At 35.6% G+C, this 65,560-nt stretch overlaps 6 protein-coding genes across 10 annotated transcripts; 2 read left to right on the top strand and 4 right to left on the bottom strand.

Moving 5' to 3' along the window:
- Positions 1–8,923: 8,923 nt before the first annotated feature.
- LOC113694692 (calcium-transporting ATPase 1, plasma membrane-type) lies at positions 8,924–13,677 on the bottom strand. 2 transcript variants are annotated; one of them, XM_027213544.2, is made up of 4 exons: positions 13,429–13,677; positions 11,769–11,976; positions 9,410–9,464; positions 8,924–9,303 (listed from the first exon to the last, which is right to left on the bottom strand). In XM_027213544.2, exons 2-4 carry the CDS (start codon positions 11,937–11,939, stop codon positions 9,248–9,250), a joined length of 282 nt encoding a protein of 93 aa, XP_027069345.1. In that variant the 5' UTR covers positions 11,940–11,976; positions 13,429–13,677; the 3' UTR covers positions 8,924–9,247. The 2 variants fall into 2 exon arrangements, with proteins under 2 accessions (XP_027069345.1, XP_027069346.1); XM_027213545.2 differs by lacking the exon at positions 13,429–13,677 and adding an exon at positions 12,191–13,408.
- Positions 13,678–14,726: 1,049 nt separating this feature from the next.
- LOC113697096 (DEAD-box ATP-dependent RNA helicase 40-like) lies at positions 14,727–21,918 on the bottom strand. The gene is made up of 8 exons (XM_027216556.2): positions 21,673–21,918; positions 19,948–21,156; positions 19,518–19,754; positions 18,674–18,742; positions 17,835–18,104; positions 17,396–17,746; positions 16,471–16,748; positions 14,727–16,298 (listed from the first exon to the last, which is right to left on the bottom strand). Exons 2-8 carry the CDS (start codon positions 21,142–21,144, stop codon positions 15,203–15,205), a joined length of 3,498 nt encoding a protein of 1,165 aa, XP_027072357.1. The 5' UTR covers positions 21,145–21,156; positions 21,673–21,918; the 3' UTR covers positions 14,727–15,202.
- Positions 21,919–27,228: 5,310 nt separating this feature from the next.
- Positions 27,229–31,335, bottom strand: LOC113695268 (mitochondrial acidic protein MAM33-like). The gene is made up of 3 exons (XM_027214294.2): positions 31,064–31,335; positions 29,547–29,884; positions 27,229–27,626 (listed from the first exon to the last, which is right to left on the bottom strand). Exons 1-3 carry the CDS (start codon positions 31,217–31,219, stop codon positions 27,461–27,463), a joined length of 660 nt encoding a protein of 219 aa, XP_027070095.1. The 5' UTR covers positions 31,220–31,335; the 3' UTR covers positions 27,229–27,460.
- Positions 31,336–32,799: 1,464 nt separating this feature from the next.
- LOC113697183 (nuclear pore complex protein NUP93A-like) lies at positions 32,800–43,285 on the top strand. Its single transcript, XM_027216675.2, has 15 exons — positions 32,800–33,015; positions 33,171–33,262; positions 33,410–33,476; positions 34,278–34,337; positions 35,817–35,906; positions 36,132–36,401; positions 36,585–36,680; positions 36,921–37,055; positions 37,988–38,041; positions 38,147–38,230; positions 38,963–39,049; positions 39,129–40,031; positions 41,540–41,721; positions 41,906–42,197; positions 42,996–43,285. Exons 1-15 carry the CDS (start codon positions 32,914–32,916, stop codon positions 43,071–43,073), a joined length of 2,592 nt encoding a protein of 863 aa, XP_027072476.1. The 5' UTR covers positions 32,800–32,913; the 3' UTR covers positions 43,074–43,285.
- A 4,686-nt stretch (positions 43,286–47,971) lies between these two features.
- LOC113696468 (F-box protein At3g56470-like) lies at positions 47,972–49,096 on the bottom strand. Its single transcript, XM_027215878.1, has one exon. The coding sequence runs from the start codon at positions 49,094–49,096 to the stop codon at positions 47,972–47,974; it is 1,125 nt and encodes a 374-aa protein (XP_027071679.1).
- Positions 49,097–56,547: 7,451 nt separating this feature from the next.
- Positions 56,548–60,446, top strand: LOC113695533 (uncharacterized). 4 transcript variants are annotated; one of them, XM_072055462.1, is made up of 5 exons: positions 56,548–57,561; positions 57,887–58,018; positions 59,200–59,583; positions 59,810–59,867; positions 59,949–60,084. In XM_072055462.1, the coding sequence occupies exons 1-4, from the start codon at positions 57,323–57,325 to the stop codon at positions 59,850–59,852; spliced, it is 798 nt and encodes a 265-aa protein (XP_071911563.1). In that variant the 5' UTR covers positions 56,548–57,322; the 3' UTR covers positions 59,853–59,867; positions 59,949–60,084. The 4 variants fall into 4 exon arrangements, 3 of the variants coding, with proteins under 3 accessions (XP_071911563.1, XP_071911564.1, XP_071911562.1); XM_072055463.1 differs by lacking the exon at positions 59,810–59,867 and having other exon boundaries at positions 56,549–57,404; positions 59,949–60,446; XM_072055461.1 differs by lacking the exon at positions 59,810–59,867 and having other exon boundaries at positions 56,549–57,561; positions 59,949–60,446.
- The last annotated feature ends 5,114 nt before the right edge of the window (positions 60,447–65,560 follow it).

Here is a 65,560-nt window from a genome sequence, read left to right as displayed (position 1 = left end):
TATTAAAAAAAAAAAGAGATTAACGATAGTATATAATTTCTTTAAAAAATAAAAAATATTTTGAGACGTGCCAAAATGAAAAAAGAAGAAGAAGTGCACTGTGACAATTAAACTTGGACACCGAGAGGAATTTAAACCACCAAATCTGATTTTCATTTTGCTCAAATCTTTCGCGGAATGACAATATGTTAAGCCGTAGGTTCCTGCCAGTTACACCAAAAAAATTTGAAACTCACGTATTTCAATTATAAATATCTGCCAAATGACATGTTCATTTGTTCAAAATGTATGAGTTTACGAGTCACTTTCTCTGTTCCATGGTTCATATCATTCTTTTACTTTATCCAAGTTCGAAAATAAGGATCAGATTTTATGCACAGAACATAAATATCAATATCAAACATTGTTTATTGTGTCATTCAGAACAAAAGCATTTAACAGATACCCTTTCATGGTTCATCAAAACTTGGTTATTTTTTTGGAAGTTCAAATTATTATGCTAACATTTGATCAGTATAACCATATATAGGTCCCAATGCACGAGATCTTTTAGCAAATAGGTCTAATAATGCACTTCAATCTCCAAAGGCATGTTATGTGAGGGGAGGAGGCAAGCTTGGGGACAAAAGCAAGGGGAAGGACTAGATTTGCCCGTGTCTCACGCAGGTAGAAATGAATGCAATGGTTGTGATCATGGTTCGAAGACTCGGTCGAGACCAAGACAAATCGGGCGAGTCGTCACCGTCTCGGCTCTCGCCGATACGATACCGTGACGATACGATATCGAGATACTCAACTCGTCGAGACGTCACCGTGAAGGGTTGAAACGGCCGAGTCACACCGAATCACTCCGAGTCAACTCGAATTTTTATTACTTTTACTAATTTTTAATTATTTTTGTTTATAATATTTTTTACAATTTTTAGAATATTAAATGTTGCAAAAATTCGAGTTTCGCTGAGACCGCGATCAATGTGGAATGGTCCAGGCCGCGACCGCGACTTTGAACCATGGTTATGATCCATTCGCTTGAAAGTAACAGGCTTTTGTTATTTCTGATCACTTCTACATGATAGAAAGGGACTTTCTTGCCAATAATCTATGGGGGGAGGGGGACTTTCTTGCCAAGATTTTAAATGTCTGTGAGTGCATGGATAATTTGTTGAAGGCCACTTTTCCTAATGGAGTTTTGATTGAGTTTTGCAATCAAGGAGAGTGGTAGACACTAAATAACACCAGAGATTATTGCGAGATCTTTTCACGACAAGCTAAGGGTGTGAAGGTGAATTTAGGTTGTAGTTTCATTATTTATTTGAAGGGGTTGGTACTAAATCAACTAATGCTTGTCGGAGGGTAAAAAAAGAGGATGAATACTGCAACTGAATTAAATCTAGCGTGAGATGTCATATAATAACCACGATGAGGCTGGTCCCTACTCTTACAGTGGACTCAGATATGAATAATCATAAAGAAACGAAAGTCTTTCTTTCACTGCTAACCCTAAGAAGTTTCCTGCTTTTTGTTTCTCATATTGATTAATATGAGAAAATGTGTCAAAAAAAAAAATTAAACAAAACAAAAGTTGGCCTAAAAGGAGGAGAAATGTAGGATTTGGTCTCTAATTAGATATTATCAAGCTAAACTTGGTTCGGCAACCAAGAGGATGGGATGTAACCTTCAAAATTTGACCTTAAAAGGTTTAAACAGATAAAACTGAGGTTCTCACGCAATTAATCTTTTGAAAATTGGTTCTATTTGGGTAATAAATTTTTTGGGTGTTTGTCTAAAATTTTATTATAATTTACCGTAGAAACGTAAAAATTATTTCAACAATATATCAACGATGGACTACGTACCAAAAACGAAAGAAAATAGAGAGAAATAAAAAGAGCCTAAAGTCAGACAAAAACAGTGGATTTCTTTTCAAGATGTGGCGGCAGAAAATGTATAATTGAGGTTCTCTTCCGAGGGTGAATTTTTTAGATGTTTGTCTAAAACTTTATTCTAATTTACTGTAGAAACCATAGAAATTGTTTCAACAATATATCAATGATGGACTGCGTACCAAAAACGAAAGAAAATAGAGAGAAATAAAAAGAGCCTAAAGTCAGACAAAAACAGTGGATTTCTTTTCAAGAGGTGGCGGGGAAAATATGTATAAACTGCCAAAATATAGAATGCTGATACAGTGAAATTTGCAGCAAAAATCTGCAAAATCTTCGTACGTAATAAAAAAGTGGCCAGTAAATAGTAGAAACAGTGAAATTCGGCTGCGAAATTGACTTTTACCCAGTAAATCGGAGTAGGCACGGTGTAGGGCACTCAGTAAGATTCAAACGGTCTACAATCTTATGGGCAAATATTTGAAAACTTTTGTTTAAGTAGGTTCCCATCTCTTATGTTTCATTTATTAAATTTGTTTTATAATTGGATTGAGAAGGTCAAAAAAGTTTATCTCACTTTAATTTATACCAAAAGGTTTCCTCTTCATTTATGAGCATTAATTTAGTTTGAACATGATACGCTTTTGCTTTTTTCTTTTTTCTTTTTAAATATACAGTGGAAAAGAGAAAAGAAAATACCGACATAGAAATAGAATCTTGGATCAATTGATAGGATATGAACGTGGGAACTAACAAGTGACAGATGAAAAACGAAAAGTAAAAGAAGAATAAAGATAGCAGAAGCAAATATCTTTGTCACACCAACAATTGTTAATGGTGCTCTATTTCTCTATCTCGTTTGGAGTTTTTGTACAAAAATGTGTAAAACGACGCAACGCGTTAACTAAAAGTGGAGTGTCATGTTAATATCGTTAGCTATTATATGAAGCATTATGCATTTTCTCATTGTAACATTTTTTAGAAAACAAAAGGTCATTCAAATTTTCGAAGGCAAGATTCCTATATATGGTTAGCCATAGGTCCAAGTAATTCTTGAAGGCTAGTTATTGTTGTTATTAAAAATACATATTTGGAGAAATCTGCTATTGAGTTACCTGGTATTTCCATAATCTTTATGCCTAGTAAATTTGAAAAGATAAAGAAAACATATATGCAACAAGAAGAAAGAGTAATTGGTAGTATATTAAAGTATACTTTCATAATATTGGCTGGTTAATTTTTTGTCCCCGAACTTTAATAAAACTCGATCGAAAAAAATGAAACCTGATATAGCAGGTGAAATTTTTAATAATTCAATGTAACAAGTTGTTGAGCTTGTTAAGATGATTAAACTTGCATTTGGTATTGGCTAATCTTTTCTTGCTCATAGGCTTTTTTTTTACTGTGATCTATCCCATCGGCATGCAAACGTGCACCACAATTTCCTCATTTTCACTAAAACGCGTGCCACGATTGTTTGTTGGAGTCAGTGGAAAACTTGAGATAGAGAAGGAGAATTGTCGACTAAGCGTACACGTCCAAGAAACTTTTGCTTCTTATCAAATGAAATGATAAAAAAGAAGGAGCTCATCTTGATGAGCATCGATGGAATCTTCAATCTTGTGATATGATTTTTCATATGGCAATTTATATGTAGTTTCTGTGAAATTTTGCACTGAATACCTTTACCCTTTATGGCCTTTTTTCTGATAATGTTTTGGACACTTCAAAGAATTGACATAAGATGTTCAAATAGCTTCTGACTATTGGCTCAAAAAGCAAGAGGAACAACAATTGAGGGAGTTTTTGCATGTGCATTAGGAACTGTTTAGTTCCAAATTACGTTGTTCAGATGATTATATCAAAAAGGGATAGTGTTTTTGTAGTCATCAACTTATTCTGAAATCTCATTTCCACTAATTTTGTTTTTCGTACCAATTCAGCTATTGAACATGCATGTAAATTTATAACGTCTTATTGACTGTCAATTTGCCTCGACAAACTTTGATGGAAGTTGTTACGCTAGATTGACAGGGATGTAACACCACCCAAAAAGTGTTTTTCGAAAATTCCCAAAATATCTTTGTTTACCAATTTTTTTTTTTTTAAAGTCATATGTTGTCTACTGAATTTATACGTATCATTTCACCTATCGAACTTATAAATGTTCACTACAATTTTTCGAAAAAAGATGTAAAAAAGCCCTTGGATAGTCGTGTGCAGGAGATTTTATCTTAGCAAAAGTAGTAGAACGACTAAAACAATGTGCATCAAAAGTTTGAATGTTGAGTGGGAAAACTTTTAGTTATCACAGGTACAATTAATCTACATTTAAACGACTAAAGCACAATTAGACACTTGCTTTGCCACAGTTATATTTGGTAAAAATGGTTGAAATGGGAAAGAATGTATAAAGAAAATTTTGGGCAAAATAGGACTTCTATCTTATAAATTCTTGATGTACAAAGAAATTTTTAGCGACGAATTGCTAGGTGGTATGGACCGAGAAAAATCATAGCTTGAAACCCTTTTTTTTTTTTTTTTAAGATGATGCAACTATGAGGAAATTAATCTTCATTTTCATCTATCTTGGAAAACCCTAGTCCTTGACGCGATGATTCTGCACGGGCTAATTTTCATATAAAATTAGTGTAACACCTTTTAGATAAACATGTATGCGAAACGAAAGTAATTGAGAAAACCTAATTAAAGAATATTTAAAAATTAGAAAAGAAAAAACAGCTCTATCCAAACAGAGTTAAGTTGCCATAAATAGGTTATGGAGTTTCGTTTTCTATATTTCTTCCCTCTATTTTATATTCTTTGAACAAGAAAATGAAAAGAGAAAAAGGTAACCTCTAGGAACTTGTGTTTAGATAGTGACTGCTTACGTTTAATTACTTTTAAAATACAAAAGAAATTCGACTAATTACCTTCCAAGTTAGCTACTTTTTAACAGAAGATTATGTCGAAAATGAAACACGAAATCATTGGCAAAGTGAAGCATTAGTACTTGTGATTAGATGGAACCTTATAAAGTAAAACGTACGGCTGCCTGCTTAAAACAGCTGTGCTTTTGTTCTTTGACAAGTTGAATTTTGTGATTGAAGCTCTCAGCTGCTTTTGAACAAAGTAATCTAGAAGTGAGTGGTGGAAAACAGGTGAAATCGACCTAAGAATTATTGTCCCACAGGTGCCGGTGGAGGTGGAATTTGTGGAACAAAATAATTACCCCACCTCCATGGAAGCGTATTAATTGGGTTCAATGGACAAATAAAAATCAATCCACAGAGTAGAGAATAGAGATTTTTAGTGTTTTGGGCTTGGAAAAAAATGTGTGAAAGGACAGATCGTAGGAGCAATGTGTCCAACACTCCAAAGACTGGAAATTCTATGCCCTTCTCGTACGAATTGCTCATGAATGCTGGGGTCTTGTGTCATGGGGGGTGAGGCCTCAAGAAATATTTATTGTGAGTTGCATGGTTGAGGAAGAGTGTCTTGAAGGGAAGAAAACTTGACTGGCACGGTATTACCAATGTACCAATTATTTAATTTAAAACTTTTCTTTCTTTTTTTCTTTTATTTTTTGAGCTCCAAAAATATGTATGTATGCCTAACATTCTTCTTCCCTTGTATCGTATTAAATTAGGGATAGGCAAAAATACCTGTTGATCCGAAAATCCGTCACATTTGATTCGATTCGATCCGAAAAATATGGTACCCAATTCATATTATTTGCTCGGATCAAAAGAGAGTCAAGTACCCGCTTATATGTTGGACGGCCGAGTTAGGATTACAGGATTAAAAACTCACGGATACTTGACCCGCTCCACACACACACATATTATTTATTTTATTTTATTGTTACACACATACTAAAAAATAATATTTTTAGAGCTAACTAAGTAATTTTATTGAACAATTTGCACTACAAATATGAGAGACTATAATTTGTTTACAAAATTTATTTGTAGAAGTCATTATCTTCTATTTTTAGGAAAGAGTTCTATTGATGTGACATATATCTATTTAAAAAAAGGTATATTGATTTTGAATTCTTTATTTTTTTCTTTTTTAATATTCTCTTTGCATGTTTGTTTTTGGGCAGGAGACTTTCTTTGAGGCAAAAAAAATCGTTGTTGAGTTTTAGATGAATATATAAAATATAAAATTAAATTAGTATAAATTATTTTTTAAAAAAAGTTAAATGATGATTGGATTGGAGTGGGTACCCATTGACTCAATCCTCTTTCAATAGGTATCCGATAGTTGAGTACCTACTGATGATATGCGAGACGATTAAGCGTCAGAAAATTACTGACCCGCAAGACATGGGTCTGATCAACCAAATTGTGCCCACCACTATAATTATTTTCTAAACCATCTAGAGCCAGATGTGGCACCCCCCCCCCCCCCCTCTCTTCCCCCTCTTCATGTTGTATTCTGAGGAGCTAATAAATAGTCAAGTGGCTAGTGGAGAATCGAAGAAATTAGAAGTACAAACCTTTCATTTCAGTTTACATGAGAGACATATTAATAAAAATGACGGAGTTTACTTTGACGCCTTCTCGTATCTTTGTTCGTGACGTAAAAGATATGACTATTGAACAAAAAACGTTAAGTCTTTCAACTGCCATGCTGACCTTGAGGAGAAGAAATTACATAGAAATATGACCATTGAACTACTATTTCTATACTACTACTACTATTATTCAAAAAAAAAAAAAAAAAAAAACTTGGAGACCGGAATCTTGCAAACAGCAAGTCTTGCCTTTTTCATTTTTTTTCCTCCCATCTCTCTTCACATCCTTTCCCACTCTCAACAGCTAGACGCAAGATTGAAAAGTTCGTACTTGTTGTAATCATCGAATTAACAATATAGAGGAAGCCATCGAGTGACATCTCCAAACAATTTTTATTGCTAGGAATAAATCATTCATGACCAACTCGATTGAGGGAGGAGGAGGAGGGGGGGGGGGCGCATAAATGGTCTTATAGAACCCATGGAAAAAACAACTGCTCAATCTTATATTGTAGGGCTCATAAAGTTATAATCAACTTTAATTGGATTGAACTATCTTACTTACCTATATTAATTCCACAGGTTACACTCACAGTTGGGCTTTGACAATGAACAAAAAATCAGGACTCTTCCCATAAAACAAAACAATTAGGACTCCCTCTCCAGAGGGAGAGGGGTAGAGAGTTGGATGCTTTGCAATTTAGGAGGATAGAAAGTACGCACTCCAACGTCTTGTACTTAATCATGATTAGGCTAATGCTTAATAAATAAAAAAAACCAAACACCAAATTTCTTTGTTGGCAAATTAATTGAGCACAGAAGTTAAGTGGAAAGGTGGAAAAAGAGGGAAAGAGGACAAGGGGAAATTTGGTGAAATTTGTCATCCCGAATGAATCAAGTTACCACTACAAAGACAGTAAGCCGATGAAGCATCAAAGAGTACAATGAGTAACTGTCCAGTGGAGTTAAAACCAATTGCAACAGCAAGCAATCCAAACACATTACTATCTTTAGTCAAAAGATTTACCCGGAAACTATGACAACCGTTCCTAGTCCCGGCTTAAAGGACAATTAGAACCGATGTCATGATAAACTTTTCTAGACTCAGTAGTACAGGCCAGGAACTAGATCTTTTGGTGCCCATTTCATTGATTGTTAAAGCATTTTCCTTTCTTGTTTATGACTCTGTTCCTAGGAATAGAATTAAGAAGAATGGCAGGGGCCGCTCGTAATTCTTTTCACTATTTGTAGCTGAATCTTTTCTTTTCCTTGATTTCGAAGCCGTTGAGGGTGAGGTTTCGAATTCCCAGGAAATGTACTCTCTTGTTAAGTCATTTTTTGGATGACAGCATTGAAAATTTGATTTATTCAGGGTCTGTTTGTTTGGACTGAAACTATTTTCAGGAAATTCGGGTGTTTGGCAGCCAAAAAGATTGGCAAAATTTTTTCCCGTGGAAAATCTTTTACGCCAGCAAGAGTAAAATGACTTCCGCATTTGTTGTACAGAAGTTATTTTCCAATAAACTCCCAGAGCTCATCAATCTCACGGTCCTTTACTAAACGAAAATTTTCAGATCATGGCTGAAAATTATCTATTGTGCCTAACCTAGAACTGTAGCTGCCTCCCTCACCACCATCACCGCAAGCCACCTCCCCCTCTTCCTTATCCTTCTTAGTACTATTCCTTTCCTCTCATACCGGCATACAAATCCAGCCATGGAGATAGAGAATCCATGTCCAAAGTGAGTCTTGCCTTGAGAAGTTTGCTGCAAAGAAAAATGTAGCAAAAGCATGCTATTGGAGGAAGATGAAATTTGCAAGCATCAGTGACATCTGATGGTTCTATCAATGACAAGGATCACATTCTTGATGCAATTTCTACTGACATAGCGATTAGGTAATTAGTATGACCTGTAATATGGATTTCCTGGTCATGGAGTATGATCTAATCTTTTGGAATTTGAAGTATTGGGATTGGGGTGGTGGATTGATATAGGTGTGGATGGAGTTCTGGTAGCTGGCAGAAGGAAACTGACGAATCTTTGAGGGGAACATTCTTGTCGGTTTTGGCTTTGAGGAGTATTTTCCAAAAGTGCACCAAACACATGAAAATGAAGGGAAATAATTTTTTCCCATGAAGATGATTTTCACTGAAAATGTTTTCCATGGGAAAAAAAAATTTACACTGAAACAAACGGACCTGAATGAATGTGAATTTGCCACCTTTTCCAGGACTAAGACGTCGTTTAGAAGCTCCGTATGCTATCAAGAGCTAAAGAGTGTCGCGGGTACAAGGGGAAAGTTTTTCTCTTTCTCTTTTTCTTTTTCTTTTTTTTTTTTTTTTTTAAAGGTTTCTAACACGATATAGTATGGTAAGGATTCAAAGTTACAATTTTTTTTGTTAGACGTCGACGTTCTACACCTACACCGACACCTACACCTATACTGTAGGGAAAAGGGATAGGTCCAATAGGGGCTATTGAACAAGCGTATAGTATATGCTTTGATCACCCAACAATGAGAAAAAGTAACAAGTTATACCACACAGTAAGATACAAGCTATTGGTGCAATCCAGAGTCCGAGAGTGGAAGACCAGGCTTCTGTTTAATGATACAGATCAAGGTCCCATGTCATAGCAAAACATGATTTGCTATACATCCAATAAGAAAACACAGCTTCATCATTATCCAGAAAGTCAAACATAAAACACATATATAGAGCTGACAGGATCACCTGTCATCATGATTTCACGGATAAGTTCATGAAATTATAGGCAATGCAAGTCGAGATGACTCACTTCCACAGCCTGCAGCGGAAGCCTGATTCAGAAATTCTTTTTCTTTATCTTCTTGGAGCGTTTCTTCTGCCTCTATAGCCATTCATAAAGTCATCACCAGCTAGACAGAGATACAAAAGTACACATAAGGCAGAACAAAAGAATGGATCTACGGGTGTTCATTACATGGTAGCTTCATTTAAAATAAGTATTGACCAGAAACAAACCATCAGTAGACTCTAGTTCTTCCATGTAAAGCACCAAGCAGGCCTGTAATTTTTCCTGTGAACCACAAAATAGAAGACCATTGTTCATTTGACAAAGCAGATAGAAAACAACAATTACCAATCCACAAAGGAGTAAAAGAAAATCTGACAACAATCACATCAATACTGCCGCATGTGTTCAAATGACTTTGAAGTTGTAGACAATGACTCTGGCATAATCTGCAGAAACTGACCTTAACAAAGAAGCATTATAGTCTACGCATATAATGAATGCAACCCCAAGAGAAAATGAATAACTTCGTGAATAATGATTTTAGATGCACCATGTAAAAAATGCAACGTGGAAACTAAGGACTAAAAACATTTGTTCAATGAAAGCCCAAGAAATAGGGTGGACTGAGATAAATGAACTTGAAAATTTACATAAAAGCTTAATGCCAAGTCAGATTTGAAATCTGTCATAAAAAGGAAAATTAAATGGGTGCATTTCCATTTGTTAAAGGGTGCCAATTTCTGGAAAGTATCCTAGTATTCAACTTTTGCTCATGGAATTGGGGGAAATTGCAGAAATTGCCAAAGACAAAATAGGTGGCAAGAAATGGATCAAATAGTCAAAAAATTTTCTTTTGGCATGATTAGTCACACCTAAGGGGCCTCAATGCAGGTTTTGTTCTCCTCACCTTATGTAGTTGTTTTCTAGCTATGAAAATACAAAAGTCTCTACTATCATTAACAACCAATTCTATGTATGGACTAAAGTTAGGAAACTGATGGGTAAGTCTGAGAATCTTGTTCAAAGAATTCTCCAAAGTATCTTCCTTTCATTGACAATGGTTATTATCTTTATCTGATATAGATCCGTTCCTCCAAAGTTTACTGCTAAATTACCCCCAAAAAAATGTCAAAAAGCATGCCTTTATCTTGTCGATAGCTTGTGAGAGAAGACTGACAACAAAAGGTGCACTGTGCAATTGGGATAAAATGGTCAATGTGCAATGGTAGCTGGAGAGCAGACTAGTTCAGCAAAGCCAAGTGAAATAGAGGCAAAAAAAAGGTCGTTTTCTAGGGAGGATAGCTGCTAATTTTCAGTAGACACGGAGTTAAAATTTTGGAGATGTTCTTGTTCTACAGTGACCACCAGAAATAAAACAACATGCTCTTTACAGGTTTGAGCGTTGTACTCAATCATGCATCCTGTAAATGATTGTGCATCTCATTCTTGATATGACCAATTTATCCAAAAAATAATTATTAAAAAAAGTGCACAGGTTAAGTCCTTGCTCCTTAACACATGATATCTATTGACTTAAGCACATCTTCAAGTTCTTGGCTCATATGCTAATTGCTTAAATGAAAGTCACAGCTCACAACTTATAAATTTGAACAGAAGATATACCATAAATTTCTTAGGGATAATTTCAGAAAACTCCCCTGAGGTTTCTGACAATTTCACTGAACTCCACTAAGGTTTGGAAAATTACACTTACCTCCCTTGATTTGATAGTTTTAGTAAAAAAACCTTAAAATAATATTGACTTGGTCAAATTTTTAAGTGAATACCCAAAAATGCTCTTGTATAATGAGTTTTAATTTACTTCCCTATACAATTATAAGATTATTTAGTATAATTATAAGGAAAAGGTGCCAAATTTTTCATGTCCATAACTACTATTTGATAAACAATTATAATAATAATAATAATTTTATCACTATGATAGAATACTTTTGATGATATTTATTATGCATTTAGATTTATAACATAGAAAAGAAAATGTTGAAATAATTCATTTAGAGTTTATGCATTTTTTGAGTAGTGGGATTATCAAAATTTAGTAGTGGCTATGGGCCATTTCTTTTTGATTTATTGTTAATTTTAATACCAAAAAATAGAAAACAATAATCAGCAAAAACATTGGATTACATATAAAGTTAACTCATAAAAAAATCACTAGTTCAACATTTGATTACAATAGAAACTAGAGATAACAGTGATAATTCTACAATTTTATTGGCAAAAAATTGAAAAAAAATGAATAAGAAGGCAAAAGAATGATTTTAAAAGTCATTCTAAGTATAAGCATACCAAACAAGGGAATTTCATTAAAATATTTAAGAGTAGTATTGTCATTTTAAATGACGAAGGAGGAATGTGTAATTTTTAAAGTCTCAAGGGAGTTAAATGAAATTGTTAAAAACCTCAAGGGAGGTTTCTGAAATTATCCCAATTTCTTAAATAACTACAAATCTAGCAAGTAATATATTTCCCTTTTAAACGGTGGTTATCTACTTGCATTTTCTTGAACTATAAAGAGGATATAGATTTAGGATAACCTTAGAGAGAAAAAAAGATATCACTTACTCCAATTTTTGCCTTTTGTTCTAGGACTGCCGATCTCTTGTCAAGATTTGCCACATAACGGAAACGCCGCCTGGGGTTCTTGACAGGCATGACAAGCTTTCTCCACAAGCTCAGCTCCTCTTCTGATCCATGCTTTGCCGGTACATTGAATTCCTTCAGTAGCTTCTCCATGCTTAGGCTTTTATCCACTCGCAGATCCTGTAGCTACCTGTAAGGTTTCTACAGCATTAAGTCCCCACCAATAAATCCACAGCAGCAACTCTATTCAAGGAATACTGTGAATGAGCTTGCTCTGAAATTGACCCAAAAAAATCCACATTTGACTATTTAGTTTGCCAAGATGAGTCCAAGCCAGCCCATGACCCATTAATGACGTAATTGTTTCTTTCTCTTCTTTCTAAGAACATTACCCAATCATTTACCTTGGCTAAATGTCTGGACTTCTTCTCTTCTCTTCCCAAGAAACTTTGGTCCCCACCACCAATACTCTCTGACTCCACCCTCCCCTCCTCCCACACTTGGCACAACTCTACTTTCTCAGCTTCTGCTTGCAATCTTCCCCCCACAGTATATTATTTGTCTCAAAAAAGCAACTACTAGAAAATATATTGACTAAAATATTTTATCATGTCCTACTAATATGAGATATTGATCTTCATCCACATAGGTTATTTGACCTTCCATACTCCATGTCATTACTAAAATTGAAAGTTGCAGCAATTCTTTTCCTCTTTAGAAGGCTAACTTCAATAGAAGAAATCATTCCAAATAGCCAGATTCGATTTCCTTCAAAACAACAACTAGCCTAAAGAAAAAGTTTCCACACAGTCATAAGTGAGAAACGCTGCAAATAAGTAGGCAACTGAAGTTACGTAAGCAGCTATTTCCTAAATAGGAACCTAATCACAAACTATATGTGTTTCAAAAATAAACTTGAGAAAATGCTGAAACTTAATGAACTGACTATAAAACTCTGTAGCATTTTAGTTCATCAACAAAATAATTATCTAATATTATCTCCTTTTCAGCACAACCTGGACCACAACACACGATGAACTTATATGAACTCCATCCACCTGATAAACCAGTAGCATATACAGTCAAACGTTAAATTATCCACCATACCTTAAATCCTCTTGTATGCCCATATACAGTCAAACGTTTAATTATCCACCATACCTTAACTCCTCTTGTATGCCCAATATCACTTCTCCTATTTCACTAGCCCATTTACACAACATGAAAAATTTTCCTTTACAGCAAACTAACCAATCATATGCAAGTTCAAAATTGAAACATCAGTTATCATTATTGATTCTGTTGCAGGGTCTTAAAACATTTCTACGCACTTTTATAGAATTAAACCTAAATAACCAATTCATCTAAATATAGGCTTGGTTCAAAATCAGGGGCACAAAATAAAACACCAACTATGACAATTCATCATACAAGTAGTGGGCAAAATGTAAAAACCCACGTGATCAAATTCATGTCTTGATTATCCGACCACCCTAAATCCGTGGACCCCACACCAATCATTAGAGTCGGATCATATGAAATTAAATGCAGAACAAGTTATAACCTTTAAGAAATCATAGCTGCAAAGTCCTACACAACAAGATCAAGGGGATGAAAAAGAAACGAAAAAGCCCATAATTACCAGCTTCGGAAGATTGCTTTTCTTGCAAGCGGATGGGTTAGAGGAAGAGAGCGAAGAGCAAAGAGTGAAGAGCATGATTAGTTGGAGTATAAAGTGCACGTAAGGAGTAGGAAAGCTTCCTAGCAACAACACGGCTTCCACAGTTGGTCGTTGACGAAATGCAATAAATTATAAATCCCGCGTCACCTTTGTACGTAGCAGATGCAGGAGGGGCGCCCATGGGCACCTCCATACGGTATCCGGTTTAAAAAATAGTTAATCACAAGAACTCCCCTAAGGTAGAGCCACTTTTGCACCTTGTCACTTAACATTTTTTTTTTTTCAAACTTCATCCCCTAAATTGTTAGTCAATTATAATATTGTGTAAAGATAATATCAAAAAGATACTTGTACTCCTAAGAGTTAACTATGGTGAATCTGCTTAAAATATATGTTGTTTTGCGCTTTATCCCCTAACATCATTTTTTAGTTTGTTTGTTACTAAAATCATTAGTAAACTCTAATGTTTGATAACACCCAAAACAATTGATATCTAAAAAATCAATATTCCAAACATAATAATAAAAAATAATATTTTTATATATCTTGCTAATTTGACTTAATAATAAGAAAAAAATAAAAATTGTTATTAAAAAAATTAAAATGTGAAAATATTTTTAAAAGTCCAAAAATGATCGAAATACTGTTCGTTGCTCTTTAGAGATGTGCATACGGTTAAAATTTTCTTTTAGTATCTAGATTTTTTTTTTTTTTTTTGTATATGGAAGTATACAAATTTTTTTGTTGGCAATACAAAAAAAAAAAAAAAAAAAAAGGGATAGAAACATGGTTGATTTGGAGTTCAAAGTTTCCAGAGGTGTTCTTTTAATTTACCAGGCTTATATGCCATTATAATTTATTTAGATTGCTAAATTTTTCTAAAATTTTTTTATTGCATCTAAACATGTTTTTCAATCATCTTTCTATTTTTTTTCCACCACATTTTATCTTATAAATATCAAATTGCAAAAAGTGCTATTATTCTGAAAAAATTTTAAATAATTTCCGATCCAAACAAACCCATCCATAGACCTTTAATATTATTTTCATAATTTAATTTTGCACTAATATTTTTTTTCCTTCTGACATGAGATGAACGAGATATTTTTCTTTATCTAAAAACTTATAATTATGGGAATAAAATTTAACAAAATCTATACCTACAAATATATAATATTTTTATTATTATGTGAAGAATATTAATTTTTTTAAACAGTAACAAGCGTGTATACTACTAACACGTTCTATACCAAGCGGAGTCTATTAAAAGGATATTAGTATATAAAAATAAAACAAACGGTTACAAAAGAACTTCTGTAACAAATTATAACAGCGAAACAGTTTTCTACTAGAGTGTTCTATCATTAGTCAAAGAGTTTGCATCTATCTTGAGCTCAACTACTGACACTTGGCCCTTCTCCCCGCAACCTGTGCCCCAAATGAAATAAGAAGAGCAAAATTTCCCAAATACGGGGATGAACCAGTAAAGGGTTCAATGCTGATTGGAAAAAAAAATACGATCCGACTAAACTTGAGGCCGCCATTGTATCCTCATAATTACTGCTCAGATTTTCCCCCCTAATCTCTCTTATATGAAACTCATTTGGCTTCAAAAAGCCAGCAGATAATCATTTGCCTCATCTGGTTTGAGCAACCTCAACTGAACTTCCGCGGTACGCTAGAATGTTGGTGAGGCAGTTGTCATTTGACGACCAGATGGAATTTGCCAACTGTGTCAAACCTCTGGATCGATGCCTGGATTGCTAGGATGAGATCCAGTGGTGCCAGGATCAGTGCTTGAAATAAAAGGTACTTGCACAGCAGGCGCAGGCGCAGGCGCAGGCGCAGGCATAGCCCCAGACCCAGAAAATCCGTTGCCCTGTCTGCCTGGAGACATGGGAGACATACCTGACTCGGAAGGAACATCAGCATTTGGAACGTTTACATCCATCTGATCAAACTTAGTTTTGCGTCGCCGCCTCTCATATCTCTCATAGCTGGGGCTGCGGCTGCGGCTTCGGCTTCGGCTGCGCCTTGGGCTATGGCTGCGTGACCAGCTTCTACTCCTACTGTGGCTCCGACTGTAACTTCTACTCCTGCTTCGGCTTCGGCTTCGGCTTCGGCTCCTGCTCCTGCTCCTGCTCCTGCTATAACCCCACGTTCGTACCCTCTCGGGACTGGAGCTGTAGCTTCTGCCTCTACTTCTATCTCCAATCTCTCTTCTATTATCAAATCGGCCCCGTCCACGTCCCCTACCACGCCCTCGCCCATCCATGCTATAACGATCATTCCTATCCCAACCACCAGGGCCACCACCACCACCACCAAATCCACCGTCTCTCCCTCCACGGCCACCAAAACTACCGTACCTCATCCCACCACGGTTGCCAAAGCCACCACGGCCACCAAAGCCACCTTCCCTCATCCCACCACGACCGCCAAAGCCACCATCCCTCACCCCTCCACGGCCACCAAAGCCACTATCCCTCATCCCACCTCGGCCACCAAAGCCAAAATCCCTCATCCCACCATGGCCACCAGATTCCCAACGTCCACCACCACCACCACCATCAACATCAGCAGAATCAAAACGATTTATCCCACCTCGATCCCTGCTGAAGCTTGGTGCACCTCGTAAAGCCATATCTTTTACTTCTGGCGGTACTTGCTGATCTGCCCCCTCCAATACTTTAACTAGATCTGCAGCATATTTCCAATCCTGCTCAGAGAAAAAGGTGTAAGACACACCTGTAGCACCAGCCCTGCCAGTTCTTCCAATGCGGTGAACGTAATCTTCAATGCCCGTTGGGAAGTCATAATTGATGACAACCCTGCAAGATAGAGCATTAGGACAAGGCAGATAAGGAATTAAAACCCATGGTCTTTGGTCTAAACAGTCCAAAGGAAATATACCAACTAGACAAAAAGAAATAATTGCGGTAGAATGTTTACTGATCCTGAAAAAGTAAATTAGTCAATACATAAAAGAAGATACTTTCTCACCTTATGTCTCGGATATCAAGCCCACGTGCTGCAACATCAGTGGCCACTAAGATTGGGGTCTTCCCAGATCGAAATTGATTCAGAACCCAATCCCTCTCGCCCTGATTCTTGTCTCCATGAATTGCAGCAGCCCCAAAGTTGCGACCAATACTACGTGCCAGCTGATCACACAACTTTTTTGTTGAACAGAAGATGATAATTTTGGAACCCCGTTCTTGGGATCTAAGAATTTGCTCCAAGCGTCTCTGCTTCTCCATTTGAGGGACCACTTCAACATACTGCAATAGACATTTTTTTCACTTATTGACCAAATGACACCCAAAAAAAAAAAAGGTAAGGCTTAGCCTAGCGACAAATTTCGACACATTCTGGTCAAAATACCAGAAACTCCACTGTTCAAGTCAACAAATCCACCACAAACTAAATAGAGAAAAACACACCCATAGTTTCAGCTCAGATGCTATTTTAGGTTATAAGGAGTAACTCACAGGATCTTCCAGATAAGTGCCATTTACATGCATGGACTGCACCCTTCCCGTGCCCCATCATAAAACTACCTCACTTATTACCAAAATTAAAAAAAAAATGAAAGAAAAGAGGAAAAACTATAGAAAGTAGGCACACTAAAAAATTACATTATACTTAAAATACATGGTTGACCACTCAAAGTTGACTTGGTTAAAATTAAACAGGCAACCACAAGAAAATTACTTACTCCAGATTGCCAACAGAACCAGTAATTAGAGCAGAAAGCACCTCGTTAGTTGTAACATGAATAGGACCAACCCAAAAATTCAGCCATGACAAAAACCAAACTACTAACTTCTAAGCTAGCACACGTCACCTAGAAATTTTCTTGTACTTATCTGTCTTAGGGCAGGCATTTCTTTGGATGACAGACGTAACATCCAAAATGTAGCATTACCTGTGTGATGGACTTATTGGCAGCAAGTTCATCTACACTCCCAATGTTCACCTGTATTGGATTAACAAGAAGATCATTCGCTATTTTTCTCACTTCTTTAGGCCAAGTAGCAGTGTACATGAGCGTTTGTCTCCGTGGTGGTATTTCATTAACAATCTTGCGAATCTGAGGTTCAAAACCCATGTCAAGCATTCGATCAGCTTCATCAAGCACAAGAAAAGAGACCTGCCGAAAATCAATCCTCTTGCTATCAAGAATGTCATTCAACCGACCAGGAGTGGCAACAACAATATCTGCTCCCCTCTCCAGTTCTTTTAGCTGAGGGCCTTTGGAAGCACCGCCATACAGGCACTGAAAGAAAAGAATGAATCTAGACCATCAGCCCAAAGGTAAGGTAGAATTTAACACAAACACTTAAGAAAAAGACTGAAGTACCCACTGTGCAAGTAACTCTGGAAGATCGACCAAACTTGATAGCTTCATCCTGTATTTGTGTGGCAAGCTCACGAGTTGGAGCTAAAACCAACACAGTGGGGCCATACTGGGGATTGTTGTGGAGTCTTCTGAGATGCATGAATGCAGGGATTAAGTATCCCAATGTTTTCCCAGAACCTGTCTTTGCAATTGCAACTATGTCCCTGCTTTGTAAAGCAATTGGCCAAGTTTGTGCCTGAATTGGTGTGGGAAAAGAGAAACCAGCCAACTGTATCTGAAAGAAGAATATGACATAATGAACCTCTTGAAAATTATGAGAGGAAAATGTCAAACAAAGCCTTAACAAACAGACAATACAAAATCTGATGACACAATCTAAACCAAAATTTTCAATTGGAAATAAAAAATTTCACACAAATGAAAGGACTGCCAAAGGAAACCCATAGGTGGGTGGTTGCTTACTGAAGCAACTTGAGGCAACAAAAGGGAGCAAATAAAATAGAAGAGGCAGAGCCAACAAGGTAGATAACCCAGTCACACAAATATTGTAATATGGATGAAGGGCCAACCACCCTTCAAGAAACTGCCAAGGAAGGCTCCAACTGTCCATTTTGCAGCCTCAAAAACTGAGAATAGTTGTGGCGTAAGTATGAGCATAAGCACTGCAGCGTACGACATGTGCTCCTCCTGTGGAGCAGATATCGCACCTGCGACAAGTGAAAACTGATAAGCCTGAAGAATAAAGCTTAGGGGGGAGGAAAAACATAAAAGTGGAGCACAATGGAACTCAGATCTTCTATATGCACCCTTGCACAATTAGCTTCTTACAGGGAAAGCACTTACCTCCCTCAGTATTTCTGGTGGGAAACCAGTGGCCTCAAAAGTCATGAATGGAGCAGGAACATTGTCCCCCTGAGCAATTTGATCAAACAATAGACATGAACACTCAGAGTTAGTTATACATAAACAGGGCTCAGCATAAAAAAACAAAATGAGCAGGTAATCCAGTAAATGAAGTAAAAAAGTCACAAAAAAAGCTTAATCAGTAAGGGACCAACAAGCAGAACAAGATGACATGTATTCAACGTGATATCATGCAGATAACACAAAGTATCATTTCTCCATGAAATAGTGAAGGTATGTGTGGGGAAAATATAGTGTAATTTAGTTGAGATGTCAATGTGCTTTTAAATGGACAATGACCATACAATCGATAGGAGGCACAACTTTATACACCCAAACAATTCAGTTGGCAAACAAAGTACAGCTTAATAATCAGAATATATTCACAAAAACCAAATTAGTATCGCTTGTCTATACCCTTGACCAAATTCAATTTCCCATATCAGCTGATCCTATCCTCTAGTATCCAAACAAATAAGGATGTTATATTCAAGAAGTTTGTTCTTCCAAACAGAAACAGAAACAAATTTTTTTTTTAAAAAAATAAGGGATGTAAAATTCAAGAAATTTGCTCTTCTGACACACTCAATCCTGCAGGCCTACAGAATATCTGATGTCAGGCCCTAGCATTCCACTCAATTATGACCCACAATAAGCACCAAATAACCCACAATAAGCACCAAATAACAGGACAAGTTCAACCATTTTAATCTTTATAAACAACAGTGAATGATAAAAATCAACCAAATATACATCTTTAGCATTGAGCGAATCAATAACGAACCGTTGCTGTTACTTCATGCTTTTGGCGATAAACATCAGCAGGCGAGAGATGAGTTGCATTAGCATCTGAGGGTCCTATAATGCCTGGAGGAGGCCTTGTGAAAGAATCGTTCGGAAATAGTGGACCACCAGTTGCATGACCATATAAGTCATGCATAGGTGGCCCAGTTACACCACTCAGTCCCCCAGGATGACTTGGTACGACATTTTGAAGGTGAACATCCCCCCTCCTCATCTCCTAATATAAGAAACCAACAATTTTATATAAAGAAGTAAATGGTAGATGTCAATGTAATTTGATTTCTCCAAACTACACCTAGGGTCTACAGCAACCTTGCTCAATCATTTGAGAAAAAAAGAAAGTGGAATAATGTTACTTTTGTATGTTGATATAACAGGAAAGAAAGGTGAAAAATGTTATTGTGTAGGACCTGATTATTTCTTGCCATTGGTATTGCAGCAAGCTTGGGCTGCTGAGGAGCCATCACATGGCCATCCTTGTTAGAGTTATAATACAAATCATTTCCAGCTCTTCCAAGAGGGCTTCCATCATAGCCCACATTTGGTCCAAATGGGGGTACCTTTGGCTGTTGGGCATGCATCATTGAGGGGCCCATCTGATTCTGAAACCTCGAGCCATGCTGAGGTTGAAGCAAATCCGTTGCACCCTGCTGCAACTGTAATAAAGATGCAGGCTGCTGCATGTTGACTGAGGAGCCACCAAACTGCATAGCTTGATTAGGTTGAACACCCATCTGAGGTGCCTGCATGGAACTACTACCAGCAGGAAGATTTTGAATTGAGGATGAAGCACTAGACTGAATCTGTGCAGGTGAATGTCCCACTTGCTTTCCTTGTTGTGAATCAATATCCTCCCGAGGTGGGAACCCCATCTTGTGATCCTGTTGATGGGAAAAGTGGTGCCTTTGGAGAGTCTGTTGCTGTGAATTTTGATGTCCGTGCTGAAGTACATTCTGTTGATATGGCATATACTGAGTCTGTTGGTGGGGAAACTGATGGGTCTGTGGATTCCCTCCGGGTGGACCTTGATACATGAGAGTTTGCTGGCCCATTTGTTGCATTGGTTGTTGTGGAGCATGTGATCCAGGAGGGACCTGTACTTGTCCCGACTGCGATGGAGTTGATTGACCAACATATTGCAACATCTGTGGCCTAAGGTGCTGTGGTGTTAGCTGCCCCTGTTGTTCCACAGAAGGAACCAACTGTGAACCCTGTTGCTGCCCAGTTGGTGGTATTTGCGAGCTATGCCGTTGAACAATATGAGGTGATATCAGTGCTTGTTGCTGCTGCTGCTGCAAATGAGGATTCACTTGTTGTACTTGTTGTTGGGCCTGCATTTGCTGGTTTTGGACTTCACTTGCTTGGGTAGTCCTAGCGCCTGGAATTGGAGCCAAAGTAGGGGTAGAAGCTGAAGGAGGTGGACCGGGGGGCAATGGAGGAGCAACAGCAGTAGGCTTTTCATATTGCGTAACATTAGTTTCAGGATTCCAGTAGTATAAAACACCCGTGCTACCATCAATTAATCCCTTCCAAGGTTGTGGCAGAGTAGGATCTTCGGGAGCATAGCGTGGCCCTAGTGACGCTGGTGCTGCCTCAGCAGTCGCCATTCTTGATAAGCCCTATAACCAAGATAACAGAACAAGAAAGGAACACATAAATAAGCCAGAAACGACTCATAATGCCAAAACCCTAATCTAAACAAAGAAGCTAGCTGAAAATTCCCTATAATACTTGCGCATAGCTCAGAAACAAACTTGGCAAACCTACCCAAAACAGGAAGTCATGAGCCGAAATTCCATTTTTTTTCCCTTTTGTATGTGCATAAAAAAGCAATCAATTATTATTTATGTCAAAGATTACAACCAAAATAAGTATTACTAGCAAGCGTCCACCTAATTATACCTATAACAAACCTAGAAATAATCCCGGAAGAAGTAAACATACGAAAACAAAACGACATATCATTACTAATAAATAATTCGTAATCCCGAAAGCCAAAAAGCATGCTGCTCATTCTTCAACTTAACATCGTATCTTGACAACTTATTCATAACTTCGAAAAAAAAACAAAGGAATAATAATATGATTGTTAAAGAAAAAAAGAGAAAAAATTGAGTCCATGAAGAATCGCTTACGTTAGTAGTTCAGAATTGTTGGTCTCTCCCTCTTTTCCAGCTTGATTAAGGTTTTATTCCGATCAGGGCGATTGACGGAGAGAGAGAGAGAGAACCGATGAGCCGATTCCAAGCTTTTGTGAGAATCGAGCAAATGTGGAAGAAAGGGTGGATTTTTATGCGTATTACTCTTCTATTGCTTTGGTGCTTAGGGTTCAGGTCGGTAGAATTCTCTGGATGTTGGTTCACGACTGAACGGTGGACCGCAGACCTCCCACAGACCCACGCTACTTCTATATATATACATAATGCGCAGATTTTTTTTTTTTTGGGCCTTTTTGGGGGTTATTTACGGTAAATCCCCCTAAGGTATGCCATGATTTTTACTTTACCCCCTAATCGTTTTTTCATGTTCACTCCGACAAAATTGTTAAGTTATAAGTAATTATTTTTTGCTTTCTTTTCTCTTTTCTTGTTTTTATTCTCCTATTTTCTTCACATTATCTCTTTACTCCAAATCCCCAAACTTTTTTAGATAACTAATGATAAATAAGAAACTAGAGACTAATTTAAAAAAATAGAAAAGACAGAGAGAGAGAGATGGGTACCTTTTGGATTAAAGAAAAAGAGAAAGAATATAATAAAGGCTCCAACATCTGAGATATGGCATAGAGTCTAAAGGGGGAGATTGAAAGGGAATTCAAAATTGTATTCTGCAATTTATACATTCAATTCTTTGACTATATTTATGTTAGGGAAAATGGCCATCTTCGTCCCTAAACTTTTTTTTAGAGTCGATTTAGTTCCTAATTTTTTTTGTTGGCCAATTTAATACACAAACTTAATTTTCGGGTCTAATTAAGGCCTTCTACGGCGGCGCCACCACCTAAAAACAATTTAGCTCCTAATTTAATATTAAACAAGGGCCTTTTGGAAACTTCAGGTATGAATTGTAATCAAACTGAGTAAATTTAAAAAAAAAATTATTAGTATTTAGGGTATTTTTAAATTTAAAACTTTTTGAAGGAATTTTTAAAACTTTTAATTAACTTCTTAACCCTTCCTCTACCTCAACCTTCCTTAAGGGAAATTTTTAAAAATTTTAAACTCAAAGCTAGATGGAGAGAGGAGGATAAGACAAGAAGGAGGAGGTGGGTGGTTGGTGACGAAGGTTGGTAGTGGAGAGGAGATAATTCAAAATTTTCAAAAATGCTCATGTTTAATGTTAAATTAGGAGACAAATTGCTTTTAGGTGGTAGCGCAATTATAAAAGGCCTTAATTGGACCCGAAAATTAAGCTCATGTATTAAATTGGCCAAAAATAAAAATTAAGGACTAAATCAACTCTAGAAAAAAGTTTAGGGACGAAAATGACCATTTTCCCTTTATGTTACAACACATAGGTCCATTTGGCAAATGAGTTTTTTAGGTGTTTGGCTAAAATTTTACTTTACAAATCGTAAGAAAAATTTTTTTGATGGAAATTTTTTTTTTCTTTTTCTTTCTTTCTTTTTCCTTTTTTTTTCTCTCTTCTTCTTCTCCCTTCCCCCTCCCCCACCACCGCTCCCTCCCAGTTGCTGGAACAAGTCCGTTTGGATTAGCTATTTTTAGGAGTGTTTTTACAAAATTTTACTGTAACAGAGTTTTTAGAGTATATTTTGGGATATTTTTAGAAAATATTTTGGAATATTTAAGAGTAGTAGAGTTTTTAAAATATTTTTTGAAATATTTTTTAAACATTAAAAAAAATTTAAACTATTCTTTAAAGTACCTTTTAGAGTACTTTTTAAATAATGTTTAATGATGATATTTCAGATGAGGCAGATTAAAGAGAACAAAAACAAAAAGAATTTAAGCATGGGTTGCAACTGCGGCAAAGAATAATCTAGTGATAACAATAGCAACCCACCTAGTCTAGCTATATGATTTTCTCTTTTTTTTTTTCCCTTCTAATCATAGCAAAGAGGAGATGACTAGCAAAGTGGAGGATTAAGTAAAAGAAAATTATATATTAGCCCTAAATTATTTGAGAATCCCTCAACTACATGAAGGATTTATGAATGAATGACAAAATTAGAAGAAAGGGAAAAAATGAAAAAAGATGACAAAGGAAGAGAAATGGTAAAGGAAAAAGAACAGAGAAGACGAAGAAAAAAGTACAATAATAGAGAGATAGTTGGGTATAAAAAATGATTTAAGTGACAGAAATAAAAGGTCAAGGATAAAATGAGGATCAAGGTATACTTTAGTGGGATTTAATATAATTTACCACTTTTTTAGTGTATGATTAACACTAAGAAACATAACTATACGACTAAAGTACAAATCAATAACAAAATGGTTCCCCTTTTATTTCTTTGATAAAATCTCTCGTGGTCCTATTATTTTGTGAATAAATTTCACAATTCTCATCCTTATATGGTAATTCATGTGTAACCTTTATTTCTCGTAATTAAATGTCGCAATTTCTCTTGCATTATCTAGTTAATACTGAATATAAAAGTTTATCAATATTCAGACTTAATTTAGATAAATATAGATTGAGTTAATGTGCAAGTCCGCTAAGTTCCTCTTTTTCCATTTTTGGCCATTCATTTGCTGTAAATAAATATCTTAATGTTAGTTGTAAATCAATTTGGGATCAAGTATAAATGTGGGCATGTTATCTAATTGCATTACTCATGCGTCCCAATGCTAATAAGCATTACACGCTTGTTAGTTTTTAGTTTGGATTGTTGAGTTTTTCAAATACACATAAAATTTTTAAAAAGTATTTTAAAAGGTACTTTAAAAAGTAGTCTAATTTTTTTTTAATGTTTTAAAAAATATCCCAAAATATATTTTAAAAACTCGTCTACTCTTAAATATTCCAAAATATATTATAAAAACTTTGCTACAGTAAAATTTTTCAAAAATGTCCCAAAAAACAGCTAATCTAAACGGGGTCTGCCCTGAAATCATTGACAAAGATATACCACCCTATAGAATAATCAGTTAATAATACATTGATGATTTTAGGTCCATCATAGATTGAACTATCCTGTTTGCACAAACTCTGACAAACTTGATGTTATTAAGCATCTCCAGTAGAAAATTGAGATCAGAGTATCCTATCATATGTTCCTATTTCTGCAAAAAATACCCATCACCATTCTTATTTTTATTTTTATGATGTTCTATGCATCTTTCCGTATTTCAAATAACTATTACGATTCACAATCATTGGTACCAACAGATGTTAGTGTAAGTAGAAGGGGCTTACATATTTTAATCATGAGATTTTAGGTTCGAAACTCATGTAAATGGAAATGGAAATGACAACATTGGAAGAGTTTTCTTTCACAAGGGATCCGATCCGATTCGAACGTGATTCGTCGCAGACCGCAAAACGGATGTGAAGATTTATAACAAACAAACAAATAAATAAATAAACAGTCATTGGTATTCTTACCTATTATTACCTGACAAATTTTTTGTCATGTACATATTCTCGGATTCAATCCACTTTACAGTTTACACCCATGACCATGAGCCCACGAGAAAACTAAAATCAAAGTTCAGGGGGAGACTTCCAGTTGAATAGTTCTAAAGTTAACCTATATGAAGACAGCATAATTACAAGCCATACTGAAAGCTAATCCTCCTTAATCTGTTAAGCAGTTAAGCTTAAGATTCTTCTATTTCAGCATATCAAGCTCCAAGTATACACATAAATAAAAAAAGAAAATGATAGACAATAGACAACCAATGACTAAATCCAAATAAAGGCCATAGTAACTCAGTCATCTACTGTATTTCATTGTCCTACCATGCTGAAACCTGTTTTTTTCAGTGACTGGCTGACTGCCCATAGCAAAATCTAATTAAGTTCAACTTAATTGCTGAGATGAATTTGCCATCCAATCTAGAAGGGCATTTCTTGTCACTGTCATCTTTTTCAACCTTCCTTAGCGCCATATCTGCTGTTTTGGCTTTGAGAGCTACCAGTTTTCTATGTGATATAGGCTTAATCACATATTGCCCCCTGTAATTAGGGTCAAGTAGCAAATTACCCCCGATATTCACAAAATAAACATATTACTCCCAACTGACAACTTGTCAAACGTATGTCTCTGACAAAAAGATAATTATTTCCTCATTATTAAACACTGTCAATTATCTTTTTCCTTTTCTCTTTTTTCCTATTATATATAGATTTCTATTTACTCCTCCTCCAAATCAACTTTGATATACAAATTTTGAAAATAATATATTAAATTTTTTTCGTGGTTTAACATATACTATTATTTTTCTTGTAAACAATTCCTTTTGATGCATAAATATACTTATCATTATTTAGTTATGTAAAATATTGAACTATCATAAATTATTATACAAAATAAGAAAGTGTATATTTAATAAAATTAATTTAAGGAGTTTCTATTTTTCTTTAAGAGTATCTTGTTGTGCATTAATGGTTAATATAATGTTGGCGATGCACTAAATTTTAATAAAAATAAAATTACAAAAAATATTATTACTAAATATACAGTTGTTAGTTTCTTATAACGTTTTACAATAGATAAATATTCTACAAAACAAAAAGAACCAAATGTGTTTGAATATCAAATAGATTGTTAATAAACATATAGAAGAAACAAAGATGAAGAAAAGAGAAAATACAAGTAAAATATTTACACTAAGTATTTAGTTTTTAGTTTCAGTTACAATTAATGCATAACAAGGTTTTGTTAATAAAATAGAGATTCCTTAGAATAAATAGATAAATACTTTCTAATTTCTTACAATAATTAATTTTTTACAAGAACTTCTTTAACATATTATTATTATTATTATTATTGAAATTTTGTATTTCATAGTAGGAATTGAGGAGGAAAAAGAAATTTAAACAATAATAAAGAAACCAACAAGAAGAAAAAGAAAGAGACATGGTCATTTGATAATATTCTAATAATAAGGGGTATAATTGTCTTTTTGCTATCTAAATACATAAGACTATTATCATGAGGGGGTAGTTTGTCGACTTCATGCATACAATAGCTAATTTGCTACTAATACCTAATTACAAGGGGGCAATATGTATTTAAACCTATGATAATATATATATATGTCCTTATCCTTGTTCTTTTTTTTTTTTTTGTTTTTTTGTCAACACAGGGAGTATCCCAGTTTTGCCAGACTAATTTCCCTGGAGTACCCCGCCCCCCAAGAGCACCCAGGCGATATGTGAAACCAGGCTCGAACTGCGCCCCACGAGGAATACCCTCGAGGATTCACCGGCTGAGCTGACTCCGAGAGGCCTTATCCTTGTTCTACAGAGGCCGTCTTTGCACGAGCATTGGTAAACATAGATTACCACCATTTTTCTCTAGCTTTTTGGATTGCAATTTTTATAAATTTTGTAGAAAAATGTACTGTAATGATTTAATATATGTGAAGTAAAAAGATAATTGAAAAATGTGTTCACAAAGACGTAAAATTTTTTTTGTGAAAAATCACAATCCAAAAGGATTCTCAAAGGCAACAATTTTTGACTCACTTCAGTCAAGGCATTTAAGGTGGTGGAACATTTGCATCTTCATGAAAATACAGACTAAATATTGTATGGGGGAGATGATACACTTAAATGGGCAAAATTGTACAATCAGCTGATAGTAGTGAAGTTTCCTTGGGAAACTCAGTGAAAACAGGCTCTCGGAAAATCAAAATCCACAGACAGCGCAATTTTCCCCCTCAATAACAATGAGATGGTACACCAAGAGTTGTGAAAGTATTAAATCCTAAAACCCCCCATTAGCATTTGTCCATGTCAATCACTTTCCCTGAAAGCAGATTCCAATTTCTGCAACCAGTTCACATACTGACTCTGCTCCTTCTTCCTTAGGTGAAGACGGAGAAAATTCAGAAGGCTCTCTCCGATTCCCCTGGCCTCTAGATACTTCTTGAGCTCATCTTGCAACTGAGGGTCCAAGTCACTACCAAAAGGAAGGATGTAAAAATATCATTACACATTTGAAAGGCAGAAGAGAGATGGAAGGAAGAGCTGACAGAGAATTAAGCCAGAATGAGCTATCAATTGCTTATACGAGTAAGTTTCACCTATTGTTTAAAAGAATACCCCTATACTTATTATAATCAGAGAAGCCCTTCCTAAGTATTTATTCAAAACCCAAGACAACACACTAAACTTCTCTTCCCTGCCTCTCTAGAAACTTTTAGATCTTGGTATTTTGATTTCTCATTGGCCCATTAGTGGAAATGTGAATTCTGAAATAGAGCAACCTTCGAAGCTTTTACTTCTGCGGGTCAGGTATTTAGCTCTAAACCATGATGGTGGTTTTTCGCGTTGATTATGGCTTTGCGGTTTGTGTATCAGACTCCTACCAGTACTTGTATAAACATATTTGCCAAGCAGTAATGCATTAATGTCAATTCAAGATCATTATTATTATTATTTCTTGACAAATATTACCGCTTCACCCTACAAGTCTGCTTACAAACCCCATTTCAACACAGCACTAAACTTGTACATGTTAGGTCAAAGCATAAAGGCTTGGTGGAAGCCCAAACAAGATCCACACACCAGCATAGACAAATTTTAATAGCTCCCTGAACCAAACCTTACACATTTTGGCATCATCAAGGCCAAAAGGTTGAAATTACAGTCAATCGGTTTACAGGAAAGTAATCAAAGATGCTAAACAAGTGAATATGACCAAGTTATTATATGTCTATAATATGACCAAAAAATTAAGAGTGATTCCCTGTAATTTCACAGGATAATATGAGCAAAAAACTGAGAGCGATTCCATGTAATTTCACAGGATATTGAGAAAGCCTTTCAAGATAACCAGAGGATTAACAGAACCAAGGATGCTAAAGATGCAGAAGCAAAAAGTTACAGGTGCATACAAGACCAACTAAACTACCAAAATGTCAGCGTTAAAATGCGCATCAACATCAGCAAAATCAAATAAGAAAATTAGCCTTGACGATTAAACATGGAAAACTTCATACATACAAGACCAACTAAACTACCAAAAAGACCAAATAAACTACCAAAATGTCAGCATTAAAATGCGCATCAACATCAGCAAAATCAAATAAGAAAATTAGCCTTGACGATTAAACATGGAAAACTTCAATTACGCACGACACTAACTTGTTAATTCTAAGAAATAGCTAATGATATTCAACGTAAAAAGGATAAAACCCCAAAACTCATGATCAAGCCAGCCACACAAAAACAGAAGGTCCAAAACAAGCTCAATTTCATTATGACTTTCAAGAATCCGTTAAACTTTTATTCTCTACTCTTATTGCTAAGGGGAGCAAGCAATAGCAAGCAGTCTTATCCTGATTATGTTGTATATCTGACCTTGGATACATATGCTTCCCTACTTACCACATCAGGCACTTTGGTACCAGTTGTTTCTTCACAGGTGAGAAGTGTAGTATTATGATACATGTACCCCCCGTAATTTGCAGTTTTAACGAGATAAATTGTGGAAATTGTATTGCAATGTAGTAGGTGCCCAATTTTTTGGGTTGTTCTGAAAAAGCAAATAGTAGGATAAAGATCCATTGATGAGTGTAGGCATACTTCAGGGCACAGTCCTATTTAATTCTCCCAGGTGGATCTTACCATACGTTGGTTTTCTTGACGCCTAACCAAAAGATTACCAATGTTTATCAATAGCAGTCATCATCCTCTTAATTATATTGCCTGACATCATTAAGTCATACAATTTTCTATTTTCAAGAAAAGATTCACCTCCTGGAACTAGCCACTTACAATCAATTGCCATTGATCCTTATGCAAGACAATACTAGCTCATAAGTAACCAGAAATAGTTATATCATAATAACAGCTATCAAAGACCCAAATGCATTACCTGAATAAGGGGCCTCTATATACCGAAGGACTCAAGCAAGATGCTGATTGGATGTAATAGGCATTCTGGATATTGAAGCCTGACTTGTCTTCACCTCTGTTAGAAACTTCACAATCAAACAGCAGGATGGATCTCAACCCAGGCTTCTTTATGCACACTTTCATCTTAACATCAGTGGCTGGGGGAAATTCACCATCTGGTTCAAAAGACTGCCCCCGTAATAGGGCTGAAATAGCAACTTCCTCACCCGACTCAGATTTCTTTCGCAGAACAACATCTTGGGTTTTTGGAGAATCCCATTCTAGCACAAAATCCAGCAAGGACCCACTTTCATCACCCTGTTTCCATTTTGTTATACGAGGTATAAAAGATGTATTATTTGACTTCATCAGATAAACAGCTTGACGGCTCAAGACCTTCAGATTAGTCAATTACTAATTACCAGCTATGTTCATAAATAGAGCCACACTTAAAAATTTGTTTTGAATTTGGAAAGAGAAAAACCAAATCAGTTTTCTCTTCCATACATCATGCAGAATCTGGAGCTACTGAAATCAAAGAACACACAAATGAAACCTTGAAACTAGTATGCTTGCTCAAGCAAACCAAATACAAACATTACACTTGAAAAAGAAACCTTATTAGATGTTCAACACTTGATTACTAGAAACAGACAAAACTAGGGAGGAACCAATAGTTCCTGTAGGATCTGAGGTGATGCCTCAGCCATTCAAAATATAAGAGATTATTCAGTATATGTTTGAAAAACAGCTGCGGTTTTCGAAGAGTGGAGGCGCCTAATCCAATAATGAAAGGACCATTTCTTTTCATGGCTCATATGCACGAAAATGGAAAAGTGTACAATTGCACATGACAAGAATGTTATCCCTCAACATACATGGTGCAAAATTATTTACTTCTTGTAAAACTCAACCCCATAGTGCATAACATCCTAAGAATGCAATTATTGTCCCTACTTTTGAAAAAGAAGCACCATACCTCTTCCAACCCAGAAAGCAGCAAACAATGAGGAGTATTTACACGAGTACTAAATCAAGGAAATCAAGCAACATCATTGAGACAACAAGAGGAACAAAAAGGAGAAAAAGAATGGACAATGAATTCCAACCCTCTCATCGAGATGCAAACTTTGTTCCACCAAGCTGATGCAACAGGTTCGACGAACACGGGAAGAAGAAAGAGTAAGAGATTATAACTTTCAACAAAGACCACATAATAGTTCAAACTTTGTCGTTAAGAGAAAGAAATTAACATAGTCAGAATACTAAACAAATAGAACTAAATCCAAGCTATATTCAGGGTTCAACGGGAACAAGCATTGCTGTCTACTATATACTGAAAACTTGAAAAAGAAAGAACCCAATACGAAATAGAGGTTACAAGCAATATTCAATCACACCCCACCAAAAGTAGAAGATTGTAGATTCCCAAATAAAATAACATAATTCAAAAGTTGGCAAGAAACTAGGAAAAAGGTTGGGATATTTTAAGAGTACCTGGGCGGGGGGTTTGGAAGTGAGTTCATGGTTAATTTCAGATTGCAAGATTTTGAGCAAATCAAGGTCTTGGATTGCTCTTATGCCTTGAGAATAAAAACGAAGGCCTTGAATTACTTCACTGGATTTTAGCAGCAAACTACCTAGTCTTTGCATACTTCCCTCCAGATTTTCTACTGTAACTTCTTCTTTTGCGGCAGACGAATCAGTCTAAATTATTTACGAGCCAATGAGTTGAAGGACGAGTGTGCTGGTAGAAATCGCTGCCATGTAACGGCGACTTTGAAGGGACCGCACAGAAGACGTTACTGGAGCCGGATCTATTTGCAACATTAGGTTTTTTTCATCTTGGTCCTCCTAGTTACAACTTACTAGTTCGTTCGGCACTAAAACTTATTTCATCATTTAAAAAATGTTGCTATCTTTAAATGTATTTTTTTAAAAATCCCATTAGGAAAACTAAACAACTTTTTTAAAAAAAACCATATAGTACCTTTTTAATACGAATTTCATTAACAAATTCATTACTTTCCTACTAGATAAAACAAGTATGGGTGAATATATTGAGAGTTGAATCAAGTCAAATTTTAGTATATTCAAGTTAAGTGTCACTCAAATTTATGAAACTCTATATTAAGCTCTTATTGTAACAATCGAGCTTAAACTTGATCTCAAATTCAAACTTAATCGAATTTAAAATCTCGATTATTAAAGTTCAATAAGTGACACTTTTAGAATAAATAAAATAAACATTTCGTTATAATAACATGTATAAAAATTATTAAATGGATATGTATTATTATACTTGATCAACCTTCAAGTCAATTTTCTTTGGACCCAAATTCAACTCAAAAGTTTAGTTAAGTCATTCAAGCTTGACTCAATTACACTGATAATAATTTGAGCATTCAAAATTAAAATGTTCTAACAAATAATATAGAGAAAAACAAAAACTTGCCTACTGAAAAGTCTAAAATACAATCCTTCGTTTGTTTGAATATTAGGGCCTTTGCATAAAAGGTGCGGATTTCCTAATTTTTCATAAACTTTGATGTTGAAATTTGGATTTTGTATAATGCAGTACGCTATTAATAGCTAGTTTGGGAGGATGGAAATGAAAAGAAAAGAAAGGTTTTGAAGGGATAAGAAAGTTTTTCCATTGTTTAGGAGTTAAAATGAGAAGGAAAAGAAAAGAAGAAAGATTCCACCGCCCTCCATCTTTTGGAAAACTTTCCGCCCAATGTTGGGCGGAAAGGGAAGGAACGGATAGAAGTTTAAGTAAATTTTTTAATATGAACAAATTACCCTTAAAATCCTGATACAAAATATTTTAATACCCGATGAATCCCTCTCACATTTGTTTATAGAAAGGGAATATTTGTAAAATAATTTGTTTAAGTATCTTTTTCTTTCCTTTGCATTCAACTCCCAAACAAAAGAAAACTACTCACTTTCTTTTTTCTTTTAAAACTCCCAAACAAGAAACTTTGATCATTTCTTTTCTTTTCTAACTTATCATTTCTCTTCTTTTCTTTTCTATTCTAAACTCCCAAACTAGCTATAAGTTTTTTCCATAGCATAGGGGGAAGTTGTGAACAAATAATAGTTTAGGTGGGCATTTTGCAATTATCAGCAAAACGAAAAGGAAAAAGAAAAGAAAAGAGGGTTCTGAGGGATGCAGGATAAAGTTGGGTGTGGGTGTGAGCACAGAATCAACATATCAAACTTTACCCGCTTCAATTTTTAGGGCTTTTCAAATCAATTGTTTAAACCCTCGAAATAAAACTAATAAACCCTGCTCCAGAAAACACGCACAACACACTGTAGCAGAAAACTGCTTAACAGCAATAATGGCGAGCGATGCAGACATGGGTAGCTGGAATGATCTTCTCCACTCGTCCTCGAAGCTACTCGAACAAGCCGCTCCTTCCGCCCAGTTCCCTCCTCTTCAGGTTCTAATGATAACTAAACAAGAATCCATGTTTTCTTTTCACTTTCAATTTTGTCGTTAGTCATTCAATTTTGTAGCTGAGTTTGGAAAATAAACGGAAAAAATAAAGCTAGAATCTGTTTTTTGTGGGTTAAAATAAGTTTTGGTGGAATGCAGAGGAATTTGGACCAGTTAGAAGCATTGTCAAAGAAGCTCAAGGCAAAAACCCTAAGAACTGAAGCTCCTTCACAATCTATTGCCGCGACTAGGTATTTAAACTATTAAATTATGGATTGTTCTTAACATGCGGATTATTGGTTTTGAAACACGTGGTCTGAATTTAACTTTTCGTGTTTCTGGTATGGTTTGCATTTAATTCTTTTCGTGTTTCTGGTGTTGTTTGCATTGAATTTTAGGTTATTAGCGCGAGAGGGGATAAATGCAGAGCAACTTGCGCGCGATCTCAAGTCATTTGAGCTAAAGGTATAATTCCTTGTGAATACAAGATGGTTCTGATATTTAGTACGAGTAAAGGACAATGAAATACAGCGTGGTGTTTGATATTGCATATAGGACAAAGCTGTTGAAGAGCAAAATGGTTTATGTTTGTATCAGGAAAATTCTGTTAATTGTTATTGATGAGGTTTTGTAGGATAGTGAATTTGGGTAATGCATTTACAGTTTTAGTTCTGGCACTCGGATATATTCAAGTGAATTTCTAAGTAAGCTCAAGAAGTGAGAATAGATGCTGAGAGTATTGTAGTATCTGTTTAGGTTACTGGATATCTCCACACCTGTAGTGTGGTTCTTCTAGTATAAGTCAGGTCGATATATCTGGGGTTCCATTTTGGAGGATTTTGTGTCAGTCAAAGCGTTCATGTTGGGTTTTGCCTTTTGTATGACATCGTCCTTTTAGCTTCAGGTAGTAGTACCTTTTTGGCTCGTTCTGGGAAGATATAAGTGTACACATATTCGGCAGACTTCTAGTTTGGAGAATTATAGAGTCTGCTGACTTGTATGCTTCCTAATAAAAGAAATTGAAGGGCAACCTAATAACTTTGGCTTCAAAGTTTACAAGTGCTGTTTTACCATTTTAGGTATTCAGAATAACAATTCTCTGAGGAACTAATCCCCTCTTTATCATGCTTCTTTGCGCCACTAGTATTTTTAACTCCCTATTTCCCTTTGCTCATTCTATCCACCATAAGAAGCTTGCTTCAATCTTTTAGTTTCTGTCCATTAATGTTTTACTTGTTCTCATATATTTCCTTGTCTTTTTGCTAGACAACATATGAAGATGTTTTCCCCGCAGAAGCAACAACAGTTGAAGAATATTTACAACAGGCAAGTATTTAAATGGGTTTGAAAATACATAAACCATAGCAATTGCATGTGTTCTACTAAAAGCATTGTCAATGAGGTGCTATATATGCTTGAAATTATTGTGCACTATGGAGTAATGAATCTGATTCCTTTTGCATAATTAATGTAGTTCTGAATATGCGGAAGAAGGGATGGCTTGCTCGCATTTATGGGGAGGGATTGCATTACTATTTCTCCAATTTTTGCCATAAGTCGACTTGTCAATATCATTTCATAAGTATTGGACTACCAGGCACGGATATGGTAGTTTTGTTACTTTCCAATATGGAACTTTTCACCTTTTTATTTGCAACCTCAAGGCATAATGTAGATTGAAAAATACTACTGTTTACATCCATTTTCCAGTAGTATTGCTGGTAAAACTGATGTTAAGGGTGGGGGCAGTTGGCTTTTCTTTTTCTAAAATGTCTATGCACATCTATGCTGTTGTCATGTCTGCTAATGTACGAGAATTAAAGTGATTCCCTCAATATCTGGACTCTAATTTGAATCTTAATTATGCAGAATCTGATTTCAATGGGTATTTTATGTTTGCAAATATGCAATCGTCAAATTAATATTTGCATGATTTATGATAATATCTTTTTTCTACTGTCTTAGCACTATGTGGTGCTTTTATAAGTTTTTTTTTTTGTGGTTTCCTTTTGAGCCTGCATAAGCTAGGCTTCACTAGGGTTTTGGAGACCTTTATGTGAAGCTTGAAACTTGAATTTGGTTTTGAACTTTCATCTTAATTATCCTTGTTATTTGACTTAGCTTTCTTGTGAGTCAGCTTATGTTATGTTTAATAAATGTTCCTAGTACTATAGATATACTTCTATAATAGATATTGTAACGTTGTTGAGCTCAAAGTAGGCAGGATAATACCATTATCGACCGTTCAAAGTAATCATGTTATGCCTGTGGTTTGGGCTTGAGATTGAAGAGTTGCAACTAAATTGGAGTTTGAAGCAAATATGAATTGGCCTATGGATGGAGTTTTATTCTATTGCTTCTGAGCAGCTTTTTATAGCTTGTTAGGTGGGTCTAGCTTGAAAGATGTTGAGCTTAATCAGCCTCTAGTTGAAGTTTTGCACTGCTTACAAGTGGCTTCACACAGCTTGTTAACTTGGACAAGCTTTAGTTTAGGTGAACATCAGTTGAGCTTGACTTTGAGTATTTTGAGTGGCTTCACATTTGTGGACCTCTTTTCCCTCAGTTCCGTGATATCTTAGTTAGGTTTATGAGTGTTGTGCCTACTCCGGCCGATAATAAGTTTTCCCCATCAGAAACCTTCTTTATTGCTTAAGTATTCATGCATTCACATTGGACATCAAGTGGCAATGAACTGCAATCTCATGCATCAGTTCTCCCATTTCTAGCATTTGGTGTACTTTTTCTTGATGAATATGAGCTGATGATGTCACTTGATCATGCTACCTCTCGCTTTGTATTCTTCAGGTCCATGAGATGGCAATGGTGTCAGCTGTACAGGAAGCTCAGAAGGATAATCTTAGAAGTTTCAGCGACTACATGATGACAGTTTTGGAGGTGAATGCTCCTGCATGAGTATGCTTCATGATCTTTTTGCTATGTTACAATACTTTAGGCTGCTATATGGGTAAACAGTTAAAACTACTGTGGAGTAAAATGTAGGTGTTCAGCATGAAGATATGGTTGTTTGGAATTCTCTAGGAGGACCTTAGTCATTCATTTGGTGCTTGATAGTCTTGTTTGTTCCTGGTTTTTTATGTTTTTTGGAGCTTATCTTGACAGGAGGACTGGCAAAAAGAAAAACGAGACTTCCTCCAAAGTCTGGGTCGGATTTCGAGGTTGCCCAGAATCAATGTGATGGATTCAGGCACTGGTTCAGTTCGTCAAGGTCAAATAGTGACACTAACTTCCAGTCCTCATGTTTCATCTGGTCCATCTACCATGGAGCTTGCACCGTTGGCTAACAAGCCCATTGTTGAGAAAAAAGCTGCAGCCTATGGAGAAGTTGTGAAGGACCTCAACAGTGCCAGAGAGCGTGGTTCTTCTTTCAAGGTGAGTATTGATTCCTCTAACTCATTGCAACTTCAATTGTATGTGATATTTTCTTTCTCATTTAGCCATTGAAAGTTCTTTGGCTTCTCCAAAGCACATAAAGTGTCTCTCATTTTTAAGTATAGTTGTATAGAAAATCAAGTGTCCCACTTTATGATTAATTAATGCATTTTACATTATTAGCCTGCTACAGCTTTCAAGCTTGCATATGAGAGTTTAGGCATTGATACATCTGGAGGCAAATCAGTTGGCATGCAGAAAATGTGGAACCTTGTTTTGGTATGTTCATTATCACAAGCTTTTTGTTTAACTTTTACATTTTTTGCTCCAACCTATTTGGTTGCATTTTCTTTATCAAGTTTTAAGATGAAATGAAATAAGTTCATCTGTTTATAAATTGGATATTGTTCATGCCTTTGTGATTTATCTTGTACTTCCACATGTATGAGGTTTTTTGAATCAAGGCTTTTCTATTGTTCATTGATTGATTTGTCTGTAACTAACTGAATAACTGGACAGACACTGATGAATGAGGATTCAACTCCAAAACCAAATGTTTCAAGGAAACTATCATTGGTAATGGGAGCTAGACACCACCTTGAATGGGGGCATGAAAAATATGTCCTAGATACAATACAGAGTCATCCTGCACAGGTAATCCATTAATTTCTTGTTTTTTATGTTTCAGATATGTACTGATAGAGTGATCCTGTTATTATTTTTTTAGATTTGTTCTCGTTCTTCTAATCAGTTTATCATAGATTATATGTCATGTATTGGTAATTGACATAAAAGGTCAGCTCCTGCTAAAGTCTCGAGTTTTCTGCATGAGTCCCCCAAGTAAACTTTCAAGTGGATACTATTGTCTATGCCAGAAAACCAAATAAAAAACAACTGTGTTGTAAACGAGGTTAATTGTCCTCCCTAGAATGTACCTAGTACTTTGTCGTGCACTTGACATCCTGAGAAGTCCACATGCATACTGCCCAAATTCCTCGTTTTATGTATACATGTGTGGACACTTGGTAGGTCAAGTTTTTTATCAATCACAAATATAAGATCATGGAGCTTCGGTTTTAGATCATTATGGGATCTATCTGCTGTATCTATATTAGTTATCCTGCTTTGGCAGATATTTTTATGTTGGAGAAATTTGCATTCGATGGTTCACCTTATACTTGACTGCGTGTTTTGCATTTTACAAGAATGAAAAGGATCTTAATCCCATGAAAGCTCTCCTGGAGCTCGAGGAGCCAGGTTCTGAGCTTCCAATATAATTATAGTACTATTTGCTAGTTGGGTGGATGTTGCCTATGGAGTCAAAGCCTCTACGTGTTGCGAGCAGTTGTTGCCTTTAGATCAGAAACAGGGATTACAAGTGATCCAGTTGACAACTGATCTCTTGCAGTTTCATTCTATTATTTTTAGTGGTGGCTGCAGACAAGACATACTTGTGGCACTCCGTTTAGCATCTGAAGACTTTTTAGGCTTTAAATGTTTTGGGGTTTATTATGTCTACAAGTAACTGTAGTAGTATGCATAAATGCCGATTTTATTCTCAAGCTTATAGACTATCTTCATTGTAGGCTTCTCTTGGTGGAGCTGTTGATAATTTGCAGCGAATTCGAGCCTTCCTGAGGGTCTGTAACTTTTTCATTGTGTAATAATTAAGACTCCAAGTTGTAATATAACTGGCTTTCTTGCCCTTGAGAATATTCCCATGCTCAATAATTTAGTCTCTGCAGATTCGTTTAAGGGATTATGGTGTCCTTGACTTTGATGCGGATGATGCTCGTAGACAGCCTCCCATTGATACCACTTGGCAGCAGGTTTTTATTATGTTTTCTTGTTCTTCTAGATGTTGCTGAAAACCATGCGAGAAAGCATTTATTTTCCATGCAATCAAATGTGTGTGGTTCATTGCTGTTGGCAGACACAATTCTATCTGTAAGGCAGTTAACAGCTGTCTATGCAGTTTTTAATTTGTCTTTGTTCAAACAGGCATCACCTTCCCTTATTTTTGTTTTGCCCAGCAGTTCTCATGTAAACTACATGGAAAACAGGATAGCAATAAAGGAAAAAAAGAGATCGTACTTTGATTATGAGCTAGAATTTGTACAAGCACCAGAACTTTTGTGAAAATATATTATCTGTAGTTTTGCTACGGATCTTTCTTCAATTGTTATCATGCTGGATTTAAACATGGCTCAATTGTACATAGATGCCAGTTTGCTTAATCTCTAGTTATTCAGATACCTCTGTCTAAGCTATTTTATTTGTTCCCTGATTGTTCCCAAAGGAAGATGTAGAAATTTTTGGTGTCTGCATGAATTGTGCTTCAAGTTAAAAAAGTGATAACTAGAAGTAAATGGGAAAATTGTTTCTTCTCTTTGAACCCTTGCTTCACATACAGCATTATCTGCACCATTTTTGGTTTTTCTCATCTGTTAGCTGTTTTAAAACTGTTTGATGTGGTTATAGTATTCCAAATAACTAACCATATTGGGCATCTGTTCAAACAATTTCTCTCAGACCGCTTCTCTTGTTGTGTGTATGTACAGATATACTTTTGCTTGAGAACTGGGTACTATGATAAAGCGCAAGAAGTTGCCCAATCATCTCGTGTTGCACACCACTTTGCTCCTCTGGTATATTGTTTAATTGTTCATTGCTTCTGTAGTACTTGTTAATGGCTCATTTGTATTAATAATTGACTTATCCTGACAGCTCACTGAGTGGATTGCCTCTGGCAGTCTCGTATCGCCTAGGACTGTGGCTGCTGCCTCTGAAGAGTGTGAAAAATTGTTGAGGAGTGGTGATAGAGTTGGCCGAGCTTCATATGACAAGAAAAAATTAGTTCTGTATGCCATCATATCTGGTTCTCGCAGGCTGATAGACAGACTGCTTAGAGAGCAACCCACACTTTTCAATACCATAGAGGATTTCTTGTGGTTCAAGTTGTCTGCTATACATGAATGGTCTGATGGTTCATCTTCTGCTGTTCTTAATGAGGGATTCTCACCCTACACTTTGGAAGATTTACAGGCTTACCTAAATAAGTTTGAACCTTCATATTATACAAAGAATGGAAAGGATCCTCTGGTGTATCCATATGTTTTATTGTTGAGCATTCAGCTGCTTCCAGCAGTCCTTTATTTGTCCAAGGATATAGGAGATGAAGGATATGGCATTGATTCTGTCCACATAAATATAGTATTCGCTGACCATGAGGTCCTTTCTGAAGGTGCTGGGGCTGCTCAAAAATTTGGAGTGATGGATGCTTTTGCAGAGGCTTCTAGCATAATTAGGCAGTATGGATCTGCTTATCTACGGAACGGTGACCTGTCAATGGCACTAGAGTACTATGCACAGGCTGCTGCTGCAGTGGGTGGTGGTGAGCTTTCATGGACTGGAAGAGGTAGTATAGATCAGCAGCGGCAGAGGACCTTGATGTTGAAGCAACTTTTTACAGAACTTTTATTACATGATGGTGGTATTTATCTTCTGCTCGGACCAAGAGGTACTGGAGAAGAAGGTCAACTTGGCAGATTTTTCACTGATGGAAAGACAAGGCAACAGTTTCTGCTTGAGGCTGCGCGGCAGTGTCAGGATACTGGGCTGTATGACAAAGTAATACTTGTTTTCTTGCTTTCTTCTTTCACACTTAGTAAGCATTTTAGCGGGTTGTGCAGAACTCATTTGTCAAAATTTGGCCATGCACTGCTGTCTAAGATGGTGATCAGTAGATGGAGCAGATTAACTGTGTTATTTAGTTATCTTAGCACATTCAGAAAGTTCCATTGTGCTACAAATATACAAGTTTAGTCCAGTTGGTCTTAGAATTAAAAAGGGAAGTACTCGGTTTCATGCAATCCACAGTTTTTTTCCCCTCTTACATGTTGACACCGTGTTTCTAATCCCAGTTGCTTTTAGATTCTTGGTAGGTAATGGGACAGTATGGACTGATCATAGTGATGATGGTGCTAATTTTTCTTTTCAAATGGATGTGTAATCATCCAATTGAGAAATAATTATCTTTTTATTACTTCCATGGATTCCTCTTTCTTTGAATTTTTCTCAAATTTGGACATTGCCCAGTCTTTTTGGTTAAGTTTATTTTTGGGGTACATATCCTTTGCTGTGAGCTAGGATGACTTTTATGCATTCACGACCTTGGATAAGTAGAATATTTAAGACAAAAGGAAATAAATTATTCCAGTGGGCCACTGGGTTAAAATAGATATCTAATGTTGAACCTCTGTTCATGAGGTTCCTCTGTCAAAGGACCATGTATATTCCTCTCTGTTATTAACATAAGGGGGTGGCAATGTGGGAGGCAAGTATGATTCATTATCTCTTTGTATTCAGCTGGCATTCGGATGCCCTTAGACCGTCTCATGGCATTTCAGGTTAAACCCAGTAATGGCTTGGTTTAAGCTTCTTTTGAGTACCACTTTTCGTGATTATTCCTTTTTAATGTGCTCAAATTATTGTCTCTTATGTTGATTAGCTATTGCACTCAAGTGTAAAATTTTTCTATTTTCTTCTTTAGAATTTTCATACTTCATGTGATCGTTATGTAGCAGTATCATGAACACTTTACATGAGAGTTTTTGAGAAGTTTGTTCATCTTTTGTAATTGAATCTGTTCGAGGAAGGTCATTAGAGCAATGGGGCAATGCTTCGTCTTGGTCCTTGGAGATGACCTAGCATTTCCAGTCTCCATTATGTTGTATTTCTGCTTGATAGCTTCTCTGGAATTTTGCATGCTGTAGCTTTTTGGCTGCTATTAATTGATAATCACCTAATTTCTCTATGCTAGATATCCAAACGCACTTCTGCGTCAGACATTATAGTCGTTTTGGTTTTGCTAAAATCTGAAGAAACTTATTCTTTACCGACCAGAGTATTTGATTTCAGTCTTAAAATTAGGTCATGCAAAAGAATACCTGTTTGAAAGATTTGTGGAATTATTTGCCTCTGCTGTTTCCTGTAGCTTTTGCTTCTTTGGACCTATCATTACATGGATTCTCATTTACGGTTGTGATGTTTTATTTTTATTTATTTTTTGGTCAGCTATGCATTTATTGGTTTAATGCTTACGTTTCTCTGTCACACTTATTTTCCTTCAAACTCAGTCCATAGAGATTCAAAAGAGAGTTGGGGCATTCTCTGGAGCTCTGGAGACAGTCAACAAGTGCCTGTCTGAAGCAATTTGTGCCCTATCACTTGGTAGATTGGATGGTGAGAGCAGGACTTCTGGGCTCATTCATTCCGGAAATGATATTTTGGAGGCATTTAAGTATCATCCAGAGATCAGGTATTAGATAAGGCACCGGTCAGGGGATTCTTTTTGGAGTGATGTTATTTCTCCTGAAAATTTTGTCTGAGTACACACATTGTTAAGAATAACCGTGTTAAAGAAGCAAACTTTGTCATTAATTATGTTGTTTGAATACTTTGTTTTTGGAGTAATATAATTCTATAGAATATTTGCTTTGCAGTCCTCAGGAGCGAGAGAATGTTATGGAGCAGCAAACTGTGTTAAGACAGCTTGAGGCAATCTTGTGTGTTCATAAGCTTGCGAGGGTGGGACATTATTTAGATGCTTTGAGGGAGGTAGCAAAACTTCCATTTCTTCCTCTTGATCCCCGAGCACCGGATTTTGCCTCTGACGTATTTAATAATCTATCCCCTTATGTCCAAACTTGTGTGCCTGACCTTCTAAGAGTTGCTCTTCATTGTTTGGACAATGTCAAAGATACAGATGGTTCGCTTCGTGCCTTGAGAACGAAGGTATGTTTCTGATATTGATGTCTTGTTTTACTCCTGTAATCTGTCTCCTTTTGCTTTCAGTTTGTCGTGTATCTAAGATGAATTTTATATTTTGCTTTTGGACTTCCCTCCTTTCCTACATGGTTAGCATACTGACATATTCAGCTTGCAAGCAAGTTCACTTGCAATGTGCTTTGAAGTCTGTATAAATTTGTTCAGTGGAAAATACATGTAGTGAAAAGACATTGGTTTTAATTGGTTACCGATTGCTTGTTTGCCGCATTGTAGAAGTGGCTTCTAGATGACACCTGTAGGCAGATATGCATTGAATACCATACAGTGAGAAGTGCTAGTTTGATAATAATTTTTGGCTTTCTTGAATGCATTTGATCTACAATTTCACCCGGTGGATAATCAGGTTTTTCCAAATTGAATAATCAACTTATTTGTAGTCTGCTATATTCCTCCACTCTTTCTTGCAATGGAAAGGTAGCTAAGCGTGTTGTTAACTAAAATGTTTCCTGAACATAAAACTTAGAAATTTGAGCATTTTTTGATTGGGCATAACTGTGCTCTGGTGAATGTGAATTGGATGAGAATCTCCGCAAACTTGAAACATATAAGGCTGAAGTCGAAGTTATAAGGTGAGTCTGTTAAGCAGAGTCGCAGACACTTCTTAAAGGACACTTTCAACTTATAGAGATTCAATGAATTGTTTCATTTGGGGCGTTTATGCCTATGCAATTGTTTTCCGTTTTCCTTTTTATCACGTCAAAATTTATTACCTGATGGATTTTCTTTTTAATTATTATGCTGCAGATAGCAAACTTCCTTGCAAATAACGTGAACAGGAACTGGCCTAGTGACTTGTATGAAAAGGTTGCCCGAAGCTTGTAAATGACTGATTAGCAGTGATTTGAGCTGTCATTGAGGTTAGTCATACGCATGTAACTACTGTACAAAATGGTTTAAACAGGCTCCATGTTGAGATCGGTTGGAGCCATGTTGTTTGATGTGTTCTTTTAGGGCTAGAAACTTTGTTCTGGTGTAAGATGATATTAACCTCTCTTGTTTGCCTGTCCATTAATCATGATGTTAGATGTTAAGCATGTACCCTGTCATGTCCCCGAACTTTCATGCTGTTAAGCGCTTAAAGTGGCAAGAATTTTCATGATGATTATTAGTACGTTAGTTATGCTTGCGTGTCTGCAAAGGCACACACAGGTTAGGCCCCAGACATTTACAACCGCCAATCCGTGGCACTGCACTGGAAAAGATAGGTTTCTGGATGAAGTATTATTGCTCCATATTTATCACCTTTGGATGAACAGAAGATTAAGCCCCAGGCCCCCAGATGATGGGACGAGTGCTGATGCGAAGTGGATGCCTGGAGAATGATGGGAGTATTTGGTCACCCTCTTTGCAGCTTGAAATTCTTTCTAAACTTGCCTCTTCTTCGAGTTAGCGATCGCAAGTGATCTTTTAACCAAGAGTAAAACGGAAGGGGTTTCAAAAAATATTCTTGCTTCTCACTGCCAAATGATGTTTAATAGACCTCATCAGGTCTCTCGAGAAAATTTATCATTAGAGAAATGATACGAGGAAAAGTTGTTAAAATCCCAGAGGGGGTAATCCTAAAGCAAGTCGAAAGCTCAAAGGTCAATTTATAGCAAAGAAATCATTGGCCTGGAGGCTGGATCTGCCATATCTATGCTACTACATAGCTTCGAAACTACCCTGACTTTAAGGTCAAATGCCAGCTCGTGATGTTGTCAGATTAATAATTTTTTGTGAATTTTATTCAAATGCCAAGATTATTTTTAATTAGTTAACTCTATATATTTTTCTTGATCTTTCTAGGTCTATTAAGTATTAATTAATTGCTCTTCTTCTCTCTCTAATTCAGTTTTTTTCTATTCTCTAACTTTCCATCTTCTTCTTCTTCTTCCTCTCTCTCTCTCTCTCTTACATGCACTAATTAATCAATTATTCTCATGATTTACTAACTTGTCTTGGACTTTAATATTTTTCTCATACACTAAGTCCTTTGCTTCAATATGCTCTTATTTTTTCATTTTTTAAATTTTATTCAAAAGCTTCTTTTTTTTTTTTTGGCGAATACAAGGAATTTAACTCAAACTAACAATAGTTTAAAATAAAAATAATTCAAACAAAAATAGCCTTACTTTTCCTTCATATACATGGGATATACAAAGTCAAAGTAATGGAATTTAAACTTACTTTAATTTAGCTATTAGATAATATGAATATTTGGGACTTACATAATAAATATGAATATTTGACAGAAGACAAGACTTATATGACAAACATAAATACTTGATAGAAGCCAAGACTAACAAAACAAATATGAACATTAGTTGCACAAAGGCATGAAAACAAATAGTTGCATCTCAAAATAATTTTATATATACTAAAGCATTGAGTTATAATGACAAAATTTGTTGGAGTTAAATCACATTATTTTGTATTTGGAAAAAAAAAATCTTTTAAATAATTAGAACTAGTTCATCTCATTTCATCCAATCGTCTCCTTTTTCTCCTCAAAAGTGAATCTTAACGCATAAAAAACTTATCCCTGTTTCCATTCCGTTTGTTTCCCTCCCATTTCTTCAAAGCAAACTTAAGATTGAACGAACATAAACAATAAACTTGATAATTCAAAGTTCCAAATATTTATTAATAAGGTTCATCAATTTAGTAAGTGGTCTCGGCATTATCGGCCCAGCTTCTGTTTTTGGTGTGCTTATTTGATGCCCAAAACATTATTAACAAAACAATTAGGGATTAAGTTTTATGGTGGCATAGAGATGGAGATTATATTGTAAAAAAGACACTTTAAACGTAAACATGGAAAATATTGGGTTTGTTTTGATACATTATTTTTTTAAATAATATTTCATTTACATCATAAACACAATTTCCAACCTAACTTTTTATATTTTCAACCACCTTTTTATCTCACATACATCATATTACAAAAAGTGCTTCAATAATTATTCCAAATAATTTTTCAAATAATACTCTTTTTTTTAGGAAATTTAAAATTTTCATCAATCATGGTCTTTTTTCTCTCTGTTTACACCCTCTTTCGATAGGATAGCAACTTGAAATACAATTACTAGAACTAATACTTATCTTTCCCTCCACAAAAATCTATCCAAACACCCCCTTGCAAACACAAAAAAAAGGAAACCCTAATTTTCTTTCCTTTCCTTCCTATTCCTTCAAACCAAACGATTGATATAGTTCTAAAACTCAATATGGTACTTGAATTATTAAGAAAAGGGTAAATTACATATAACTCACCTGTGGTTTTGTCTACTACCCCATGACCCCCTAATGTTCAAAATATCCACTTCACCACAACAAATTTATGTAAAGTGAAAATTTGATAGAAACTAACCTATGTATTGTCATTAATTAAAATATCAATAGTGCCCTTATTTCAATGTTAAATTATTTGACGGCTTAACTACCTTGTATAAAATATGAGGGATTACATGGATAAATACACAAATTATAGGGGATAAAACGGATATTTATACAAATGATAAGAGGGTTACATAGAGATTAAGATTTTATTATGCGCACTTTTAGAGTGCATTTGGTATAAACGCTATAACTGATTATGTATTTTATTCATTTTTCACTTTATATAAAATTATAGGAGGATTAAGTGGTTGTATTGAAACATTTGGGGGATCACGTGACATTATGTAAAATCACATCATTATAAGTAATTTACCCAAAAGGAGGTAAAATCCCTCTTTTAACAAAAGAAATGAAAGGCAATTCAGATTTATATGTTTGGATTGTGGAACAAGCAAGCCCTTTTTTCATTGAAGAAAATTGTGGTTTGCAGAATTTGGAACCAATTTATAAACCGGGTATTAGTAAGTAGAGTTTCAATACAAGAGGATTACCTAAGGATAATAGGTTCTTCTTGTAAACCGGGTATTAGTAAGTAGAGTTTCAATACAAGAGGATTACCTAAGGATAATAGGTTCTTCTTGTAAACCGGGTATTAGTAAGTAGAGTTTCAATATAAAAGGATTACCTAAGGATAATAGGTTCTTCTAATAAGGGCACATGATAAGAGGTAGGTTTGGATATTAAATGTCCAAAAAAGTTTAATTTCTTTGCTAAATGCTCAACACGGACGGAAGGGGATGAGAGGGGCACAACTTTTAATGATTTCCAGAGTTTTTAACTTTTAATAACTTTTTTAGTAGAAAAGAGAAGAATTTGAATTTAGAACCTTCCTGTATCTCAATCTTAGCCACCACATAAGGTATCATTGGTCTTAACATGTTTTAACAATATTGAATTAAAATATTTTAAACGCGTTCAAGGTTTTCTTAAAGAGAGAAATGCAATTTTGACCCCCAAGTATTTGACGCATATAACAAAGTCTTAAGCATTTCATGTAGGCTATCAATTAATTTTGAAGCGAAACAAGTATTTTATAGAATTATTTGTATTATAGGAACATGAAGATAATTATTTTAAAACTTATCATTTGAATATTACGTTTTATTAGGAAGGAAAGACAAAAAAAGAAAAAAAGAAAAACTTTTTTTTTGGAAAAAATCCCTAAAGGTATTTTATACAAGTACTTGCACTTCATTAGTTATTATACTCATAATGTCTAATTAAAGTCATTTGAAGTCTACATCCATAACTATATATTGGAAGAATTTATGTAACAGTAGTTAGATTAAAGTTATGTATTAAAATTAGTATTTTCTCTTTTTCCACTAGTTATTAATTTTTCTTTTGAGCCACTAGTTATTAAAATTAGTATCCCCTTTTAGAGATATTTATAGGGATATAAGAATACATCTAGCACACATATATAATACAATTCACATTTCAGACCCAAAAACCTACCAAAATCAGTAAGCATAGAATATAGCAATGTATGTAACAATACTCTAGTAGGATGCATAAAATCATTCCACAAATAGGTGTCCTCGCCATTGGCAATTGCAGTTTTAATCAGAGGTCAAGCAAACTGTCTCAATTGCAATTGTATTCTTAAATCCCTATCAAAAAAAAAAAAAAACTTATTCTGCCAGTATCTTTCCTTTGCTTTCACTCCCATTCCTTTAAAGAAAAAAAAATCTGAATGAACATCAATAGAAAAAGTTTAATATTCAAAAGCTCCAAATATTATTAATAGGGTTGTCTGTTTGGTGCACTAGGGGCACCAAACAAGAAGCAGGCTTGCTATTATTGGTTTCATCTCTTTTTTTCCCCTTATCCAATGCCTTAAGGGAACCAAACAGGGAAAAAAAAAACTTATTAATAAAATGACTAGGGTTTAATTTTTATGGTGGCATGAAGATTGCATTGGGAAAAAGTTACTTTAATCATAAAAATAGAACAAATGAATTTTGTATCAAACTTTTAATTTTTCACCAATCACGATCCCCTATCTCTCTCTCCAACTTTTGCAACCTGAAACAAAAATAATTCTTTACCATTCCTTTCTATTGGTTTACTTTCCCTTCTTAAAGAATCTATCCAAACACAAAAAAACCCCTCTCTTTCCTTTTTTTTTTCCCCTTCTTTCCATCCTATTCTTTCAAAACAAACAATTAACATTATTTTAAACGTCAACATGATACTCGAATCAAAAAGGGAAACTGAAAAACAGCATATGTAGTAATAACAAGTTAAATAAAACTTCTCAATATCATCTTTGTTCCAGAAAGTAAAGTGCTTCACATATGTAGTAATAACAAGTTACAATGTGAGAGGACAAGGAAGTGTCAGTTCTTGAGTTTTCCTTGCATTTGAGGCTGAATCCATGTTGTGCCACAATAAGTTCCTTGCTTTGGCTCATAGCCGTAATACTCACTAAGATCGCAGGACTGTCGAGTCTTCAACGAGTAAGAAGAATAATAGTATCTACTGTTCCCATAAGTTTTAAAGACTATATTGTCTTCCCAGCCTGATGCTTCTTCAACTGCTATCGACAGCGACTGAGAGAAGTCGATAAAAATTGCTCCGCCGCCTAAGCTATCCAGAGCAATCCAGTCCATGAGAGACCAATCAAACCTGTAGATGTAACCCAACTGGATATCATGAATGCTGAATAATAAAAGCTGCCCTTTGTATTCAATCAGGATTTGTTTGTTTGATGCTAAATGATACAAACTTCGTTCTTTGACCAAACTCCAACATCGGCTGACAACATCAAATTTTGCTAACTTCCCTCCCCAGAAAACACAATATACTTCACCTTTTTCAGAACTGTAGACTATACTCTTTACTATATCCCCTGCCTGAGCAACAACTTGGGTTCGCCAGTTTTTCTCACCGAAAGTGTATGTTCCAATGTGTAGCTCTTGATTGACATGGTACGCGATGAAGACAACACAATCGGGAGAAGTAGGAATTCTTGAAAAAGCAGCTCTAACGTAACCAGTACAACTACTTAATGATGGTAGCAACATGAAATCATTAGAGAACGGATTATAAAAGAAAAAAGAGGTTCCATTCTTCCTAAGCCCCTTGAAGAAAAGCAGCCAGCCTTGTTCTGAAGCACACGGCCTTGCTTGGAAGACAAGGCTCATATCTTTTGACTTCCAATTGTCCTTCTTAACAGGATAAAGTTTTCTCGAATCTGGGTTGAATAACATCCCATCAAGTGTTAGTTTTTGACTGTTATTTTGGAAGCTCTTACGCCAATTGTACTGGAACATCCACCAGGGTAGTCTACTACTCGTTAATGGCTGAATTGTTAAGATTTTTGCTTGCCACTCCTTGCAAACTAGGATCGAATGAACTCGATCATATAAGCAAAGTTTCTGAATGATTGTTCGTAGGAGGTCTTCGTGAAGATCAGCCCAGGGCCTTGTTTCACCCTTCCGCTTCTTAATCTTCTCCGCCATGTTGATCTGTAACAAGGATGCTTTGGATTGTAAAGGTTTCTCTCTTTGAAAAAAATATATATATATGAAAAGCAGCTTAGTTTTACATGTCTAGATTGTGGAACAAGTAAAGCCCTAACTCATAGTAGAAGAAATTGGCAATTTATAGTAGTAAATTTGGAGCCAACCTGCAATATAGCAATTAGATGGCAGAGTTTGAGTATAGCTGGAATACCTCAGAGTAAAGAATGGGAATTTGTGGCGTGTTAGAAATCACCTTCCAAGAGAGGAACAGGTATTTAAATGGCAAGTCAAGTGGTAATATAGCAAAAATAGAAACTTGTTCCTATAGAAATTGAGACCGAGATTATTGGTAGGTTTTCGTCTTGAGCATCGTATCAATATATGATTAGTAAGATTAATTTTAACGAGGAAGTGAAATAATTAAGCTCAATCACTAGTTCTTATTTGACATAATGATCAAATTTGTATTTTGGGCATTACCAAAAGAATAGTAAATCACTATTTATCCCCTTTGGTTTTGAATTTTACCACACTACAAACTTCTATTGTCCAATATCATCCACTTAATTCCTCTTTTTTTTTTTCTAAAGTAAAAATTAAAAGAAGGATAGAAAACACCTCCAGTTCGGCAATTGACGAAACGTGAATAGGTGTGAAGTATGACATAGCATATGGCAATTTATTTGTAGTTGATAAGTGAATATTTTGTATATATTTTTGTGCAGTTTTGCACGAGCTTTTGTCATATTGTTAAAGGATCATAGTTGTACTTAAGCTCTTTTTGGTGCAAATTGCTTCAAGTGTCGTTTAGTGATCGGAACTTGCAAAATGAGTAGATTAATGCATAAACATATGATATTTTGTAGGTTATCGGAGTATGAAACATTTACATGTTATAAAGAAGAGGCAAGATGCTAGTTGGAGGACAACGGACAAGTGAAACAAGGAGCAAAGATTGAGTGAAAGAGAGAAGAATTTGAAGATGGAAACAGGGGAGATGGATCCGAGCTCGGATCCATTCTTGTCCCACATGATCTGATCCCTTGGTTAAACTTCTGGAGAAGTAGATCCGAGGGCCAAGCGATCCGAGCTCGGATCGATCTGAAGAAGGCCTCGGATCCTGCATAAAGAACAATGAAGAAAATGCTGAAAGGCACAGATCCGAGCTCGGATCATATTTTTACCCCTCGGATCTGGGCCTCGGATCTTTCTCTCTCTTCTGCAACTTGCAGAACAACTTGTGTTCATTTCACACTTACTTTTTGACTCATGTTTCACACAAAATTTCGGCTGGAAGCTGGCAAACCTCTTATACACTTGAAGAAGCAAGATGTGATGATTTCAAGGAAGGGCAAATTTGGAAGAAAAAGGAAAAAATGACATTATTAGAGAGAAGAAGAATATAGTAGAAGTAGTATATATATCAGATTTTAACACTAGAACAAAAAAAAGTTAGTCTTGTCTTGTTCTCTCTAGCTAGTAACTTTTGTGGAGAACAATTGGAGACTTCATTGTACCCATTTTGTTGAAGAAATTGAAGATCATTGGGAGCTCCTTCATTAACCTTGGCTAAGCTTTCTCTAATCTATCTTTTACTTGTGATTCAAGATTTGTTCATGCAATGAAGCTTTGTGTTTTCTTGTTATATCTTACACGAGTAGCTAAATTTCTAGATCTAGGGAGTAGATGAAGCTTATGGCTACTTGATATGAAGTGGATATGATTTACACTTGTTACATCTTGTATTAACTTGTCTACTTGTGCATGCTTAGCCCTTGTTGTTGCTTGATCACCAATAACAAGCTCTTAGTTGTTATTATTCAATGAAAATTGGTAATAGTAATGGAACAACATGAGTAGAGCTTAAGTAGTAGACTCATGAGAAGAGAGGTACACTTAAGTGGATGAAACTTGCATTTCATGAAGGAATCAAGAGTAGAACTAGTTATTCACCATGAGAATAGGGAAAACTAGACTATTCTAGGCCATTTCATCATGAGAATGAGATTTGGTAATATTGGAAATGAATCTCTAGTTAACAAGGATTGTAACAAGAGGTAAATCTATTCATTTGTGTTGTTTATGCCATAAGTGGAATCTACATCCCTAGACTCAAGTATTTAGTGAATTTTCTCCATTTGTTATCTTGCAATTGTCTAGTTAAGTTTTGTAGGAAGTAGTAGTTATAGATTCTCTTGCGTTAATTATTAGTTAGTCTAAATAATAGAGTAAGTAAAGGATCTAGTACTTGTTTAAGTTGCTCCTCGTGGGATCGACCCGATACATGCCCTAAACTACTAATTTGACCTGTATACTTGCAGTCAAACGGGTATAATTCGGAATTAAACTTGCACTTATATCAAAATCCCGTCAGTAGTTTATGTGACTATTTATTTATAAGGATGGCCCGCCCCCGGCCCGCTGCCTACAAATTCCCCCTACCCCCTCCCCGTTTGCCCTGTGGATGCCCCCGCGGGGTTAATAAAAATTTGTTATATAATTTTATTATAGTTAAATTTTAGCAAATAATCAAGTACTAAAATATCAATATATTACCAAATTATTATTCATTGTAATTTCACAATTGAAACTTATAAAAATAATAAAACAAAGTTATTTAAATACAATCCAACATGATGAAATAAATACAACTAAAGTAGTCAAGTTTTCACTTTTGACACAAATATAATCATTAATTCATTATTATGCTTGTATTTTTTTTTTGAGAAAAAATGTTATTGTATTAAGTGTAATTAGGGATTTAGTATAAATGTATTAGTAAATTTAGTATAACCAATTAATAATTTCTATTAGTAGACATATATAATTATTAGTATAATTGATAATATCAATTATATTACATATACTAATATACATTATACAATACATATAACTAATAATATCATTATCATAAGTTTGTAACTAATTAAATTATATATTTTATATATAATTATAGGATTAATCTTTCCTACACTGACAGTGTATACATTGTCAGCTTTAGATAAACGACAACTATGCAAAATATAAATTTGAAATTTAACTTTTACACACATGTTATGAATCCAACGATGATAGTGTATGCATTGTCAGTATATATAAGATTTACTCATAATTATATACATACATATATTTTTTATATATTTATTTTTTTAAAGCGGGTGGCGGGGCGGGGGTACACTCCCCCACCCTCCGCCCCGTTTCTAAGAGGGGAGAAAAAAATTCCCCCTGTCTCCGCCCCATTGGCCCCCCGCGAGATGGGTGCCCACGGCAACTTGTCCCCATTGTCATCCTTATTTATTTACTTTTTTGAATCAAAGAAAGCGAATGCAATTGCAAAAAGGAAGGGGCATTTGATCATTGATTTTAAAAATAAAAAAATTTTCCCCAGATCTACCCGCCCTTGAGTGCAAGATGGTGACTTTTCATAGCATAGCGGATTTCATTATTTACTGAAATTATGATGTGTGTGTGAATATATATATATATATATATATATAGAAAAATATTATTTACACTCAATTTTTTGTTATTTACACTCTCACCATTTGTTTTATCAAATAGTATAACAAATAAAAACTATATGACTAAAATGACAGTAAAAATGCGATTAACAAAAATAAATGTGTATATATATATATATATATATATATATAAATCAAAAGAAGTGCTTCCCCAATTCTTCCAAAAAAATAAAAAATAAAAAAATCTTTTGGGATACTTTTGAAAAGTTCTGTTTCACACATACTCATTGTGAATTTGTGATATGTGAAGTATTAGGGGCAAAGATACTAAATTTCGTACCACAGACCAATCTTCAGCTGTAAATGATTACTGGACATTCTTATTAGGGACGATGCAACAAGAATTTTAGTAGAGATGATGCCCCTTACATGTATGTACCTAGTAACCAAATTAACTTCTAAAGTGAACATCACAAGTTCACAACCTCTTGCTCTTTGGCACATCAGATGTACGTATAGCTGCCAAGCATAGGTGATAATTGATAAACAATTTCTCCACATATAGATAATTCTTCATCAACTGTATTTGAAATCAAATCAAAATAAAAAAAAAAGTCCACAATAAGCAGAAAGCCATCAAAAAAATTTACGAAAAAAGATTAAACACTATTTATGTTATTTTTTGGCATTGAGAGCCATAAACACAAATTAGTCTCGAATACTACCAGGTCTAGGAGGCTGGATCCAAATTGTCACTTCATCAGAACCGAAGGTTTTCAGTGCTTTGATCATCGTACGTATATCTTCAAGAGGTTTACACTCTGGACTCTTCAATATTGGCGGATCATTCAAAGAAAAAACCTTCACTTCCTTAGTTTCATCGTCAAAATAGCAAATACAGCCCGCAAGGTCCGCTGCATCCCCTAAATCTCGGACAACAAATGATGTAGGGCTTGCAAACAATGCTGCACCCCCTCCTAAGCTTTTCTCAGCAATCCATGTCATTGGATTTTCCTTGTGATCGAATTTGAAAATGCACCATTCATCGCAATTTTTGCTTGCGGTTGCCAATCGAACCTGTCCATCACATCCAAACAACTGAAAGTGATACATAGAGCTTACAGAAAAATGTCGTGGAAAATGCACAGTAAGTATAATACTGCGATTCTTCTCAAAACTGTAACATCCCAGCATTCCATCCTGGAAGATGTAATAGAGTAGTTCATTAACGTATAAAATGCTCTTTGCTTCAGGATCATCCTTTCTCTCTGCGATTACTTGTGTGTTCCAATATACATCACCAATTTTATACGTCCCAACATGTGTTTTACCCAGTGAACAACAATACAGAACGAAGATCACGCATCTTGGAGAAGTAGGGATGGTGGAGAAAGTGGCTAATTCAACATCATAAGCGAACTTGGGCACCGAGATAACAAGGTCCAAAAATGCATTAAAGAAGGTGAATATGCTTTTCTTGGCAGACCCTAGATAATCAGCTGAAACTATAAGCAACCAACCCTGTTTGGAGGCACAGACTTTCGGACATTTACCATGGTGCCTAATGCACCTATCAGTTGGAGCATATACAGGTCTAGGTCTGGTGGGACTATATGAGGGACCGGTGGGACTATATCCGGGACCGGCCAGATAATATGAGGCATATCCGGGACTGGTGGGACTATATCCAGTTCGGGTGGGATAATATCCGGGACAGCTGGGACTATATACGGGACAGGTGGGACTATATATGGGAAAGTTACATCTCGGGGTTATATCAGCGATAGCTGCAGAAGAAATCTCACTTTTGACCAGCAGAGTTGCAGAAGTGAACCTTGTTGGATCCTGTGGGTCGAAAAGCTGACATTCAAAGGATTCGGCTGTAGATCTGCTATACCATCGGGTATAGTTATGGTAATAAGTCATAACCCATGGAAGTTTAGCAGCAGGAGTGCCCCAGTTCTTGCAGACTGAATCAAAACTCACTTTATCAGACAGGCATGGTAATTTGTTCTTGATGATTCTCAAGATGTCCCGAGGAAGATCAGCCCAAGGCCTGCTCTTGTTTTCAACTTGAATCTTATCCGTCCCCATATATGTTAACTGGGTATTAAAGATAAATTTTTTTCCAACGTCTTATTAGAGCACTATTTTCAGTTTTATTGCAAGAACTTTCTCAGCTATCGTCTAATCGAAAAATAAGATCCTTCTTGCCTTGTAGCAATGCTGTATATATAGACGCTGAATAGAAGGGGTGTGGGAAGCTGGAGGCGATGTGGGACATTGGAGAGTATTGGAATCCAAATCCATTTTGCACCCCTAATTTCTTATTCATTCCCACTTGGCACCCTCAATTTTGTCCTTTTTGCTCTTGTCGTGATTCTTGAGTTGCAATTCAGTCCTTAATCTCCCAACTTATACCATCTTAATCCTCATCATAGCTTGAAGCTCAATTAGATTTTGTAGGGTTGTAAAGATTAAAGACTAAAATTAGAATTTCTGCATTTTTTTTTCAAGGTTTAAGCCCCATTTGCGGTTAAACGATCTTTTGCGGTTATGATACTTTCGATAAAAAAGCACTTTTAGTTGTTAAAAGTATTTTTAAGGTGTTTGGTAAATATCATCACATAAAATTAGAAGTACAGGTTATGGTGTTAAAAGTACTTTTAGCACAAGATCAAATTTAGTGTTTTCAGAGTAGATTTTGTGATTTAAAAATAAAATAATAAATTTAATCATTTTATCCTATATTGTAAAATGAATAAAGAGATAAATACATTAAAAATTTTTCGAATCACACATTATCTAATACAATAAGTATTCATTGAACTATATCTCCAAATAATATACTTAAAGATATTTAAACACTTAATAAGTACTTTTATTAAAAACTCTATTGGAAAAGTATTTTTCAATAAACTATCGCAAACTCAAACGAACCTAAATCCCCCCAAACATATGATTCTCAGTTCACTATTTCACAAGGGTAGAAATTAAATGATTATTCACGCTTCGATTGAATTTTTTTTTATGTCTAGCTATTATTTGACAAAAGTTTATCTTTTGGTTCATGTATTATCATCATATTGTGAAATGTGACGATCAATTTGTGAGGTTTTAAACATTTAAAGACTAAATTAGGGTTTTCTACGTGTACAATACTTTTTCTCGAGAAAAGATCTTTTAGGTCTAAATCCTCAAATTATGAAAATTGCCCTTAAAATTAATCATTGAAGTGCAAAAACTGAAAATAACCGGACATGTTTCTAAATTATCAGGTTCCGGACCTGCCCGTAGCATACGCCTTCATATCTACTGATTATGACCTCTACTTGTCCCACCAGTAAAAGAAAAAAAAACACTACCAAATGTGGCTACCGAAGCCCCGATCCGATTTGCTGCCTTTCTTCCTCTTCGTCCTTGCATTTCCCTCTCCTTCAGTAATCTATTGAGTTACTAGTCATTGGTAAATTTCCCCTTCTTATAGTTTTGTTTCTTTCTTTGGATAAATTTTCTGGTAATGCTATACTTCTTTGATTAGTTGGTTAAATGGGAAAAGAGGTGTTGTTTCCGAATGCGTTTTTTTGGTTTTGTTTATGAAGAAAAAATATGTTCTTTCTGCCCTTCAATCGCTTTGTTTGAGTTAAGATTTTTGGAACTTAAAGATATTACTGTTATTGATTGCTTTGAGCACGTTTCGTTGTTTTGTTGATGGAGGAAAATCTGTCCTTTTTACCTTTGTTTTCTCTGTTTGAAATTTTGATTTTGGAACCCTTTAGGCAGTTTGAGTAATGGAGGCTGAAAGCTGGGCCAATTTCTCGGAAACAAGTGATTCTGAGGGTTGCTTGGATGACTTAAATGATGAGGAGAATTTCTATGCATCTGGTGACATACCCAAGTTGCAATTTAGGTGCCTATAATTTGTTTAGGGTTAACAACATAAAAGTCCCCTGTGGTATAGCTATCATACAGAAAAGTCTCCTATGATTTCATATCATACGAGCGTCAGTACCCCATGGTTTGAATTATTTTGAAAAGTCGACAGAAATCGTTAAAACTAACGGAGCTAAGTGAAAAGACGAAAATACCCTAAAGACACAAAGGTACCACTTTCATTCAATTGAAGTCTATTCCCAAATTGCCGCTCCCACCACTGGCCCCTCCTCCGCCACCTCGGCTTCCCTTGAAAAGACCACGATCAATTTCCCCACCACCTCAGCTTCCCTTCATTGGACCCTTCAAGGATAGACTCGACTACTTCTACAACCAAGGCAAAGACGAATACTTCAAGTCTCGGGTCCAGAAGTACCAGTCCGCGGTTTTCGAAACCAACATGCCACCCGGTGCTTTCATTTCTTCCAACCCGAACGTCATCGTTTTGCTCGACGGCAAGAGCATCCCCATCCTCTTCGACGTCTCCAAAGTCGAGAAGAAAGACCTCTTCACCGGCACTTTCATGCCCTCCACTGAACTCACCGGCATCTATCGCGTCCTCTCCTAGCTACCTTGATCCCAAAGTCTTCCTCCTGCTTACGCTAAAGTCGTCTAGAGTAAAAGATGAGATACTGTATAACTTGTACTCTCATCACCGAGGAGGCGCGGAAGCAGGACCATCCATGATCCACCCAGAGTTGTATGAGTCGTATTTAATTCAAGCGGACTTGGTATTCAATGGAAAAAAGCATTAAGAACAGAGGCTGCCTCCCCCATAAATCCACATACATTTACGTTTTACTCGTAAGAAGCGCAGACACAATGTTAAATGCACTCTGTCACCGCCTTCCTTCCTTCTATACTATACCATGCTGCTACTGTTGATCCAAGTAACTGCATCCGGCCAAGAGGTAAATTGATTGCTTCCTTCACTTTTGACGCCGGGACCACATCATCCCGGAGTTCCAGAAGAGCTACACCGAGCTATTCGACGGCCTCGAGCAGGAACTCGCCACCAATGGCAAAGCCAAAGCCAAAGCCAATGAAGCCAAATTTAAAGTGTGAAGGGTACAATAGGAATATCCGGTGAAAGTTTGTGATAAAAAATTATTTTTTGCAAGAAACACGCGCCTTTCCAGTGTGTTTAATACAAATGCTTTACATTAGACGATTTCCGTCGACTTTTCAGAATAATTCAAACCATGGGGCACCGACACGTATAATATGAAATCACGGGGGACTTTTCTGTATGATAGCTATACCACAGGGGGCTTTTCTGTTTTTAACCCATTTGTTTATCAGTTCTTTTTGTTCCTTTTTCGGTTGGTTTTGTGGATGAAGTTCCTCCAGATGACTTTGTGCAATTAATGGTTGTTTTTGTTGCCCCTTAAAGGAAAGATGTGTCAAAAGCACGGTGGATTGATGATTTGGAAATGGCTGAGGTGGTGGAGAGGAAGGGAGGGATGTGGACAAGTACTGGAATAGTTCGTAGAGGCAAAATTTACTGCTCTATTGAAGAAACTTTGTAGGTGATGTGATTTCTGTTTCTTTATGTCAAAATATTCAGGGTGCCTTTCTGTTTAAATTGTTTCATCCTTATTCAATCAGTACTGGAGACCAAAGAAATCAGAAAATGATCATATTTTGCATGTCTTGATGCCTCTGAGTCGGTGCTAAGTATATCTTTTATTAGCACTTGGCTTGACACAATAAATTTATGGACTTTTTTAAAACATAAATTTATTAGCACTTGGTTTGTTGCATGTCTTAATAAATTTATGAACTTTTTTAAAACATAACTTGTGAATAGCCTGGCTAATATTGAAGTTGTATCCTTTTCTATAAGTAAGGTTCCTTCAAGGTTGAAAAGTGAGCAATGAATTTAGTGTTTGATAAACATGACCGCAGATGTAGTTAGTTAACTTATGGTGGCTTTACTATAGGAGAGATGTTGGTATGAGTTTCTGTTACCTGTCATTGTATGTTACCCCGTGACATGTTCATTACCAAAAAAAAAAAAAGAAAGCTTGGTTAATAATTTAAGTTTGAAATTCACTTCTCTTGTTTGACTTTAGATGCTTGCTACATTCGTAACTTGAGCCATCTCGGTTCAATGAAGCTCTGAAGTTTGGTGCATTGATTTCATAGTGTGACATCTTTGAGTAATCTTTGGTATTCTGAAAGACTCTACTTTTTTGCTTTTACTGTTGGTCTCTCATTTAGACCACTTCCACTGCATTCTGACAGTGTTCAATTTGTTCAAAATGGTGATATGCTAATTAAGATGAAAGAATGCCATCCTTAATCCCTCAGATAACATAAAAAAAAACGAGCATTTATATTTCCATTTAATTCATCCAAAAGCTTGAATTTCACAGAATATTTCACTAGAGTGAGGGTTTTAATTCTTGCAGACAGCTGTATTTTGCAATCATGGAGCATTCTTGATATTTACATTCTCTAAGAATTAAGCTACACATCACAGTGTTTGATAAATAAAAGATTGGTTTATATTTGATTTCAAATTAGGTAGTCGACTGTTTAGCACCAATTTGCTCAACCTGAGGATTTCATTAATTTCTTTATTATGAGCCATATCTACTGAAGTAGAAAAGGACCAGCAGTGGCACATAAGATATTATTAGCATTGCTTAATCGCTGCATTTTTGGTATTTCAAGATAATCTCAGTTGTTTCTCTTTTGTAGGTTTTTGGCTGAAATTGGAGCTTTGCATCTTCTGGATGAGGACAATACACCCTTTCCTCTGAAATATATTTATAATAAAGTCCAAGAAAAGAAGAATGGATTCTCATGGGAGTCTTTTGAGGCATATAAACACTTAAAAGCTCTTGGCTATGTTGTTGGGCGGCATGGTATACCTTGGACAATGAAGACTGATTCTAGTGCCCAAGATTCAACAGATGTAAATGAGAGAGTGAATGGAGAGTCAAGAGAGAGTTTTATTATTACTGAGATGTTTCGCGGCATGGACATTAATGAAGTTAGACCATTATTTGATGTTTACCCTCCTAATAGCAAGTTTAAGAAGTCTTCTCCTGGCACCCCATGTTTCATCCTCTGCCTTACAAGGTGATTCTAATTCGGAGCTTTATAACTTATTCTGTTTAAATCTGCAGAAAACTTATGTTGTGCATATGGTGTCTGTGTTGAGTGGCTGATGATACATGCTTGAATGCATAGACTCAGAAACTAGAAGTTTCTTAGGGGATTCAAGTAAGATTGCCTTTTTTTTTTTTAATTTAATTCTAAATTACACTAAGCCCCTCCTTACCTTTATTCCCTTGAACATTGTTAGTATGCAGAATATGAACCCCTTTTCTCAAGCTCTCCTTTTATGACGTGAACTTGAAAAGGTGATGGGCTTTTTGTGTCCTGGTTTGTGTTTTTTTTTTTTTTTTGTATTTAATAATAACGAAATCTGCTTCTTGTGCTAGTGTCCATCCTCCGTCAAAACAAGAGATTGAGGAACTTGAGAGATGTTGTCATGGCTGCCCTCTAAAATTCTGTAATGTTGATCATGGACGCGTCAGTTTCTTCTCATTCAACAGATTGGAGCTTCCTACACTTCCTTGATCTTTTCCAACAAATACACTAAATTTTGGCCTTGGATGAGACGAGCTATTCTAGACAAAAACTGAACAATGTATGTTCTTCTGGCTTAGTTTCAAAGAACAAATGCATTATGAATTGTTTCTGAGTTTATCATTTGGAAGTTAAGAACTTGGTAATGGTACACTTTGAATCAAGCTCATGGCAGCAGTCTTTTGTTATTGTGCTATAAGTTGCACCATGTAGTGAGTCATGTAGATTAGGATCAATAATCTGATGGAAGCTTTGTACTGTTAGTTATGGATTTTGTGCTTATAACTTTGTCTAGGACGTCTTCCTACTAATCTGATGTTTCCCTCCCAATCTATCCTAATTTTGTGCGAGTAACCTTTAAGTTCTCTCTGAAAGTGTTCTAAATGCAGTTGCAAGCCTTCAGACTCTCCAAAACATGATTTGCATATTCGCAATGTTTATGCAGCAGATACAGGGCTTTGTTTTCATTATTTCATCCAAGCATGTCATTAGCCATGTAGGCAGACACTTCTGGTGATTTGTCTAAAACTTGATCTGTGTCTGCCAAGCTGGTTGTGATTGGGCCTTTTATAAGGAATATGTTGTACTTAACAGTAGTATTTTGCAGCTTCCTTTTTTTTCGCTTTTTTGATTTCTTCCCTTCTTTGGTTGTTGATATTCTTGTACCACCTCTTTTTGGGGAGTTAAAACAGCTGTTTCTGATTCCTGCCCAAAATAACTTCACACTATTTTCCTGGCTGAGGAGACTGTACTCACTTTTTTTTCCCCCTTTCCAGTCACAAACCATTGTTTGCCGGCTTAGGACACAGCTTTCAATGGCAATAACATTGCTTCATTTTCTGTTATGTGCATCTTAATAGGCAGCAAATTGATACTTAAATAGTTTTGGTTTCTGTCTTATGGGTTGAAGGTAGACCCAACTTTAATTCTTAAGCTAGGTCTAAGGAATAGCATCTAATAGAAATTGTTGCTGATTGTTTTGTTTCCAATCTTGAGTAAGGTTGCATCATATCTGGCATTCAACTTTCTTGTAAAATCATGGATACTTTATTTTCCGTTCACTGTGTTAACAGCCAACGTACATTTGTTGCCCCAAAATGCCATTAAATGGTATGCTCACTATATATGTTTTAAAAAAGTACCAAATGAGTAAACCCCTTTTTCATGCATTTCATTTGGGATGTTGGCCCTGAATTAGAAAAGAAGAAAGGAAATTATCCCTTGAAGGAGCAAAGGATTTTTCAACAATATCTGTTTCTAGTTGGAATAATGCATGGATACTTTAGACTTGTTTACATTCCTAACTTGTGAGGATTTTGGAGAAAAAAAAATCCCTTTAAATTTACAACCTTTTTTTGGATTGGTAACATTAAAAAAAAAAGAGAGAGTTGTTTTACTGTTGGATTAGGAAACTAAACCGAAAAGTTGTTTATGAGCTTAGTATCCAACAAGGCTTGCTTTGTTACTTCAAATTGAGCAACTTGGGCCTGAACTGGACTTAATGGGAGTTGCAATAAAAGTTTCTTACCCAATAGCCGTTCGATCCAGAAAAGAACTATGAATGGCCGAATAGGGAAATGACACCATCACGGAATCAAGTTATGGACGTTTGATGGCCATATGATAGAGAGAAATTTCAGCATAGCCAGGTGCGCGACGCGGGTTGATTCCGGATTAGTCTGGGCAAAGTTTCGGATACCCGGGCGGACAACCAAAAAACAAAAATAATAGAGAGCAATTTCAGTACTCCTCGTCCCAAATTTGCAAGCAACCCCCTTGGACCTCATCATCATCATCAACATCATCAAACTCTGATGTCCACGGGCAACCATACCCATATCCTTCATTTTTTTTTTTTTTTTTTTTTTTTAAAGTGTAAGTGAAAGAATTCAAACTTGAAAATTTTCACTTTCATTCCCTCCCTCGAACCATCTGATCCATTCTTCCTCCCAAACTTTGGCTTTCATGAAGTCACAGTTTGTAAAAGAATAATTCAAAATCTTACAAACTAAGATCCACTTGAATTTGTTATCCAAATTCCAACCCAATCAACAATCAAGCCTCGAAGGAGAGGGGTGGGATGAGTGGAAGGAATGAGAGAGGCAGAACCATTCTATCTTCCCATACTATCTCTCAACTTTGATTGTCCTTCTTTTCCAATCTGTGTGCTACCTGTTTGTCTTCCAAAATTTCCGTGGGTTTCATGGCAGGGAGATGTGATTGCAAAATTTGATTTGAAACTTAGGAAAAAATGTCTTGTTATATCTCCTTATCTATTGCCAAAATTCAAGAAATTTATTTTTATGTTCAAGTTATGAAGTTATCTAGAACTAGTTGGGAATCCATGGTAATAGAAGACTTAAACACAGTGAAAAAGGAGGGGCAGAGGAAAAAGAACAAGGTGAAGACAATTGAAACTAAGGAAAGAAGGAGGGGATACGAGGAGAACAAAAATACTGCAAAGAAGGGGAAAAGATTAAAAATTCGGGCTATATACAATTTAGCAAAGTTAAAGGAGCCTTTTGTAATAATAATAGAAACTTTTTATGATAAGTGACCCTAAGTTGTTGGGAACAAACAAAAAGTGAAGCCCATTTTGATGAGTTCAGACCCTATAATCAGTTTGATTTGCCCGTTTGGCATATTAATCGTTTTACTCTTGTGCAATTCTCACCTTAATTGGTAAGAAAGGATTATTATAAGGTGATCATAAAGTCTCTGACTCAATTATCAAACTTTCTCTGCCTCACTTTTCATTTGTAGACTATAGAGACCCATATTGGATACAACTCTTAGTTCTTGTTTTGATAATCTAATTTAATACTTAATTTTAATAGATTCAGATCTTAACATATTTAGACCGTTTGATAATAATTGAACATCTGAATTAATTAAGTAGCACTGAATTTTCTAGACAAAACTTGCTTCCAAAATTAAGTGATAAGTTATTCATTTATTATTAAATGTAATATGCACTCAAATGTATTAGATTTAGTATTTAATAATTCAAAAATTTAATGGATTTAGATTTTAGATTCCACACTTTAGTTTTATCAAATGTACCTTTACAGTTTCACTTGAACCTGAAAGAAGAAGAAGTAAAAGCGAAGAAAAAATAAGAACAAGAAAGAGAAGCATAGGAGCTTGGTGGGCAAAAGAAACAATTTTCTTTTGATTTTTGTTAACCCTCTAGTTCTTCCTTCTACCAGATAAAAAGGACAAGTTCATCCAAAACGAGTTTGATGACATGCAAGCAAGAAGGGCGATCCTAAAAACACAATAACAAGAACCACAGCTGACAAGAACCTAATTTGCATGGCTTTGTAAATAAACAATTTATGAACATGGTGCTGGCATAGAAAATGACGTTATAAACCATAATCTCAAAAGGCAAGAGTTGGAAAACAACATGTCAAGTAATTAAGGAATGCCAACTGCCTATATTCTCGTTGTCAAAACATATTACTCATTGCATAATTACGTTTTTCGACTACATTCAAGCTAATCAAAGACCAATCAACCGGCAAGGTGTGTTTTGGAGATAAAGAAATGAAGAAATTTAAGGGCATTAAACAAATATATATATATATATATATATATATAGTTTTGGTAAGTAAAACTAGTTATGGGCTTCATGATAATTAAAAGAATTGCATGGTCTTAATGTAGCATTTGATTGAAATTAAAAATTTCGATATATTCCTTTTAGTCCTTGGGAAATTTTGAAGATTTTCATTGAAAGTCATTCTTTCACTCCCAAAATTTTGTTGAATGGCTATTGTCCCCCTCTACCTAGCTTTTGATTGATAGGTTGCAATTTTATCATTTATTTTATTATTAATTTTCCCTATTACCTGACCTGACGTGAATTAATTATTAGATTCTACTCACTTTTGACAATTCACATTTATTTGAGAGAGTTGATCGAAAACATCATAACAAGTGTCAATTTAGCAATCATTAGGAAAGAGTTCGAGTAGCAGACATCCAGAGCATTTTTTGAACAAGAAGGTGCGACCCTTTTTGGTAAGTTGCGGAAGACAGCATTGGAAAAGAAAAAAAGGAACGAAGGACTGGAGTCTTCAGTCTCTTGATGGGGGGCGCCGCACAGCAGCCGTAGGGCATTAGAGTAGCAATTAGAATTAGGAACAGAGGATAAGCACTACTTTTAGTTTTAGCTTTTGGATTTTTCCTTTTTTGTCTTCTTGTGATTTTCTTCCTGCGAATGTCTAGACCAAAGAAAACAATGGGTCATACTTTGTAGTCTTGGCTTTTCTTTCCCAATTCGGACGAATTGAATCATCGAAACTGGAGACAATGTCTGCTACTGTCCCTTCAGCTTTGTGTGGGTCTTTCGCATCCGGGATGAGCTAAATCCCCTTTTCTAGTCGAGAAATAACGGATGTTTTGATTCGTCTAAAAATTATGAAATTGATTTAATTTTATTTTTTTCTCTTATTTATTGGTATCTGCATATTCTTTGATTACAGTGCTTACGATTGTTCAATTAATTGATTTTCTTGGATCCTGATAATTAGTTAATTGGGTAATCTATTGTCAATTAGGGCATTTAAATCCGTAATTGTTTAATTGCCTTGAAATAGTGACAATTGGCATGATTGGATTTGTGTCAAGGAAATACGCGGGCTAACATAAAATAACCCTGGTAATGTGTTATTTGATTAGAATATGGCTCCTCTAATACGTAAGGCAATTGGAAAATTAAATCTTACGGGCGTAACTAGGATTATTTCCTAATTAGAGCAGTGATTAACGGGCGTATCTTAATCACCGACACAGTAAGGAGGGGTTGACTGTCATCTCTTGTTTGGTAGTTATAACCTATTTATTGATAAATAATTGGAATTGCCTTTGTTTCGATGATCAATTAGGTGCACCATTGCTGAAGTTATTTCTTGGCTAGAGCCTTAGTTATCATTCATTTGATTTTAGTAACTTGTTATTTAATTTTTAATAGTTTCTTAGATTTTATTTGAATTTATTTGATTGTCATCTTCTGCACAAAAACACCCCCTTTGTTACTGTGGATTTGAAAAGAAACAGTTTCTCCCAATCCCTGTGGATTCGACCCTGCTTACCACTATTTACAAAAATTAACTTTAGTTGAGTAGGTTTTTATTATTGCACAGGCTGACACCCTGTCATTGATTTACATAAAATCTTAACAGTTACTCATCTTGCAATATTTTTGACCTTGCGATATGGTAAATTGATTTATAAAATTCAACTAGCTATTAACTGCTTTAGTTTTACATATTGAATTGGCAAAAATAATTTATTAAGTCAAGAAAATTTTCATTAAATCCAAACTGCACATAGCATACAATTAATTATTGCATTGTAATGCATTTTTTATTTTTCAAATTTAATATTTAAGTACTTTGTTCTACATACATATGATTTTTTTTATATGTAAAATCTAAACTAATAAAAGTGTATATTT

Source organism: Coffea arabica, chromosome 6e (genome assembly GCF_036785885.1).
Source record: "Coffea arabica cultivar ET-39 chromosome 6e, Coffea Arabica ET-39 HiFi, whole genome shotgun sequence".
NCBI lineage: Eukaryota > Viridiplantae > Streptophyta > Magnoliopsida > Gentianales > Rubiaceae > Coffea > Coffea arabica.
Note: the sequence above shows the minus strand (reverse complement) of the source record. Positions and strands in the feature narration are given on the sequence as shown.

Excerpts from the sequence above, each read along its gene's own strand:
- LOC113697096 (XM_027216556.2), bottom strand. The coding sequence starts at position 21,144 with ATGGCGACTGCTGAGGCAGCACCAGCGTCACTAGGGCCACGCTATGCT. Across the intron at positions 19,755-19,947 it reads CAATGGCAAGAAATAATCAG|GAGATGAGGAGGGGGGATGT; the intron begins GTCCTACACAAT and ends TTCTTATATTAG. Across the intron at positions 16,299-16,470 it reads CTTGATATCCGAGACATAAG|GGTTGTCATCAATTATGACT; the intron begins GTGAGAAAGTAT and ends TCTATCTTGCAG.
- LOC113695533 (XM_072055461.1), top strand. The coding sequence starts at position 57,323 with ATGCACTCTGTCACCGCCTTCCTTCCTTCTATACTATACCATGCTGCT. Across the intron at positions 58,019-59,199 it reads TGCTCTATTGAAGAAACTTT|GTTTTTGGCTGAAATTGGAG; the intron begins GTAGGTGATGTG and ends TCTCTTTTGTAG. Across the intron at positions 59,584-59,948 it reads TTCATCCTCTGCCTTACAAG|TGTCCATCCTCCGTCAAAAC; the intron begins GTGATTCTAATT and ends TTCTTGTGCTAG.
- LOC113694692 (XM_027213544.2), bottom strand. The coding sequence starts at position 11,939 with ATGGAGAAGCTACTGAAGGAATTCAATGTACCGGCAAAGCATGGATCA. Across the intron at positions 9,465-11,768 it reads AACAAAAGGCAAAAATTGGA|GAAAAATTACAGGCCTGCTT; the intron begins GTAAGTGATATC and ends TGTGGTTCACAG. Across the intron at positions 9,304-9,409 it reads AGAACTAGAGTCTACTGATG|CTGGTGATGACTTTATGAAT; the intron begins GTTTGTTTCTGG and ends ATCTCTGTCTAG.
- LOC113696468 (XM_027215878.1), bottom strand. The coding sequence starts at position 49,096 with ATGGCGGAGAAGATTAAGAAGCGGAAGGGTGAAACAAGGCCCTGGGCT.
- LOC113697183 (XM_027216675.2), top strand. The coding sequence starts at position 32,914 with ATGGCGAGCGATGCAGACATGGGTAGCTGGAATGATCTTCTCCACTCG. Across the intron at positions 33,263-33,409 it reads CAATCTATTGCCGCGACTAG|GTTATTAGCGCGAGAGGGGA; the intron begins GTATTTAAACTA and ends ATTGAATTTTAG. Across the intron at positions 36,402-36,584 it reads AGCGTGGTTCTTCTTTCAAG|CCTGCTACAGCTTTCAAGCT; the intron begins GTGAGTATTGAT and ends TTACATTATTAG.
- LOC113695268 (XM_027214294.2), bottom strand. The coding sequence starts at position 31,219 with ATGCAAAGACTAGGTAGTTTGCTGCTAAAATCCAGTGAAGTAATTCAA. Across the intron at positions 29,885-31,063 it reads CTTCCAAACCCCCCGCCCAG|GGTGATGAAAGTGGGTCCTT; the intron begins GTACTCTTAAAA and ends AAATGGAAACAG. Across the intron at positions 27,627-29,546 it reads TATAGAGGCCCCTTATTCAG|TGACTTGGACCCTCAGTTGC; the intron begins GTAATGCATTTG and ends TCCTTTTGGTAG.